The 52,126-nt window shown below is 45.7% G+C and overlaps 5 protein-coding genes and 1 long non-coding RNA gene across 7 annotated transcripts; 1 reads left to right on the plus strand and 5 right to left on the minus strand.

The window, feature by feature from the left end:
* Positions 1-150: 150 nt before the first annotated feature.
* On the minus strand, positions 151-10,529 carry LOC139243276 (uncharacterized). 2 transcript variants are annotated; one of them, XR_011589552.1, is made up of 5 exons: positions 10,444-10,529; positions 9,572-9,662; positions 7,533-7,647; positions 5,065-5,148; positions 151-477 (listed from the first exon to the last, which is right to left on the minus strand). It is a non-coding gene; the product is annotated as an uncharacterized lncRNA (long non-coding RNA). The 2 variants fall into 2 exon arrangements; XR_011589551.1 differs by lacking the exon at positions 151-477 and adding an exon at positions 551-623.
* Positions 10,530-15,881: 5,352 nt separating this feature from the next.
* Positions 15,882-17,272, plus strand: LOC139243277 (histone H3-like). The gene is made up of 2 exons (XM_070870747.1): positions 15,882-16,232; positions 17,267-17,272. The coding sequence occupies exons 1-2, from the start codon at positions 15,882-15,884 to the stop codon at positions 17,270-17,272; spliced, it is 357 nt and encodes a 118-aa protein (XP_070726848.1).
* Positions 17,273-17,401: 129 nt separating this feature from the next.
* On the minus strand, positions 17,402-17,788 carry LOC139243275 (histone H2A type 2-A-like). The gene has a single exon (XM_070870745.1). It carries the CDS (start codon positions 17,786-17,788, stop codon positions 17,402-17,404), a length of 387 nt encoding a protein of 128 aa, XP_070726846.1.
* A 2,381-nt stretch (positions 17,789-20,169) lies between these two features.
* Positions 20,170-20,547, minus strand: LOC139243271 (histone H2B 1.2-like). Its single transcript, XM_070870742.1, has one exon. The coding sequence runs from the start codon at positions 20,545-20,547 to the stop codon at positions 20,170-20,172; it is 378 nt and encodes a 125-aa protein (XP_070726843.1).
* A 1,498-nt stretch (positions 20,548-22,045) lies between these two features.
* LOC139243274 (histone H2A type 2-A-like) lies at positions 22,046-22,453 on the minus strand. Its single transcript, XM_070870744.1, has one exon. It carries the CDS (start codon positions 22,451-22,453, stop codon positions 22,067-22,069), a length of 387 nt encoding a protein of 128 aa, XP_070726845.1. The 3' UTR covers positions 22,046-22,066.
* A 1,025-nt stretch (positions 22,454-23,478) lies between these two features.
* On the minus strand, positions 23,479-23,853 carry LOC139243273 (histone H2B-like). Its single transcript, XM_070870743.1, has one exon. The coding sequence runs from the start codon at positions 23,851-23,853 to the stop codon at positions 23,479-23,481; it is 375 nt and encodes a 124-aa protein (XP_070726844.1).
* Between the last annotated feature and the right edge of the window lie 28,273 nt (positions 23,854-52,126).

Below are 52,126 nucleotides of genomic sequence, written 5' to 3' on the forward strand. Positions count from 1 at the left end.
CTTAAAGAAATAATAGGACTAGAAAAATAACCACGCTTTTTTAGCCTTGAAACTTAGAGATGCAATTAAATGACCATCTGGTATTAAAAGGGAGTCTCCTTTTATTCTGCTTATCAGACTGTGAACAGAGAGAAACTATACAAGGACAGATAGAGTGTGTACCTCCCGAGACGACCTTTGTACTCGCGGGACTAATGAATAAGATTCCTTTTCTATTTCTGTATTCAATTTCTGTATAAAGATAGGGACAATTTGCTTGTACAGCAGAGTTTTGCCTTGGTACGGTCCAAGCAGGCTCTCCAAGATATATCTCGCTTTTTAAAAATAAATTCTCTCGGAGTGCACTTCTGAAAGTCTCCGCCTGAGTTAATTTAAGCTAAATATTTCCTCGACACTGAGGAATCGAGTGATTCAGTCAGAACTTGATGCGAAGTTTGGTTTGAGTTTCCAGTCTGCAAATCCTGCCCTTCTAATACCCTGGAAAGGAGTTTACAGAAACCATTACTGCAAGTACAGGACACAAATTCAGAACAGACAATTGTAGAATCCATGGAACATTCTTGCCTCTCTTGTTCCTCCAAAGCTGTAAATCCTCATCCCATACACTCTCCGTCCTCCCTGTGCTGAAATTCAAACACATCGCACGTCTGAAGACACCGTATTCTCCACTACCAGTTTTCACCACCAACTCTGTCTGGGTTCAGTTCTACACTCACTGGTTCCCCTCTCCCTCCCCTGAAGGTGCTGACTCTGTCAGGGTTCAGTTCTACACTCACTGGTTCCCCTCCCTCTCCTCCCCTGAAGGTGCTGACTCTGGTTGGGTTCAGTTCTACACTCACTGGTTCCCCTCTCCCTCTCCCTCCCCTGAAGGTGCTGACTCTGTCAGGGTTCAGTTCTACACTCACTGGTTCCCCTCCCTCTCCTCCCCTGAAGGTGCTGACTCTGGCTGGGTTCACTGGGACCGTGTAGCCCCGCCCACACTTTGCTGTTTTGCAAAGATGGCCACGCATGCGCTCTACATCTTGATGAATCTCGGTGGTGGCAAACAAACCTGCAGCTTTCCTTTATTAATAACAATAATAAGAATAACTTTTATTGATATAGCACCTTTAATGTAGTCCAACGTCCCAAGGTGATTCACAACAGTGTTACAAGACGAGTTAGCCTAACATCTGTCACAGGACATTTGGAAAAGCATAATTCAGTCAAGCAGAGTCAGCATGTTTTTACGAAAGGGAAATCATGTTTGACAAATTTACTGGAGTTCTTTGAGGATGTAATGAGCAGAGTGGATAAAGGGGAACCAGTGGATGTGGTGTATTTGGGTTTCCATAAGGCATTCTATAAGGTGCCACATAAAAGGTGACTGCACAAGAGAAAAGTTCACAGGGTTGAGGGTAATATGGCTAGAGGATTGGCTAACTAACAGAAAACAGAGAGTCGGGATAAATAGGTCATTTTCCAGATGGCAAACAGTAACTAGTGGGGTGCCATAGGGATCGTTGCTGGGACCTCAACTATTTACAATCTATACTAATGATTTGGATGAAGGGACCAAGTGTAATGTAGCCAAGTTTGCTGATGATACAAAGATGGGTGGGAAAGCAAGTTGTGAGGAGGACACACAAAATCTGCAGGGGATATAGACAGGCTAAGTGAGTGGGCAAACACTTGGCAGATGGAGTATAATGTGGAAAAGTGTGAGGTTGTCCACTTTGGCAGAAAGAATTAAAAAGCAAATTATTATTTAAATGGAGCAAAATTGCAAAGTGCTGCAGTACAGAGGGACCTGGGCATCCTTGTGCATGAAACACAAAAAGTTAGTATGCAGGTACAGCAAGTAACCAGGAAGGCAAATGGAATGTTGGCCTTTATTGCAAGGGGGGATAGAGAATAAAAGCAGAGAAGTCCTGCTACAACTGTACAGGGTATTGGTGAGGCCACACCTGGAGTACTGTGTACAGTTTTGGTCTCCGTATTTAAGAAAGGATATACTTGCATTGGAGGCTGTTCAGAGAAGGTTCACGAGGTTGATTCCGGAGATGAAGGGGTTGACTTATGAAGAGAGGTTGAGTAGGTTGGGCCAATACTCATTGGAGTTCAGAAGAATGAGAGGTGGTCTTATTGAAACATATAAGATAATGAGGGGGCTCGACAAGGTGGATGCAATGAGGATATTTCCACACATAGGGTGAAACTAGAACTAGGGGACATAGTCTCAGAATAAGGGGTCGCCCATTTAAAACTGAGATGAGGAGAAATTTATTCTCTCAGGTGGTTGTAAATCTGTGCAATTCTCTGCCCCAGAGATCTGTGGTGGCTGGGCCAATGAATGGATTTAAGGCGGAGATGGACAGATATTCGAGCGATAAGGGAATAAAGGGTTATGAGGAGCGGGCAGGGAAGTGGAGGTGAGTCCATGATCAGACCAGCCACGTTCTTACTAAATGGCAGAGCAGGTTCGAGGGGCCAAATAGCCTATTCCTATTTCTTATGTTCTTATGTTCCCATTACACAGTACCAGATCTAAGATAGCCTGCTCCCTGAATGGTTCCACAAAGTACTGTTCAAGTAAACTATCCCAGATACACACGATGAATTCTTCCTCAAGGCTACCTTGGCCTATTTGATTTGTTCAATCAATATGAAGATTAAAATTGCCCATGATTATTCCCGTTCCTTTTTTACAAGCCTCCATTATTTCTTGATTAACAATGTAGCTATAGACTTTGCCCACCAGTGAGTGTAGTATTTATTCTGTATCTGTCAATCTCTGGTTAGCGAGTATGGCTTTTCCTTTATATCTGTAAGTTTATGGTATGGAAGAGAGGTTTTCACTCTGTGCCTGTCAATTACTAGTAAGTGAGTGTGGGGTTCATTCTGTATCTTTCATTCTCTGGTATGCAAGTGTTGGGTTTACACAGTCCTTGTCATTTTCTGATATGCGAGTGTGGGTTTTACACGCTATCTCTCAGTCTATGGTATGTGAGTGTGAATTTTTCTCTGTATATAACAGTTTTTGGTGTGTGTGTGGATTTCACTCTATTCTCGTCAGTCTCTGGTATGTTAGTTTGTGATTCCTCTATCCCAGTCAGTTTCTGTTATGTGAATGTAAGCTGTATTCTGTACCTATTGGTTTCTGAAATGTGAGTGTGCATTTTAATCTGTCCATATCTGGTTCTACTCTGCGATTGTGGGTTTTCATCTGGCACTATCAATTTTTGGTATTTGAGTGTTGATTTTCTTTGTGAGCGCGGTTTTACTCTTTATTTTTCAGCGTTTGATATGTGAGTGTGGGTTGTAATCTGTATCTGTCAGTTACTGGTGTGCGAGTGTGGTTTTCACACTCTTGACCTTTCAGTTTTTGGTATAGGTGTGGATTTTATCTGTAAATTTCAATCTCTGGTAGGCAAGTGTGGGTTTTACTCTCAATCAATTTCAGGTAATGTGGGCTTTAATCTGTAGCTGGCAGTTTCTTGTACGTGAGTGTGAGTTTTATTTTGTATCCATCAGTCTATGGTATGTGAGTGTGAGTATTATTCTGTGAATGTAAGTCTCTGGGATGTGTATGTGGGTTTTCCTCCTGTCAGTTGCATGTTATGTGAACGTGTGTTTTATTCAAGTGTGTGAATGTAGATTTCACTCTGTACCTGTCAGTCTCTTGTGTGTGTGTGTGGCACTTTTTATCTGTACCTGTCTGTTTCTGTTATGAGTGCAGTTATATTCTATACATCACAGTTTCTGTTATGTGAGTGTGGAGTTTACCACATTCTACCTGTCTGTCACTGGTATGTTAATGTGTGTATGTTTTCTGTACCCATCAGTTGCTATTATATGAACGTTGATTTCATTCTGTGCCTTTAAGTGTCTGGTACAGCTGTGGTATTGTGGGTTTGACATTGAATCAGTCAGTCACTTTCAGGTGAATGTTGATTTTACTCTCTACCTGTCACTCTCTGGTATGTGACTGTGTGTTTTATTCTGTATCAGTCCATCTCTGGGAAGTGAGTGTGGGTTTTATTCTGTATCTATCTGTTTCTGATATTTGGAGTAAGGGTTTTAATCAGCACCTGTAAGTTTCTGTTATGGGAGTGTGGTTTTTAGTCTGTATTTCTCAGTCTTTGGCATGTGAGTGTGGGTATTACTCTGTATCTATCAGTCTCTGGAAAGCAAAAGTGTTTTTTCTGTACTTGTCAGTTTCTGGTGAATGACTGTGGAGTTCACTAACTATCTGTCTCTGGAATGTGAGTGTGAGAATTTGTCTGTAGCTGTAAGGGCCTGGTATGGGAATGTGGGTTTCATTGTCAGTCAGTCAATCTCAGGTACTGGAAGTGATTGTGATTCTCTCTCAATCTGTCATTCAATGTGTCTGAGTGTATGAATCATTATGTTTCTCTCAGTCTCTGGTATTGTTTGTGAGCGTGGGATTGATTATGTATCTGTTAGACTGGTGTTGTGTGTGAGCGTGGGATTGATTATGTATCTGTTAGACTGGTGATGTGTGAGAGTGTGGGATTGATTATGTATCTGTTAGACTGGTGATGTGAGAGAGTGTGGGATTGATTATGTATCTGTTAGACTGGTGATGTGTGTGAGTGTGAGATTCATTATGTAATTGACAGTCTCTTGTACTGAGCTATTCTTGCTCTGTGTGAGTGTTGGATTTGGTTCCGTCTCCACCTGCTGTAGGCGGATGATAGTTTGAGATTATCGATGACTGTCTCAGGAGGAGGTTTCGTTCAGTCCATTACCTCCGTTTCTCTGCTCTTGTAAGTTAGCTGTTGGGTTTGAGAGTCAGTGTATAGACACCAGTGTGGATTGACACCATGTCAGTGTCTAACTGATCGTGGGTGAGAGTAAGGGAGTGAAATTGGGTCTGCCTTTCAGTGCGATATGATTGGATTTTGAAATAACATATTATTGTACTACTCCAAGTGACTGTGGGATTCATAATATAACTCTGGAAATTCGGATCACTGTGGGACTGACAGCTTCTGCTGCCTGTGACAATATGATTGAAGTCAGTTCTGTGTCTCTGCGCTCGGAGAGTGATAATGTACTTACTGTGGGTGAGAAGGAGCTGTCTGCACTGTTCCTTGTGTTCCGGGTTGAGGAAAGATCACATTTATTCTGGCTTGAAGTATTTTGCTGAGAATAATAATAGGAGAACACTATTAGTTATGATATGGACAGAATATGGAGAGAATATAAAAATAAAAAGTTATTTATTACAATGCGTTTGTTTGTAATAAAGTAAAGTATCTGGAGAGAGGAATCCGTGATACAAACAGTGTCATTGCCTGATCTCACTGCAGTGCAGCGGCACTCAGATTCCCCACACCAGGTGTGTAGGATGGTTCTATAGTAAGTTATCAGCATCCAGACACAACCCAAACCCAGCACTGGTCCATGAATGGGACCACTCGATTGGCACAGTCCAGGTTTATATCTCCCACTCCCATGAGGCTACCTGTAAAATTCTGAATTCCTTCCTGGAATATAATCACAGGTACCTAGTCTGTACAACAATTGTTCTCAGTCTATTGAAACCAAGTTGAGGGCCTGTGTCATTAACAGAATGTCACAGTGACCGGATCCTGATGTATCTGAGGGAACGACAATGTATCTCTCGATCACCAGCAACACGGTTCTGAGAATTCAACGCACCAAAACAAAATAACCCATTTTTGAAATGTCTCCTTTCACACTCCTCTTCTGGTGCCTGCAATAGATGCACTTTGTGACACTCCTCACATCCTCACTCTCAGGCTGTGTTTCCACTGTTCAATGTCCAAGAACAACAAGCACTGAGATTGGAACTGAATCAGGAACATTCATTACTGATTTGGGGAAAGAAAGCAGCAATGATTTGAAAGAGCGAGGTGATTTACTTTCTCTGTTACCTTACACTGTACACACACAGCCCAAGAATGGCCTCTCCCTTCCCCATTCACTCCATGTTCCAGAGCTAGTTCCTGCTCCACTCTGCCTCTTACAGACAGCCCCCGACAGCCGCTGAACTTACCCCGACTCAAAGCCCATTTGTGGACACAGTCCCAATGCGATGAGCTGCTGTAAGGAGGCTACTGTTTGCTCCCTTACTCGGGCCCGGGATATCTCCGCTCCCTGATGTGTTCAACGATCATCAGCCCAGTACAGAGGAAACGGCAGCCGCTGACAGAGCTGGAGGAGGGGAGCTCGCCTGGGCCCTTCCCGTCAGTTTAAACACTGTGTGGGGAGGAGAGGAGCAGCATGTATTTAGCACACGCTCAGACCATCTTTTTGTCTCAAATTAAATTAGCAAAAATGGGATTGTTTCGCAAGTTGCTTTTATCACTAATTAAATGGGCCACATTGAGAACATGTTAGTTATCATCCGAATTACTGAAACAACGATTGTGTGAGCCTGACACTGGGGTAAGAGTGCCTAAACTATTCTACTCATTCCGTAGTCTCTGGTGTGTATGTTACCCTGTCAGTTTCCGATAGGCGAGTATGGGTTTTACTTGCATATTATTGTTCAGATACGTGGGTGTGGGTTCCATACTGTACCTGTCAGTTTCTGCTATGTGAACGTGGGATTTATTTTGTAACTCTCTGTTTCTATTATCTGAGTGTGTATTTTATTCTGTACCTGTCAGATTTGGCGGTGAAGGCGAGATTTATTCTGTACCTGTCAGTATCTGCTATGTGATTTGAGATTTATCATGTACCTGTCAAGTTTTGATATGCGAGTATGGGGTTTATTCTGTACCTGTCAATTTCTGAGATGTGAGTATGGGTTTTATTGTGTACATCAGTTTCTGATATGTGAGTGTGGGTTTTATTCTATACCTGTTAGTTTCTGCTATGTGAATGTGGGTTTTATTTCAGCTACTGCTATGTGAGTGTAGGAATTAATATGTACCTCTCAGTTTCTGGGATGCGATTGTGTTTTTTTTCTGTACCTGTCAGTTTGTGGTAGATTTGTGGGGTGTCAGTTTCTGGTATCTGAGTGTGGATTTTTACCTTTATATGTCAGTTTGTGCTATGTGAATGTGGGATTCATTCCGTATCTCTCAATCTGGGGTAAGCGAGTGTGTGTTTCCTCTGTACCTGTCAGTTTCTGGTATGTGAGTGTGGGATTTATTCTGTATCTGTCAGTTTCTATATCTGCGTGTTGCTTTTATTCTGTACCGGTCAGTTTCTGGTATGTGAGAGTGTGTTTTATCCTATATCTGTGAAATTTACAGATCAGAGACAGCCCCAACAGACAACAGTTTTTAACATTATAGTGGACAAATGTGATTCAAAAATATTTGGAGTAGAGACGAGCTATTAATACGTTATATAAACCATATTTGTCAGGGGTACAGTGAGTGAGTGTGGGATTTATTCTGTATCTGTCAGTCTGTGGTACAGTGAGTGAGTGTGGGATTTATTCTGTATCTGACAGTCTGTGGTACAGTGCGTGAGTGTGGGATTCACTCTGTATCTGTCATAAATGCAAGTGTTTGTTGTTGCTGTAGAAATTAAGCTTTTCAGTTACTTACGGTGGTTAACATTTACGCAGAAGAAATTGTCAGAAGCAGCCTCGTGGATAACCATCGGGAAAGTGCTGTTACTGGTGAGATCACGATTTGCTCGATGTAAACTTGACTAATAACTCTAGAGGTGATGGAAAAGAAAGCAACATTTGGGGACGTTTGAGCGAGATGAGAAAACATAATCAGCGCGAGGAGCCCGATCAGAGAGCTGGTGGGCAAGAAGCATTGAGCTCCTGTTTACTGCCCGATGCTATTTCCAAAACAACAGGGAAGAACAGTCCCTGGATCTGGGAATTTGAGGAGCACATGGAACCTGGAGGCAAATCATCCCTTCGAGCCTGTTACAAAAGGAACAGGGGGAGGCCATTCAGTCCCTGTTACATAGGAACAGTGAGCTATTCTGCCCCTCGACTCTGTTACATTAGAAACTGGAGTTGACCGTTCAACCTTGGAATCTGCTTTACAGGAATAGATGGACGCCATTCAGCCCCTCCAACCTGTTACAAATGAACAGGCAGCCATTCAATCCCTCAAGATTGTTGCATAGTTACAGGAGGTGGGCATTCAGCACCTTAGCCTTGCTATAAAGGAATTGGTGGAGGCAATGCATCGACTGGATACTGTTACACAGGAATAGAGGAGGTCATCCATCCTCTGGAACCTTTTACATCAGAATAGGAGGAGGCTATTCAGACCCTCAAGCATGTTACATAGGAACTGGAGGAGGCCATTCAGCCCCCCCGAGAATGTTATAGGAACTGGAAGAAGCCAATAAGCCAGTCGCACATCTTATAATGCAACTGGAGGAGGCCACTCATCCCACCTAACATTACACAGGAACAGGAGGTGGCTGTTCAGCACCTAGAGTTGTTAGACAGGAACAGGATTCTTCCCCTCGAGCCTATTAGATTGGATCAGGAGGATGCCATTCAGCCCTTCCATTCTGTTACGTGGGAAGAGGAAATTCAGCCTCTCTAACATTAGAAACATGAGCAGATCACTCAGCCTTTGATTGTGTGACATGGGAACAGCAGGACGTTTTTCATTCCCTCGAACTTCTTACATTAGGAACAGGAGAAGACCACTCAGTCCCTCGGGTCTGTTACATAGGAACAGGAGTAGGCCAATTCCACCCCTCGGAACTGTTAACCAGGAACAGGAGGTGGCCATTCAGACCCTCGAGCCTGTTACAGAGGAATTGGAAGAGTCCATTCAGCCTCTCCTGAATGTTACATAGGAACTGGGGAGGACAGTCAGCCCCTCGAGCATGTTGTATAGGAACTGGGGGAGGACATTCAGCCCCCCGAGCATGTTGTATAGGAACTGGGGGAGGACATTCAGCCCCCCGAGCATGTTAAATTAGGATCATGAGCAGGCCATTCAGCCCTTTGATCCTGTGACATGGGAGCAGGAGAGGGCCATTCAGCTCCTCGAGCCTATTACATTAGGAACTGGAGGAGGCCATTCAGCTCCTCGAGCGGATTACATTAGGAACTGGAGAGGGCCATTCAGCAACTGGAGTTAAAAAGCAATAGGATGACGCAATTATGCCCCCCGGGTCTGTCACATTAGGAATAGGAATAGGACAAGGACAATCATCCCCACGGGATTGTTTCATGGGAACAGGAGGAGGGCATTCAGCCCCTCGAACTTGTTACATAGGAACTGGAGGAGGCTATTCAGCCCCTGGAGTCTGTTACACAGGAATAGAAGTGGCTATTCAGCCCCTGGAACCTGTTACATAAGAACTAAAGGAGGCCATTCATCCCATTCTAGCCCGAAACATAGGTACAGGGGGAAGGTCAATCTGTCCCTAGAGTTTGTTACATATGGACAGGAGGAGGCCATTAACACCCTCGTGTTTATTACATTAGGAACAGGAGAAGGCCACTCAGTATCTCCAGTCTGTTAATTTAGGAACAGGAGGTGGCCATCAGCCCCCTCGGGCCTGTTACACAGGAATAGGAGGAGGCCATTCAGCACCACAAACATGTTTAATTTGGATAACCTGTCTGTGTATCCGCACACTGTGATCGGTACCGTACCTACTGTGTGTGTGAAGGAGCTGGTTGCACTGTTCCTTATGTCTCAGGTGGAGGAAACTTCACATTTGTTCCAGTTCCTTCAATTCCATGCCTGTAGGAGGAGAAGGTATCTCTGATCATTCAAGAATAGGAGAGGTAGAAAAGACTAAAGTGATGAATGTAATCGTTCAATTAATATTCATTATGAACATTCACAAAGGGAAGCCAGCGATACAAACAGTGTCAGTGTCTGACTCCACTCCAGTACTGCAGCACTCGGCTTCTGCACACCAGGTGTGTTGGGCAGATTTACAGCAATTTACTGACATCCAGACACAACCCAACCCCTGCCCTGTTTCAGGAATGGGACGACCCGATGGAGCACGGACTTTTACACAGCCAAGATTGCTGCTCTCCTCTCCCAGGGCACTAACCGTTCAACCAAAAACAAAGAGCCGCTGTTTGAAACATGTCCTTCACATTTCTCACCCGGTGCCTGCAATAGATGCTCCTTGTATAAATCCTCACTGTCCGGCTCTGCTTCCACTGCTCACTGTCCAATGACAACAAACACGGTGAGACTGGAACTAAAGCAGGAACGTTCACTACTGGTTTGGAGAGAGAAAGCAGCAATGATTGTCAACAGCAGATCCTTCCCATTCTGTCTCCCTTACCCGGGACACACGCTGTCCACACACAGCCCGAGAATGGCCTCTCCCTTCCCCCACTCATTCCACGCACTGAGACCAGTTCTTGCTCCACTCCGCCTGTTACACACAGACCCCGACTCCCCCTGAACTTCCCCCGGACTCAGTGCCGATCTCTGAGCCCATCTGCGGACACGCTCCCAAAGCGATGTGCTGCTGTAAGGAGGCTACTGCTCGCTGCCTTACCCCGGGGCCGCGAAGTCTCCATTCCTGGCTGTTTAAACCATCTTCTTCCGCTCACTGAGTGAATGGCGCTCACAGGCAGGGCTGGGGGCGGGGAGGGCGCATGCGCTCTTCTGCTCACTGGAAATCGACTCGAGGGGCGGGGCTTATTCGCGCATGCGCAGCTCTGCAATAATTCAGCCTTCAAAAAGCAAAGTGCACTTTTCTCGATTTACTTTTATCAGAATCTGAGCAAAGGAACTGGGCCTGGGGGGCAAGGACAGAGAATGTTTAAAGCTGGGGGCCTTGCCCCTTTGAGATACTCAATTTGGGATCATTCCGTGCAGGGTTTTTTCTCTTCGTGAGCCTGTCCTCACAAAGCAATCCTGCAGAAACATCGGAGGGACGAGGGAGCAGGAGTGTTTGCTGGAACTGTGCAGGAGTTAATATCTGACAGAAACTGTCCCAGTTTAATTTAATCAGAGTGAAACATTCGGTCACTGAGAGTAATACCGAACGGCCCTGAGCTGCAAGATTAGAGAGAGTACAACAGGCAAGCGAAGGTTAAATGTGGGACCTTGTTTCTCTCACTCTCTGACACTGTCCCGCAGTGTGGGACTAATAATGTGTCTGTCTGTGGTACAATATCAGTGAGAGAGGGGACTGCATCTTCTGTCTCTTCAATGGGATCTTTCAGGATAAAACTGGACCTCACAGGTCAGTCTAGAACTGATACTGTGCATGTTTCTGTGTCTCACCGTCCTGCCTCGCACTCCCCTGTCTCTCTCTCTCTCTCTCTCTCTCAGCCCACTTTTCTCTCTCTGTCGCTTTCCCCTTTCTCTTGTACTGTCTGTGAAGGCGGGATTCTGTTATTTCGCGTGATGTGGAAACACTTATGAGTACAACACAATAGGAGCAGGGAGGTCTTACTGCAGTTGTACAGGGCCTTGGTGAGGTCACACCTTGAATATTGTGTACAGTTTTGGTCTTCTAATCTGAGGAAGGACATTCTTGCTATTGAGGGAGTGCAGCAAAGGTTCACCAGACTGATTCCCGGGATGGCAGGGCTGACACATGAAGAAAGACTGGATAGAATAGACTTATATTCTCTGGAATTTAGAATAATGAGAGGGGATCTCATAGAAACATATAAAATTCTGACGGGATTGGACAGGTTAGATGCAGGAAGAATGTTCCCGATGTTGGGGTTGTCCAGAACCAGGGGTCACAGTCTAAGGATAAGGGGTAAGCCATTTAGGACCGAGATGAGGAGAAACTTCTTCACTCAGAGAATTGTGAACCTGTGGAATTTTCTACCACAGAAAGTTGTTGAGGCCAGTTCGTTAGATATATTCAAAAGGGAGTTAGATATGGCCCTTACGGCGAAAGGGATCAAGGGGTATGGAGAGAAAGCAGGAATGGGGTACTGAAGTTGCATGATTAGCCATGATCATATTGAATGGTGGTGCAGGCTTGAAGGGCCGAATGGCCTACTCCTGCACCTATTTTCTATGTTTCTATGATACTGTTTCTGTTTCTCTCTCTGTTGCTATACATGACGGTGTGGCACTGTTACTGCGCGTAATATGGAGACACTGATACCAAGTGTAAGACTGATAATGTGTCTGTCTCTCTCTCTTTCGGTGTGCTGTACATGAATGATTGATACTATTATTGAGCGTAATATTGAGACACAGTTAGGGAGTTTAAGACTGATTCTGTGTCTGTCTCTCTGTCGCTCTCTCTGATAGCCATCTCTGGGTGGTGAGCATGGTATGGATAGTTCACCAGTTACTGTTATATGTCCCTCATTTTCGGAGGAGAGAGAGAGACAAAGAGAGGGTGGAGGGGCGGTGAACTCATAATTTCTATTTTCACGTTAATCAAACATATTTCTGCGTGCGAACAATGTAATAACTTAGCAGCAGATATGAGTTAAGCCAGCCACTGCTGTGATTGGCTCCTGCCCCTGAATCTGGGGAACAGACACTGAGGAGCGCCGACCTCAGAGTGTTTAACACTTACTGAGCTGGGAAACTACAACTAACCCCGAGAATCGGCAGCACAGGCCGAGCGGAGAGGAAACCCTGTGCTGGGAGCTGTAAATCTGGGACAGTTTGTGCTGTGAATGTGCAGATGTGAACATTGTGTGATGAGAGTGTGTTAAAGGGGCGGGCCGGTGAGATTAATGTCACTGTGTTTGTGTGTCCGTCTCATCGCCGGATTCCAGAATTCCTCTTATGTAAAATTCAAAGATTTCCCTGTCACAGGATCACCCTGCTGCCCTGCTCAGGTCTAAAGTGGGAATTAAACGTCAAGTTTGAAGTGATTTTAAATTTCAATCGAAAAACGAAGAAAATGTCCGCGATCGGGTGAGAGAGCGCGATCAGTGCAGCAATGAAACGGGTTTAAATCCAAATTGCTGCCTTCAGTTCGGAGGAAGCTTTCTCGACAACAAACATCCCGGTTCGGGACAGAAAGAGGCCAGTCTGGGAATCTGGAGGGCCCGGGTTGAATTGGAATCGGACAGTTAATGAGGAGAGAGAAACACAGAGAGGCTGGAGGGGCGGGGAGCTGACAGCAGGAGTCTCCGCCCCGTCCGCTCGCTGCCTTTAAGTTGCTCTGTGCCGCCGCCTCCCGTTTCCTTTCTGACCGAGCTCTGACTGTCAGAGAGATTTTCCACAGAGTCGCCGACATGACTGACACTGCAGCCGCTGAAACGGCTCCTCCTGCCGCCGCCGCTCAAACCAAGGCTCCCAGCAAGAAGAAGAAGGCGGCTCCCCGCTCCAAGCCAGCCGGCCCCACGTTGGGCGAACAGATCCTCAAGGTTGTGGCCGATGGCAGCGATCGCAAGGGGATGTCCCTGGCCGCGATAAAGAAGGCTCTGGCGGCCAAAGGCGTGGATGTGGAGAAGCGCGGGTCCCAGATCAGGTTCAGTATCAAGAGGAATGTGACAAATGGCTTCCTGGTGCAGACCAAGGGCACGGGCGCCTCGGGCTCCTTCAAAGTCGCTAAGAAAGAAAACCAGGGGAAAGTGGGAAGGAAGGTGAAGAAACCAGCAGCCAAGAAATCTCCAGCCAAGAAATCTCCGACCAAGAAACCAGCAGCCAAGAAATCTCCGGCCAAGAAACCAGCAGCCAAGAAATCTCCGGCCAAGAAACCAGCAGCCAAGAAATCTCCGGCCAAGAAAACGAACACCAAGAAGGCGCCAACAGTAAAAAAGATAGCGAAAGCTGCGGCTGGGAAGAAGACGGCAGCGGCGAAGACCAAGAGCCCCAAGAAGACCTCGGGCGCAAAGGTGAAGGTGGCCAAAAAGGTGGAAAAACCGAGGGCCAAGGCCAAATCAGCAAAACCCAAGAAAGCAGCGCTCAAAAAGTAAATAAAAAGTGCAACTTGTAAACATCTGAACCCAAAGGCTCTTCTCAGAGCCACCCACACCTCTCAGAAAAGAGCTGATCCCCGAATCAAATGATCCCTGTCCCGGGGCCGGGCTCAGATTTCGGACAGAAATCATTGAATATGGAGCCAGGATCCCTGGTGACTCGCTGATATTGGCTGCACCCACCCCTCCCCCAGTGTCTGCAATAAAACACACAGAGAATGGGATGTCCGGCCTGGGCCTCACTAACTGGGGATGTGTTCAGTTCCAGTCTTAGTTCCTGCTCATTGTCATTTTCAGGGGGAGAGTCTGTGAGACGGTGATACTGGCGGAGATACCCCGCCTCACAACTTAAACCCCAAACACCACATTCTCCAAATCAGCTGGAATAAGGTGCTTGTAAACTGCTGAACCCGTCTGTGAGAGGAAATGTGGGGAGATGGAACAAGGTCTGATTGTAACGGGACTTTATTTAAAAGTAATTGTAACGGGACTTTATTTAAAAGCTTCAGGTTCCTGGAAGCTTTAAATATAAATTCCGAGTCTGTTTCGGTTCTATTGTCGGAAAACGGTTTGAAATTGGCGGCTGCAGAAAGCTGGAGGCGGAGCTGGAAGATCAGAGGTCGCTCACTGCTCTGTCTGTCAATCTTAACTCTGTCTCCTCCCCTTCCCGCCTCTCTCACTCTGCGCTTTCTCAGTCAGGTCGGCTCCGGCTCTATAAAAAGGAGCCGGCAGCAATTCACTTCTCATTCAGCGGCAGTTTAACTGAAGAGTCATTATCATGTCTGGTCGAGGGAAAGGAGGCAAAGGACTGGGTAAAGGCGGAGCCAAGCGGCACCGTAAAGTGCTCCGTGATAACATCCAGGGCATCACCAAACCAGCCATCCGCCGCCTGGCTCGCCGTGGCGGTGTCAAGCGGATCTCGGGCCTGATCTACGAGGAGACCCGCGGGGTGCTGAAGGTTTTCCTGGAGAATGTGATCAGGGATGCAGTCACCTACACTGAGCACGCCAAGCGCAAGACGGTCACTGCCATGGATGTGGTGTACGCTCTGAAAAGGCAGGGCCGCACTCTCTATGGATTCGGAGGCTGAATAACTCGACCCTTTTCCCCCAAACACAACACAAAGGCTCTTCTAAGAGCCACCCACCGGTTCACAGAGAGAGCAGCGACCTGGGGATCGGAGTGTGGACAGTTGGGTTGGGAAATGGTTTCGGCTGTTTAATTAATGGAAAGAAAGGTTTGGATTTATATAGCGCCTTTCACGACCACCGAACGTCTCAAGACATAGAAACAAAATAGGTGCAGGAGTAGAATAGACCATTCGGCCCTTCGAGCCTGCACCGCCATTCAACAAGATCACAGCTGATCACCCACTCCAGCACCTCCACTTCCCGACCCCCCTCAGCCGCAAGGACCACATCCAATGAACAAGACCAATGAAGTACTTTTGGAGTGTAGTCGCTGTAGAAATTATTAAATATTTTACAACTATTGTAAATATGAGAGATCAAAAACTCCGGCTGACAGTCACAACTACCGGGCAGGATACACAGTCCCAGACATTACAGTCTCCCCTCACAGATAATTCCTGTCATGTGAGGTTTCTGTGTGAGAATCGGTTAAAAGGGACGGCACTGGCGGAATCGATGCGGGACTTTATGTTTACAGGAAGCAGTGACCGGGGATTTATTCCCACCCGGTACAAGACTTATCAGGGAATGGAACAGAATTCAAACCGGAATGTGGCAGAATGGGATTGGTGACTTACAATGGGGCACAATCGCCGTTATAAAGAGCGGGATTCTTAAATTGCTGGCGGGAAATTAGATTTTATTTAATCTCTGTTTGATATTCTGAAATCGGCGGGCTTTTTGAAATTGACCAACTGTCAGGTTCAGTTCAGCCAATCAGGGCCCAGTATTCCACGCCCTTCATTTTCACTCTTGGTGCTTGGTTCAAACTTGATTGGCGGTCGGGCTGCAGCCAATCAGAGCCCCGGGGCGGACCCTCACACACTTTAAAAGGAGGCTCTGCATTATCAGTCCGTGCATCCCAGATTGTGTTGAGATCCGTTCAGAAAATGGCCAGGACCAAGCAGACAGCGCGCAAATCCACCGGAGGGAAAGCTCCTCGCAAACAGCTGGCGACCAAAGCGGCCCGGAAGAGTGCTCCGGCCACGGGCGGAGTGAAGAAGCCTCATCGGTACCGACCCGGCACCGTAGCTCTGAGGGAGATCCGCCGCTACCAGAAATCCACCGAGCTGCTGATCCGCAAACTGCCCTTCCAGCGCCTGGTGCGGGAGATCGCTCAGGACTTCAAGACCGACCTGCGCTTCCAGAGCTCGGCCGTCATGGCCCTGCAGGAGGCCAGTGAGGCTTATCTGGTGGGGCTCTTTGAGGACACCAACCTGTGCGCCATCCACGCCAAGCGAGTCACCATCATGCCCAAAGACATCCAGTTGGCCCGCCGCATCCGCGGGGAGCGGGCCTAGACTCCCCCTGCCTCGGCTCGAAGCTTCAGCACCAAGTGCAACAACGGCTCTTTTCAGAGCCACCAAATCAGCAAAGGAAAGAGCTGCGATCTCCTGCAACCAGAGCATCGTGTTGTTCATTAACCCATTGTAAGGACGGGCAGAGGGTGTGGGACTGATTACTGCTCGTGTGTTCATATACCAGCTCGGTTCACATGGGAGTTATTGACGATTAACTGATGAGCCCTTTAATATTTTCGGAAACTGACATCGGCTTTGCGTCGCTCTGACCCCAAGTTCCCCGGGGCAGAGCACAGATTTCCCCATTCGGTGTTGCCGGAGAATGGGGGCAGGCAGATCTGGGAAGCACTGCAATGGACCCGGGTCCTGTATGTGTACATCGCTCGCTGATGCAGTGCGGTCGAAACTGACTGGGTTAGCAGAGAAATACACAACCCGGGAACGGCCAGAGCTCCCGCGAACAAAATCAGCATTCAAACTATCTCAAACCAGACCAGAATTAAACTAGGCCCTTTTATTACTACATTAATTCATCATCGCCGACTCTCTCGTTTTCAGACAGATTAAAGAATATTTAAAGAACCAGTGGCGGTATTTATACAATTGTTGAGTGACAACTGTAGTTCAATTATTCGCTGTTAACGGGAAGAGTGTATGTGTGAGCAGAGAACCGTAATGCAGAGACCGGGAACTGAAAACTCGCGCGTACGGATAAGGGGCTAAGCCATTTAGGACTGAGATGAGAAGCTCATTCACTCAAGAGTTGTTACCCTGTGGAATTCCCAACCGCAGAGAGTTGTTGATGCCAGTTCGTTAGATATATTCAAGAGGGAGTTAGATGTGGCCCTTATGGCTAAAGGGATATTGAGAGAAAGCAGAAAAGGGGTACTGAGGGAATAATCAGCTATGATCTTATTGAATGGTGGTGCAGGCTCGAATGGCCCTACTCCTGCACCTATTTTCTATGTTTACAGGTCTAAAACAGGTCAACCTATCGGTACATGAATTAAAGGGCTCTGACTCCATTAAGACAGTAAGCAGCCCTTTCACAGATACTGTGGGTGGCTCTGAAAAGAACCTTTGGGTTATTAGATTAAATCTTGTCCGCTTTACTTGGTCTTGGACGAAGTGGTGGTTTTCTTGGGCAGCAGCACAGCCTGGATATTCGGCAGCACTCCGCCTTGAGCGATGGTCACCTTTCCCAGCAGCTTGTTGAGTTCCTCGTCGTTGCGGATGGCCAGCTGCAGGTGTCTGGGGATGATGCGGGTTTTCTTGTTGTCGCGGGCCGCGTTGCCGGCCAGCTCCAGGATTTCAGCGGTCAGATACTCGAGCACAGCAGCCATGTAGACCGGGGCTCCGGCACCCACACGCTCAGCGTAGTTCCCCTTTCGCAGGAGCCTGTGAACACGGCCCACAGGGAACTGCAGTCCGGCCCTGGAGGAACGAGACTTGGCCTTGGCGCGAGCTTTACCGCCGGTTTTTCCTCTTCCAGACATTTCCACGATTCACAAGTTCAGACAAAGAATGAGAAACTCCTCCCACATCTGCCCTTCTTATAGCTTCTGGAGGGATGCAGGGAGCGAACTTGTGATTGGTCGCTCTGAGGTGGATTTCATTGGTCTTTTCCGCTGACCAATCACCGTCTGTTTAGCCCGCCAATGAAAAGAGGGCGAAAATTACTGTTCGACTTCCAACGAATCTTCAATTTCAAAAACCCCGCCAATAATTTTACAATGCGGATTATGTTAATAAATTCACCATTAGCCAAAGATTTCCAAACACTTTTTATTTCCTTTTGCCGTATTCCGTATTACCTTCAAAATTCCAGGATGTTACAATCAGGATTAAATTCGGGTTCAGTTTAAAAAAGGAGGGAGAGAGAAAACAGGGAATTATAGACCGGTCAGCCTGACATCGGTAGTGGGTAAAATGATGGAATCAATTATTAAGGATGTCATAGCAGTGCATTTGGAAAGAGGTGACATGATAGGTCCAAGTCAGCATGGATTTGTGAAAGGGAAATCATGCTTGACAAATCTTCTGGAATTTTTTGAGGATGTTTCCAGTAGAGTGGATAAGGGAGAACCAGTTGATGTGGTATATTTGGACTTTCAGAAGGCGTTCGACAAGGTCCCACACAAGAGATTGATGTGCAAAGTTAGAGCACATGGGATTGGGGGTAGTGTACTGACATGGATTGAGAACTGGTTGTCAGACAGGAAGCAAAGAGTAGGAGTAAATGGGTACTTTTCAGAATGGCAGGCAGTGACTAGTGGGGTACCGCAAGGTTCTGTGCTGGGGCCCCAGCTGTTTACACTGTACATTAATGATTTAGATGAGGGGATTAAATGTAGTATCTCCAAATTTGCGGATGACACTAAGTTGGGTGGCAGTGTGAGCTGCGAGGAGGATGCTGTGAGGCTGCAGAGCGACTTGGATAGGTTAGGTGAGTGGGCAAATGCATGGCAGATGAAGTATAATGTGGATAAATGTGAGGTTATCCACTTTGGTGGTAAAAACAGAGAGACAGACTATTATCTGAATGGTGACAGATTAGGAAAAGGGGAGGTGCAAAGAGACCTGGGTGTCATGGTACATCAGTCATTGAAGGTTGGCATGCAGGTGCAGCAGGCGGTTAAGAAAGCAAATGGCATGTTGGCCTTCATAGCAAGGGGATTTGAGTACAGGGGCAGGGAGGTGTTGCTACAGTTGTACAGGGCATTGGTGAGGCCACACCTGGAGTATTGTGTACAGTTTTGGTCTCCTAACCTGAGGAAGGACATTCTTGCTATTGAGGGAGTGCAGCGAAGGTTCACCAGACTGATTCCCGGGATGGCGGGACTGACCTATCAAGAAAGACTGGATCAACTGGGCTTGTATTCACTGGAGTTCAGAAGAATGAGAGGGGACCTCATAGAAACATATAAAATTCTGACGGGGTTAGACAGGTTAGATGCAGGAAGAATGTTCCCAATGTTGGGGAAGTCCAGAACCAGGGGTCACAGTCTCAGGATAAGGGGTAAGCCATTTAGGACCAAGATGCGGAGGAACTTCTTCACCCAGAGAGTGGTGAACCTGTGGAATTCTCTACCACAGAAAGTTGTTGAGGCCAATTCACTAAATATATTCAAAAAGGAGTTAGATGAGGTCCTTACTGCTAGGGGGATCAAGGGGTATGGCGAGAAAGCAGGAATGGGGTACTGAAGTTGAATGTTCAGCCATGAACTCATTGAATGGCGGTGCAGGCTAGAAGGGCCGAATGGCCTACTCCTGCACCTATTTTCTATGTTTCTATACGTTCTGTAACGGGACACATTCCAGCTCAATCTTTGTACAATTTGGGAATCACAGATCATGGATCGATCCTCCGCACAGGCGGGAGTGAGACCAGAACTGGGAGTTCTTCTGTGAAAAGAGAAGAGGGACACAGGGTTCAAACTCCCTGTTCTGGTCTCTGTAAGAACTCCCAGTCTGGGCTGTTGCACTCGGAATCTCGGATTAATAAGCGGGTTGACCCGAACTAGAATTTTTTTTATATTGTAAAGGGCTTGAGAGAGAATGAGGTGACTAAAGTCTGAGTATCACCTCCTAAAACAAGATCATAATTCATTGGCAGGCGGCCAAGGACAGTGTGTGCAGTTTACTGGGAGGGAAATTCATCAGAGAAGCTAAGGTTGAACCGGACAGTAAAACCGCTTATCTGAATCTAAATCTACAGCTGGAACTTTAAATGTTGTGAAACACTTGCTCAGGAAATAACTACAGTAAATTGAGTTTAAAGGGTGATGTGTTTGTGCAGCTCTTTCAGAGACGTTGTGGGTGGCTCTTAAAAGAGCCGTTGTGTTTCTGGTTTGTTGTATCAGGACAGAGTGGAGTTTTACTTGGAGCTGGTGTACTTGGTCACCGCCTTTGTCCCTTCCGACACGGCGTGCTTGGCCAGCTCCCCGGGCAGCAACAGGCGCACGGCGGTCTGGATCTCCCGGGAGCTGATGGTGGATCGTTTGTTGTAATGAGCCAGGCGGGAAGCCTCACCCGCGATGCGCTCAAAAATATCGTTCACAAACGAGTTCATGATGCCCATGGCCTTGGAGGAGATGCCGGTGTCGGGGTGAACCTGCTTCATCACTTTGTAGATGTAGATGGAGTAACTCTCCTTCCTCGATTTCCTGCGCTTCTTACCGCCCTTCGGTGGTGTTTTCTTGATCACTTTTTTGGCGCCTTTCTTGGCAGTAACTGATTTCTTCTCTTCAGGCATCGTCTTGTTCAATCCGACCCAGACATGACGTAAACTTAGCTCGGAGCTCGCATTATATAGGCAGCCCCACACTCCGCCCACAGCCCTATGCTAATGAGGGATGGGTGAAGGCAACAATTGTGATTGGTTCATTCGCTGCGTTGTCAATTTCTATTGTTCTGTAATTCTCTGATTGGTCTCTTTAAACATCCAATCAGATTTACTGCTCGCCACAATCTCAAATTCTTGAATTAGGTCATCAGTTACATCCCCTCCCGAGCCATATTCTGTTCTTTATCGATCGAGATGTCTACATGTTCGACAGACATTGACCGGTTTGTAACCGAGATTGCCCGAGGGTCACTTCTGGTCAGGACTTGGGAGTCCTTCTATGAGGGCAAAAGACCCTCACTGTCCTTCCGCCCTGATGCTGCCTTCCTCCCACCGTTTAATTCAACACCTTTCTTATCTGTCACTACATTAGTTGTTTCAGTGTTACCTTCACCTGGAATATGCCGTACCTTCTGTGCCGTAAAGGGCCTATTTCCCTTAGCACAGGAGGCATAAATTTAAAGTAATTGGTAGAGGATTTAGAGGGGAAATATCTTCACGCAGAGGGTGGCTGCGGTCTGAAACTCACTGCCTGAAAGGGAGGTAGAGGCAGAAACCCTCACCACATTTAAAACTACTTGGACGTACACTTGGAAGTGCCGTAACCTGCAGGGTTACGGACCTGGAGCTGGAAAGTGGGATTCGGCTGGATAGCCTTTTGTTGGCCGGCACGGACACGATGGGCCGAAGTGGCCTCATTCCGTGTTGTAAGCTTCTATGATGAATGTCTATAATTCTGAAACTAAAAGGATATTCCGTCCATCGTGCATATGCTGATTTAAAACGTATAGACCTTGGCGAAAAATATATATCTATACCGAACAAAATGTAAATGAACTATATCAACCTCCCTGCATCCCCGTGAGGCGGTGGGTGGCACTTAGACGAGCCTTTGCTTTGTGCTTGGGGGAGAGGGTCGCGTTGAATCCATAGAAAGTGCGGCCCTGCCGTTTCAGAGTGTACACCACATCCATGGCAGTGACCGTCTTGCGCTTGGCTGCTCAGTGTAGGCCTAAAACACTGTAGAGAAATACACAGCACGGAACGACCGGAGATTCCGGGAACAGAACCAGCATTCAAACTCTCAAACCAGACCAGAATTAAACTAGGCCCTTTTAATAATCGCCGACTTTCTTCATACAGCTTTCATTGATAGATTAAATAATATTTAGGGAACCGGTTGCGCTATTTATACAATTTTTGAGTCTCTGACAACTGTAGTTTAATTATTAGCTGCTAACTAGAACAGTTTGTGTGAGCAGAAAACCATAATGCAGATACCAGGAACTCCCGCATACAGGTCTGAAATAGACCAATTTATTGGTACCTGAACTTAAGGTCTCCATTAAGACAGTAAGCAGCCCTTTCACAGATACTGTGAGTGGCTCTGAAAAGAGCCTTTGGGTTATTAGTTTATATCTTGTCTGCTTTACTTGGTCTTGGACGAAGTGGTGGTTTTCTTGGGCAGCAGCACAGCCTGGATATTAGGCAGCACCCCGCCCTGAGCGATGGTCACCTTTCCTAGCAGCTTATTGAGTTCCTCGTCGTTGCGGATGGCCAGCTGCAGGTGTCTGGGGATGATGCGGGTCTTCTTGTTGTCACGGGCCGCGTTGCCAGCCAGCTCCAGGATTTCAGCGGTCAGATACTCGAGCACAGCAGCCATGTAGACCGGGGCTCCGGCACCCACACGCTCAGCGTAGTTCCCCTTTCGCAGGAGCCTGTGAACACGGCCCACAGGGAACTGCAGTCCGGCCCGGGAGGAGCGAGACTTGGCCTTGGCCCGAGCTTTACCGCTGGTTTTTCCTCTTCCAGACATTTCCACAATCCGCAGGTTCAGACAAGGAATGAGAAACTCCTCCCATATTTGCCCTTCTTATACCTTCTGGAGGGATGCAGGGAGCAAACTTGTGATTGGTCACTCTGTCGTGGATTTCATTGGCTGTTTCCGATGACCAATCACAGTCTGTCTAGTCCACCAATGAAAGGAGGGCGGAAATTACTGGTTCCCAACAGCCAGAATCTAACGATTTTTTAAATTCAAAAATCCCGCCAAAAATTATTAAAATTGCGGATTATGTTAGTAACTTCACCATTAGCCAAATACTTCAAAACACTTTTTGTTTCCTTTTGTCTTATTCCATGTTCCCCTTGCAAATTCCAGCCTGTTACAATCAGGATTAAATTCAGCTTCAGGTTCAAACTGTCTGTAACGGGCGGGACTCAGTCCCCACTGATTCTGTAACGGGACACATTCCAGCTCAATCTTTGTAAAAGTGAACTTCTTTTCACAGGAGCTGCTGTGGGAGTGAGACCAGAACCGAGAGTCCTTTTGTAAAAAGAGAAGAGGGACAGGGTGTTCAAATTGCCCCTGTTCCAGTCTCTAAGAACTCCCATTCTGGGTCGTTACACTGCGGGAAGTCTCGGGTTAATAAACGGACTGAGCGCAACGGAATAAAAAAACTCGTGAAAAGGGCTTGAGTGAGAATGTGACTGAAATCAGAGTTTCCCTGCCCCCCAAAAATAAATTCGTCGGTAGGCGCTGTGAATGAACGGGTCTGAGAACAAAGGGAAAGCGACCAGGGACCGTGTTTGTAGTTTACTCACTGCAGGAAATTCCAGCGACACCAAGGTCAAGCCGGTCAGTGAAGCTGCTTATGAGAATTCAAAACTAAATCTACAGCTGGAACTACAAAGGTTCTCAAACACAATTGTTCGGGAAATAATTACAGTAAATTCAGTCTAAAGGGAGATGTGATTGTGCAGCTCTTTCAATGATGTTGTGGGTGGCTCTTAAAAGAGCCGTTGTGTTTGGGATTTGTTCTGTCAGGACAACGTGGAGTTTTACTTGGAGCTGGTGTATTTGGTCACCGCCTTTGTCCCTTCCGACACGGCGTGCTTGGCCAGCTCCCCGGGCAGCAGCAGGCGCACGGCGGTCTGGATCTCCCGGGAGCTGATGGTGCGGCGCTTGTTGTAATGGGCCAGGCGGGAAGCCTCACCCGCGATGCGCTCGAAAATATCGTTCACAAACGAGTTCATGATGCCCATGGCCTTGGAGGAGATGCCGGTGTCGGGGTGAACCTGCTTCATCACTTTGTAGATGTAGATAGCATAACTCTCCTTCCTCGACTTTCGGCGCTTCTTGCCGCCCTTTGGTGATGTTTTCTTGATGACTTTCTTGGCACCCTTTTTCGAAGCTGGCTTCTTTTCCTCAGGCATCGTCTTGTTCAGTCAGGTAGATATGAAGGAAATTTTGTTCCGGGCTCGCATTATATAGGCAGCCTCACACTCCGCCCACAACCTTATGCTAATGAGGGATAAGTGAAGGCAATGACTGTGATTGGTTCATTGGCCACGTTGTCAATTTCCATTGTTCTCTATCTCTCTGATTGGTCTCTTTAAACATTCAATCAGATTTATTGCTCGCCACAATCTCAAATTCTTAAATTAGGTCATCAATTACATCCCCTCCTGATTTATAATCCGTTCTTTATGTTTCTATTCTGCTCTCAGGCAAAAATGGTTAATGACGGCCGGACTTATGAGGAAGGTTCATTCACGTTTTTTTCCATATATACATTCAATAATCTGAACAGCTGTGTTTGTCGATCTACATTTCTACCTGTTCGAGCCATTGACCGGTTTGTTACCGAGATTGCCTGAGGGTCACTTCTGATCAGGACTTGGGAGTCCTTCTATGAGGGCAAGGGACCCTCACTGTCCTTCCGCCCTGATGCTGCCTTCCTCCCATCGTTTAATTCAACACCTTTCTTATCTGTCACTGCTGTAACATGGATGTAACAGCATGGATTTATGAAGGGGAAGTCATGTTTGACAAATTTGCTGGAATTCTTTGAGGATGTCACGAACAGGGTGGATAATGGGGAAGCAGTGGATGTGGTATATTTGGACTTCCAGAACGCATTTGACAAGGTGCTACATAAAAGGTTACTGACTGCACAAGATAAAAGTTCACAGGGTTGGGGGTAATATATTAGCATGGATAGAGGATTGGCTAACAAACAGAAACCAGATAGTGGGAATAAATGGTTCATTCCCGGGTTGGCAATCAGTAACCAATGGGATGCCACAGGGATCAGTGCTAGGACCCCAACTATTTATGATCGATATTAACGACTTGGAAGAAGGGACCGAGTGTAACGCAGCCAAGTTTGCTGACGATACAAAGATGGGAGAAAAAGCAATGGGTGAGGAGGACACAAAAATTCTACAAAAGGACATAAGAGAGTGAACAAGGATTTGGCAGATGGAGTATAATATTGGAAAGTGTGAGGTCATGCTGTTTGATTTTTTTCTTCCAAAGTGCAAGTTATTACTTCAATGGTGAAAGATTGCAAGGTGCTGCAGTGCAGCGGGACCTGGGGGTACTTGTGCATGAAACACAAAAGGTTAGTATGCAGGTATAGCAAGTGATCAGGAAGGCCAATGGAATCTGGCCTTTATTGCAAAGAGGATGGAGTATAAAAGCAGGAAAGTCTTGCTATAATTGTACAGGATATTGGTGAGGCCACACCTGGAATACTGCATGCAGTTTTGGTTTCCATATTTACAAAAGTATATACTTGCTTTGGAGGCAGTTCAGAGAAGTTTCACATGGTTGATTCCGGAATGAGGGGGTTGACTTGAGGAAAGGTTCAGTAGGTTGGGCCTCTACTTATTGGAATTCAGAAGAATGAGGTGTGATCTTATCGAAACATATAAGATTATGAGGGGGCTTAACAAGGTGGATGCAGAGAGGATGTTTCCGCTGCTAGGGGAAACTAGAACGAGTGGGCTTAAACTTAGAATAAGAGGTCGCCCATTTAAAACTGAGATGAGGAGAAATTTCTTCTCTGAGGACTGTGAATCTGTGGAATTCGCTGCCTCAGAGAGCTGGGACATTGAATAAATTTAAGACAGAAACAGACAGTTTCTTAATGATAAGGGAATATGGGGCAGGGAAGTAGACCAGAGTCCATGATCGTATTAAATGGCGGAGGAGGCTCGAGGGGCCGTATGGCCTACATTTGCTCCGATTTCTTATGTTATGTTTTTAATGTTATTATGTTCTAACTACATTAGTTTTTTCAGTATTACCTTCATCTGGAATGCCCCGTAAATGTCTATGATTTGAAGACTAAAAGGACATTCTGTCCATCGTGTATATGATGATTTAAAACACCCAACACCACAATATAGATCTTGGCAAAAAACATATCTATACAGAACAAAATGTAAATCAACTATCTCGCCCCCGTTCCCCAAATCACTGCTCTCTCTGTGAGGAGGTGGGTGGCTCTGAGAAGAGCCTTTGTGTTGTGTTTGGGGGAAAGGGTCACGTTATTCAGCCGCCGAATCCATAGAGAGTGCGGCTCTGTTTCAGAGCGTACATCACATCCATGGCAGTGACCGTCTTGCGCTTGGCGTGTTCAGTGTTGGTGACCGCATCCCTGATCACATTCTCCAGGAAAACCTTCAGCACCCCACGGTCTCCTCGTAGATCAGGCCCGAGATCCGCTTGACACGGCCACGGCGAGCCAGGAGGCGGATGGCTGGTTTGATGATGCCCTGGATGTTATTACGGAGCACTTTGGCTCTGCCTTTACCCAGTCTTTTGCCTCCTTTACCTCCTCTCCAGTCATGATGATTCTTTACTGAAATCGCCGCTGAATGTTAATCTCTCGCCTTACCCATTGTCTGTTGAGACCACCAATGAAACGAGGGCGGAAATTACTGTCCTCAACAGTCACACCTCGAACGATTACTAATTTCAAAAACACCGCCAATAATTTTTTCAAGTGCGGATTATGTTAATAAATGCACCATTAGCCAAAGGTTTACAAACAGGTTTTACTTCCTTTTATTTTATTCCATATTTCCCTTACTAATTCCAGGCTGTTACAATCAAAATTAAATTCGCGTTCACTGTCAATCTGTCTGCAACAGATGGCAATCAATCCCCACTGATTCTGCAACAGGGCACATTCCAGCTCAAACTGTGTAAAAGTTGGGAATCACAAATCATGGATTGATCTTCTGCATAGGCGGGAGTGAGACCAGAATTGGGAGCCCTTCTGTGAAAAGGGAAGAAGGATAGAGTGTTCACACTGCTCCCGTTCTGGTCTCTGTACAAACTCCCATTCTGGGTTTTTACACTGCAGGGAGTCCCGGGTTAATAAACGGATTGACCGTAACAGGAATTGAAAAATAAACTTGTAAAGGGCTTGCGAGAGAATGACTGAAATCTGAGCCTCATTCCCTAAACAAGCTCTTAATTCCTCGGCAGGCACTGTAAATGGGAATGAGCGTCAAGGAATCGTGTTTGTAGCATGAATGGCGGGAAATTCAACAGCGGTCCTAACGTCGAACCAGACAGTGAAGCTGCTTATGAGAATTCAAAACTAAATCCACAGCTGGAACTGCAAAGGTTCCCAAACACACTTGTTCAGGAAATAATTACAGTAAATTGAGTCTAAAGGGTGATGCGCTTTAGGTCTTTCAGAGAGGTTGTGGGTGGCTCTTAAAAGAGCCGTTGTGTTTCTGGTTTGTTCTCTCAGGACAGCGTGGAGTTTTACTTGGAGCTGATGTACTTGGTCACCGCCTTTGTCCCTTCCGACATGGCGTGCTTGGCCAGCTCCCCGGGCAGCAGCAGCAGGCGCACGGCGGTCTGGATCTCACCGGAACTGATGGTGTCAGATTATAGTATGAGAGTGTGCATTTTATTCTGTAACTGTCTATCTCTGGTATATGAATGTGGCATTTAATCTGTACCTGTCAGTTACTGGTATATGATTGTTGGGGTTACTCTCTACCTCTCAGTTTCGGTTATGTGATTGTGGGTTTTAATCTGTACCTGTCACTCCCTAGTATTTGAGTGTGGTGTTTATTCTGTATCCATTTGTCTCTGGTATGTTAGTGTGGGTTAATCTGCACCTATCAGCTGCTAGGTGAGTGTGGGTTTATTCTGTACCTCTCGGTTCTGGTATATGACTGTGGAGTTAATCTGTACCTGTCAGTCTCTGGTACGTGACTGTGTATTTTTTCTGTAACTGTCAGTTTATATGTGAGTGTGTATTTTATTCTATACATTTCAATTTCTGGTATGCGAATGTGGGGTTTAACCTGTACCTGTCAGTTTCTGGTATGCGAGTGTGGGTTTAATCTGTACATACAGTTTCTGGTATATGAGTGTGGGGTTAATCTGTACCTATCAATTTCTGGTCTATTATTGTGGGCTTTAATCTGTACCTATTAGTTTCTGGTATGTGAGTGTGGGTGATATTCTGTACCTGTCTGTTTCTGGTATGAGAGAGTGGTTTTAAGATGTACCTTTCAGTCTTTGATAGGTGAAAGTGGGGATTAATCTGTCCCTGTCAGTTCCTGGTAGTTGAGTGTTGGTTTTATCCCATAGCTGTCAGTTTCTGGTCCATGTGTGGGGTTTAATCTGTAACCATCAGTTTCTGGTAAAAAGTGTGTGGTTTAATCTGTACCCGTCAGTTTCTGGTCGATGAGTGTGGGTTTAATCTATACCCATCAGTTTCTGGTGTGCAAGTGTGGGTTTTATTCTGTATATTTCAGTATCTGGTATATGAATGTGATATGTTTCAATAGTGAAACAGCATTTGATCCTACCGCTCTGTGTGGCTGTAAGATTCACAATGAAACTCAGCCACTTCGGATCACTGTTGGACTGACAGCTTCTGCTGCCTGTGATAACAGGATTGAAGTCAGTTCTGTGTCTCTGCGCTCTGTGAGTGATAATGTACTTACTGTATGCGAGAAGGAGCTGCCTGCACTTTGTCTTGTGTTCTGGGTGGAAGAAATATCATATTTATACTGGCTCAATGAAGTATTTTGCTTTGAGAATAATAATACCATAAAAATATTAGTTATGATATGGACAACTGATGGGGAAAATATAAAATAAAGTTGTAATGAATGTATATGTTTATAATAAAGTAAAGTATCTGGAGAGAGGAAACCGTGATTCAAACAGTGTCCTTGTCTGACCTCACTGCAGTACAGCGGCACTCAGATTTTCCATACCAGGTGTGTAGGACGGTTCTATAGAAAGTTATCAGCATCCAGACGCAACTCAAACCCAGCACTGGTCCATGAATGGGATCACCCGATTAATACAATCGAGGTTTATATCCTCCACTCCCATAGGACTACCTGTAAAATTCTGAATCGCTTTCTGGATTATAACCACAGGTACCTGAGCTGTACAACAATTGCTCTCAGTCTATTGGAACCGAGTTAAGTGCCTGTGCAGTCAACAGAATGTCACAGAGCCCGGATCCTGATGTATCTGAGGGAGCGACAATGTATCTCTCGATCACCTTCAACACGGTTCTGGAGAACTCAACGCACCGAAACAAAATTACCAAATTTGAAATGTCTACTTTCTGTCCTGGTGCCTGCAATAGATGCACTTTGTGACACTCCTCACATCCTCACTGTCAGGCTGTGTTTCCACTGTTCAATGTCCAAGAAGGGCAGACACGGTGAGATTGGGACTGAATCAGGAACATTCACTGCTGGTTTGGTGACAGAAACCAGCAATGATTTGAAAGAGTGTGGTGATTAACTTTCTCTGTTACCTTACACTGTACACACACAGCCCGGGATATCCCCGCTCCCTTCCCCCACTCACTCCATGTTCCCGAACTACTACCTGCTCCATTCTGCCTCTTACAAAACAGCCCCCGATTCCCTGACAAAGCCCATTTGCGGACACAGTCCCAACGCGATGAGCTGCTGTAAGGTGGCTGCTGTTTGCTCCCTTACTCTGGCCCAGGATATCTCCGCTCCCTGATGTGGTCAACGATTATCAGCCCAGCACAGAGGAAATGGCAGCCATTGGCAGAGTTGGGGGAGGGGAGGTCGCATGGGCCCTTCCCGTCGGTTTAAACACTGGGCAGGGAGACGAGTGGCCGGGGGTGGTGGGGAGCAGGCAAGTATTTCAATGCTCGAGTGTGAAGTTTGGAGGTGGATCTGGAAGCTCAGAGGCCGCTGTCTCTGCTCAATCTGTCACCCTGTATAGTTCAGACTATGGGATGTGAGTGTGTGTTTTACACTGTATAGTTCAGACTATGGGATGTGAGTGTGGGTTTTACACTGTATTGATCAGACTATGTGATGCGAGTGTGTGTTAAATTTTATATGAATCAAAAAGCAGAATGTTTAAAAGAGGAGAGACTAGCAAATGTAGTTATTCAGGGGGATTTGAGTGTCATTGTGCACAAATCACATATAGTTAACTTGCAGCTACTGCAAGCAATTAGGAAGGTAAAGGATATGTTGGCCTTTATTACAAGGGGTTTGGAGTATAAGAGTAAAGAAATGTGGCTGCCATTATGTAGGGCTTTGGTGAGACCACATCTGGATTACTGGGCACAGTTTTGGTCTCATTGCCTAAGGAAGGATATTAGAGGGGGTGCAACATTGAATCCTGGGATAGAGAGATTGAGTGAAATGCACCGATACACTCTGGAGTTTAGAAGAATGAGAGCGGAGCTCATTGAAACCTAAAAAAAAAATCTTAGAAGTCTTGGCAGGGTAGATGCTGTGAGGCTGTTTCCATTTGTTGGATAGTCTCGATCTAGGGGTCACAGTCTCAGGATAAGGGATCGGACACTTAGGACTGAGATGAGGAGCAATGTATTCACTCAGAGGGATGTGAATCTTTGGAATTCTATACACATAGGTCTGAGATGCTCAGTCATTGAGTATATTCAAGACAGAGAACAAAGGGAATCAAGGGAAATGGGTATCAGGCAGGAGTTCAGGGTGAAGTTCAGCCATGAATGTAATGAATTGTGGAGCAGGCTCGAGCGGCCTTACCGCCTACTATTTCTTATTCTCTTACAGCTGTCAATATCTGATACGTGAGTGTTGTTCTTTCTTCAGTTTTTGGTGGGCAAAAGTGGGTTTTATTATACACCATGTCAGCTTCTGGAATGTGACTGCGAGTTCCACTCTGTTTTTGCCTGTCTCCGGGATGTGAGTGTGGATTTTACTCTGTACCTGTCGGTCTCTGGTATGTCAATGTGGGTATTATCCTGTACCTGTCAGTTTCTCGTATGTGATTGGGGGATTTATTCTGTACTTGTCAGTTTCTGTTATGTGAGTTTTATTCTGTACCTGTTATTTTCTGAATTTATAACATGGGTTTTCCTCTGTACCTGCCAGTTTCTGGGATGTGAGTGTTAACTTTTTGTCTGTACCTGTCTGTTTCCGGTATAGGAATGTAGGTAAAACTATGTAGTTCTCAGTCTCTGGGATGTGAGTGTGCGTTTTACTCTGTATCAGTCACGTCTTTGGTATGTGAGTGGGTTTTATTCTATAGCTGTCATTCTCTGCTATGCGAGTGTGATTTTACACTTTATCATTCAGACTCTGGTATGTGAGTGGGGTTTTATTCTGTACCTGTCATTTTCTCGTATGTTAACGTGGGCTTTAATCAGTACCTGGCAGTTTCTGATATGCGAGAGTGGATTTTAGCCTGTATCTGTCAGTTTATGATATCTGAGAGTGGGTATCTCTCATTGTCTTTTATGTAAGTGTAAGTTTTACTCTGTATAGCTTAGTCTCGGATATGGGAGTGCAGAATTTACTCTATAGCTGTCTGTCTGTGTGATGCAAGTGTGGATTTTACTCTGTATCTGTTAGTCTCTGATGTGAGTGTGTGAGTTTTACTCTGTATCTGTCAGTTTCTGGTATGCAAGTGTGGTTTTCCTCTATCATTCAGGCTCTGGGATGAAAATGAGAGTTTTACTCTGTATGTTAATATCTGCGATGTGAGTCTGGGTTGTACTCTGTAACTTTCATTTTCTCAAATCTGAGTTGGGTTTTATTTTGTACCTGTCAGTTTCTAGTATATGAATAGGGGTTTTAATCTGTACCTGTCAGTTTCTGCTGTGATAGTGCTGCTTTTGTGCTGTATCTGTCAGTTTCTGATGTGTGAGTCTGTTTTAATCTGTACCTGTTAGGCTGTGGGATGTGAGTGTGTGCTTGACTCTGCATCGATCAGTATCTTTTATGTGGCTGTTGATTTTGCTCTGTAGCTGTCACTCTCTGGGATGTGAATGTGGGTTTGACTCTGTAGCTGTCATTTTCTCACGTGAGTGTGTCATAGACTGTATGTGTCACTCTCTGTGGTGTGAGTGTGGGCTTTACTCTGTATCTGTCAGTTTTTGGAATGAGAGTTTGGTTTTAATCTTTACCTGTCAGTTTCTGGTATTTGTCTGTTGTTGTTACTCTCCAATTGTTAGTTTCCAGGATGTGATTGTGTATTTTAATCAGTACCTGCCAGTTTCTTGTACAGGAGTGTGGATATTAGTCATATCTTCCAGTCTCTGGTATGTGAGTGTGTGTTTTACTTTATAGCTGTCTGACTCTGGGATGCAAGTGTGTATTTTATTCTGTATCTGCTGGTTTACAGAATGTATTAACAAAAACTGAGAGGTACAGAATAAAAGTCATGTGAATATCCATTTTACTCTGCACCAGTCACTTTCCGATATGTGAGTGTGGATTTTAACCTATATCTGCCAGTCAGTCAGTGTGTTACCATATGTGATTGTGATTCAATCTCAATCCGTCATTCACTGTGCCCGAGAGTATGTATCATTCTGTGTCTCTCAGTCCCTGGCACTGTGTGTAGGTGTGGGGTCCATTCTGTGTCTCAGTCCCTGGCACTGTTTGTAGGTGTGGGTCCATTCTGTGTCTCTCAGTCCCTGGCACTGTTTGTGGGTGTGGGATCCATTCTGTGTCTCTCAGTCCCTGGCACTATTTGTGGGTGTGGGGTCCATTTTGTGTCTCTGAAACCCTGGCACTGTTTGTGGGTGTGGGGTCCATTTTGTGTCTAAGTCCCTGGCACTGTTTGTGGGTGTGTCCATTCTGTGTCTCTCAAACCCTGGCACTGTTTGTGGGTGTGGGATCCATTCTGTGTCTCTCAGTCCCCGGCACTGTTTGTGGGTGTGGGGTTCACTATGTCTCTGTTAGAATGGTGATGTGTGAGAGTGCGAGAGTTATTATGTAATTGACAGTCTCTTGTTGCCAGCTATTCTTGCTGTGTGACTGTTGGATTCTGTTCCTTCTTTATGCCTATGCTAGTTTGAGATTATCTGTGATTATGTCAGGAGGAGGTTTGGTTCAGTCCATTACCTCCGTTTCTCTGCTCTTGTATGTTAGTTGCTGGGTTTGAGAGTCAGTGTACAGACACCAGTGTGGATTGACACCGTGTCAGTCAGTCCTTGTGTGTGAGCAAGGGAGTGAAAATGGATCTGCCTCTCAGAGCGATATGTTTGGACTTTGAAACAACATCTTATTGTACTGTTCCAAGTGACTGTGGGATTCATAATGTAACTCTGGGATTCGGATCACTGTGGGACTAGACAGCTTCTGCTACCTGTGACAATATGATTGAGGTCAGTTCTGTGTCTCTGCGCTCTGAGTGATAATGTACTTACTGTGTGTGAGAGGGAGCTGCCTGCACTGTTCCTTGTGTTCCAGGTGGCGGAAAGATCACATTTATTCTGGGGGTGAAGTATTTTGCTCTGAGAATAATAATATGAGAACAATATTAGGTACAAGTCATGGACAGGTGCCTGTAGACTATAACAATAAAGTTATAATTAATGTGTTTCTTTATAATAAAGTAAAGTATCTGGAGAGAGGAATGCGCGATACAAACAGTGACATTGTCTGACCTCACTGCAGTACAGCGACACTCAGATTCTCTCATCATCATCATCATCATAGGCGGTCCCTCGAACCAGGATGACTTGCTTCCACATGAGCTCACAGATGTTTCAATGAAGGACCTGATATTCCAATCCTGACTCCAATTGAAAGGGTGGAAGATGCCTGTGCGTGGATTTTTTTAACGTGTGGTGACCGTTGCACATCAGCCACCACATGTACTTGACAGAGCTAGGACTTTATCCAGTGGCAAGGGTAGACCAGGACTGGAGACCTGCTCGGCTGCACAGACCTAGTGCGCACAGACCCAGTGTGGGCTGGCCTGTGCTGCCCCTGGGCCATCGGCTCTTCTGGGCCTTGTACCCTCATTCGCCGCACCTCCGTCACAATCTCTCGCCACTCCTCCGCCACAAACATTCGCCGCACCTCCGCCATGATCTCCCACCGCACATCCACACCAAACATTTGCCGAACCTCCGCCACGATCACCCACCGAATCTCAGCCACGATCCCTCAATGCCCCTCCATCTCGATCACTCACCACACCTCCGCCACGACCATGAGCAGAGGAGCGGGACGGTCGTGGCGGAGGTGTGGTGAGTGATCAGATTCCCCACACCAGCTGTGTCAGACAGTTCTATAGTAAGTTATCAGCATCCAGACACAACCCAAACCCAGCACTGGTCCATGAATGGGAACACCCGATTGGCAGAGTCCAGGTTTATATCTCCCACTTCCATGGGACAATCTGTAAAGTTCTGAATCGCTTCCTGGATTATAACCACAGGTATCTGGGCTGTACAACAATTGTTTTCAGTCTAATGAAACAGAGCTGAGAGCCTGTACAGTTAACAGAATGTCACAGATGTATCTGAGGGAGCGACAATGTATCTCTCGATCACCTGCAACACGGTTCTAGAGAATTCAACACACCGAAACAAAATAACCGATTATTGAAATGTCTCCTTTCACACTCCTCTCCTGGTGCCTGCAATAGATGCACTTTGTGACACTCCACAGTCAGGCTGTGTTTCCACTGTTCAATGTCCAAGAACAACAGACACTGTGAGATTGGAACTGAATCAGGAACATTCACTACTGATTTGGGGAAAGAAAGCAGCACTGATTTGAAAGAGCGAGGTGATTTACTTTCTCTGTTACCTTACACCGTACACACACAGCCCGAGAATGGCCTCTCCCTTCCCCCACTCACTCCATGTTCCAGAACTAATTCCTGCTCCACTCCACCTCTTACAGACAGCCCCCGACTGCCGCTGAACTTACCCCGACTCAAAGCCCATCTGTGGACACAGTGCTAATGTGATGAGCTGCTGTAAGGAGGCTGCTGTTTGCTCCCTTACTCGGGCCCGGGATATCTCCGCTTCCTGATGTGTTGAACGATCATCAGCCCAGTAGAGAGGAAACGGCAGCCGCTGACAGAGCTGGGGGAGGGGAGCTCACATGGGCCCTTCCCGTCGGTTTAAACACTAGGCGGTGAGAGGGGGGAGCAGCATGTACTTAGTGCATGCTCAGACCATCTTTTTGTCACTATTTAAATCAGCAAAAATGGGATTGTTTCACAAGTTGCTTTTATCACCAATTAAATGGGCCACATTGAGAGAATTTTAATTATAATCCGAATTACCAGCAAAATGATTCGGTGAGCCGGACACTGGAGTGGGATTTCCTAGAGAGTTTTACTCTTTCCGTCAGTCTCTGGTGTGTGAGTGTGTCCCTGTCAGGGACTATGATAGGGGACTATGGGTTTTACTTGCTGCATATTATTGTTCTGATAACTGGGTGTGGGTTTTATTCTGTACCTGTCAGTCTCTGCTATGGGAATGTGGGTTTAATTCTGTACCTGTCAGTCTCTGCTATGCGAGTGCGGGTTTTACTCTACCTGTCAGCTACTAGTATGAGAGTGTAGGTTTTTTTTGTACCCGTCAATCTCTGGAATGTGAGTTTGGGTTTATTCTATTTTAACCTGGCTATGAAACCTGCTCCCTCGCGGCATAGGTGTCCTCTGGAAATAAAACTCAGCAGATCAGTACGTGTCGCTTGCCGATTATTCAAAAGTTTCAGATAAATGCACAAAATGACCAAACTGCTTCAAAAACAGACATAGGCTGTCAAAAATAATGGAAAACAAGGCCCAGTAGATTTAGAGAGAGAGCTCGGGCTGGTGGGAATCCATCACTGGATCGTTCACACAAGCCGATTGGATTAATTTGGTGATAGTACGAATTCACTGGTAGGTATTCGGTGAGTAAGGTAAATAATCACCAGATTGGAATATAGCTTTTTCTTGTAACATCACAGATAAGTGGATTGCAAGCAGGGTGGAGGAATTTGGTGATAGTAGGAATTCATTGCAAATTATTGACCTGGTTAGGAAATTGACTGAGCTGTAGGTGACAGAGGGTAGGGACAAAGGTTGGTTCTCAAGTTGGCAGGATGTGGTGTCCCACAGGGATCTGTGTTGGGGATTCAACTATCCCTAGTATTTATTAATGACTTAGTTGATGGCAATAGAAAGTCATATATCTAAATTTGCCGCTGACACAAAAGAAAGATGGCATTGCAGGCAGTGTAGTTGAAAGCATCAAATTTCAAAGGGATAGCGATAGATTAAGTTAATGAGCAAAACTGCGTCAAATCGATTTCAATGTAGACAAATGTGAGGTCATCCACTTTGGACCTAAAAAGGATACAAGAAGGTACTTTCTAAATGGTAAAAAGCTAAAAACAGTGGAGGTCCACAGAGACTTGGGAGTCCAGGTACAGAGATCATTAAAATGTCATGAACAAGTACAGAAAATAATCAGAAAGGCTAATGGAACGCTGGTTTTTACATCTAGAGCACTAGAATACTATGGGGTAGAGGTTATGCTGCAGCTATACAAAGCCCTGGTTAGCCAACACCTGGAGCACTGTGAGCAGTTCTGGGCACCATGCCTTAGGAAGGTTATATTGGCCTTGGAGCGAGTGCAGCGTAGATTTACCACAATGATACTTGGACTCCAAGATTTAAGGTATGAGGAAAAATTACACAAATTAGGGCTGTATCCCCTAGAATTTAGGTTAAGGGCTGATCTGATCGAAGTTTAAGATATTAAACGGAACAGATGGGGTAGATAGAGAGAAACTATTTCGCTGGTTGGGGATTCTAGGACTCGGGACAGTCTAAAAATTAGAGCCAGAACTTTTAGCAGTGAAATGAGGAAACACATGTACACATAATGGGTGGTAGAAGTTTGGAACTTGCTTCCTCAAACACCAATTGATGCTAGATCAGTTGTTAATTTTAAATCGGAGATTGATAGCTGTTTGTTAACTAAAGGTATTAAAGGATCTGGTCAAAGGTGGGTATATGGAGTAAGGTCACAGATCAGCCATCATCTCATTGAATGGGGGAACAGGCTCGAGGGGCTCAATGGCCTACTCCTGTTCCTATGGAGCAGTTGCCAGGACCGGTGAAATAATCCAAATAGAGATTCATTTGCTGAGACTCTGCAGCAGTTGTTTTCTGCTGTTAAATACCAGAATCAAATTGATCAGAATGCACCAATTGAAACAGAAAATCAGCACTTTCTGGGGAGGTGAATGGCCGAGACACATTGATACTGAACTGCATTTAGTGAGCAACAGAACAAGGAGGAAGAGACAATCTCACACAGACACATACACACACGTAGAGACATACCCACAGAAGCACATACACAAGCACGTACACATTCATATATCAAAATATATACATAAACACATACACAGCTACAAAGATTGACACACATACACTTCTCTAACGGCGAGAAGCTCGGAGCTGTGGATGAGCAGAGATTTTTCGGGGGAGGGGTATAAAAGGATACGGAGGTAAAGCAGGTGGAAGGAGTTGAGAATGTGAATAGAAGAGTTGTGAATGTGTCAGTTGAATAGGATCATGGGAAAATGGCTAAAAGAAAATGTGGAGGGAGCTTTACTCTGTATCTAATCCCTGCTGTACTACATGTCTTATTACATTAATATATTTGCAGAATTGGCATATAATGAATTTCAACACTGATAAATGTGAGGTATTGCGTTTTGGTAACAGAAATAAGGAGATCACATATTAGTTGGAAAACCAGAATCTAAATGGGGCAGAAGAGCAAAGTGATCTCGGAATACAAATGCAAAAATCACCAAAAGTAGCGACCGTTAAAAAGAGCAAACCAAGCACTCGGGTTTATTTCCAGGGGGATTGAATTGAAAAGTAGCTAAGTTATGCTGAATTTGTATCGAACCTCGGTTGGACCACATTTGGAGTACTGTGTACAATTGTGATCTCTATATTATAAAAAGGATAGAGGCATTGGCGAGGATGGAAATTAGATTTACAATTATGATACCAGAAATGTGAGGTTATGCCTATTAGGAAAGGATGAACAGGCTGAGTCTCTTCCTCTTGAAAAGAGAAGGTGACTTTTTTAATTCGTTCATGGGATGTGGGCTTCGCTGGCAAGGCCAGCATTTATTACCCATCTCTAATTGCCCTTAAGAAGATGGTTGTGAGCCACCTTGAACCGCTGCAGTCCGTGTGGTGGAGCGGTGAGGTCAGGGCGAAGGAGCGGCAAGAGATTGTAGCGGGACAAGATCGGGACCTAGGAGAGGCGTGTGTTTGGGGACCAGAAGAGGCGAGGGGCCCAGGGGCAGCACGGGCCATCCACACTGCGACATACGTGCGCATTAAGTCCGTGCAGCAGAGCTGGTCTCTGGTCGTTTTGGTTAATCCTTGCTCCTGGACCAAGACCTAGCTCTGTCAAGCCCGTGTGGTGGCTGGTGTGCAACGGTCACCACACGTTTTTTTAAAAAAAAATCCACGCACAGACTTCTTCCACCCTTCAACATGTAATATGGGACCTGGAATTTTACGTCCTTCATTGAAACACCTGTGAACTTTTTGACGTGGAAGCAAGTCATCCTTGATTCGAGGGACTGTCTATTGTAAATACGGATTCTTTTTCCCTCAATGTGTTTCAGTGAATACACTGACGCGAACACCTTTTTGCCTTTTCTGTAAAAGACCTTTATTGAAGATTCTCCGGCTGGGACTTGTCAAGACAAAGGGACACTCTCAATCAGAAACTGTTTACCTTCCTCTGGACAAGTCCTTTTTTCAGCGTGAAATACCAATAGTTATACATTTTCAAAACAGAACACATTTGATTAGCACTTGGTCTATCCATTCCCTTTCTGGCTCCCCCCACCCCCCCCCCCCCTCCCCCCCCCGAGTACGTCCAATGGCAGGCAAGAAAGTCTCTCAATTAGGGCTGGTGTCAGGGTCAGGTTAGTTATAGCTTCACTACACTGTCTTCCCTTATCAGTAAAGAACCCAATTAGTTTCCCTTCCTCCTTATCAGTAAAAGCTATTACTTTTCCCCTTCTATCTAGGATTGCTTTCTTTCTTTGTGCCGCCTTGCGTCTTTCTCATGACCCGTGTTTAACCTCAACCTCAACTCTTGGTAACCCCTTTTTTTTCTGTCGATTCTGCAGTTGTCTGCATCTTGGCATTTCTTTATCTATTTTCCCATGATTCCCTATCTCCATCCTTTTGCCACATTCTCTATCCATCTACCACATTCTCAGCCCTTCTTTACACATTCTCACTATGATGATGATGAGGGAGGGAGTGCCAGGATTTTGACCCAGCGACAAAGCAACGGTGATATTCTTACAGATCAGGATGGTGTGTGACTTGGAGGGGAACATGGTGGTGGTGGTGGTGTTCCCATGTGCTTGCTGCCCTTGTCCTTCCAGATGGTAGAGGTCGAGGGTTTGGGAGGGGCTGCCGAAGAAGCACTCATATCTTCACCTGTTTCTTTCTCAATTTCTCTTCCCCCCCCCCACCTTCTCTCTCTCTCTCTCTCTCTCTAATTCACATTTGCTCTATTAAGAACATAAGAAATAGGAGCAGGAGTAGGCCATTTGGCCCCTCGAGCCTGCTCCGCCATTCAATAAGATCTCTACCTCTCTCATTTCTCTCTGCCTCACTGTCTCTCACTCTTTCCACCTTTCTCTTCTCTGCTTCTCTGTCCCTCTTTCTGCTATGCTCTCAGTCTACCTCTTTCGCTCCTCTCTTCTCTCTGCCTCATTCTCTTCTCTCTTACCATCCCGGCCAATACCTTCTCTTCCTTTCCTCTCTTTCTCTGCCTCATTCTGTCTCTCCCACTCCCCCTTTTGGATTTAAGTCTCACTCTGTCTCACTTACTTTGCTGTCTGTTTGATCTCACTCTATCCAGCTCTCTCTCCCTTCCGTGTCAATCTTCCTCTCACTCATTCGCTCTCTCTCCCTTCGTGCGGGTTGGAAGGTACCAAATATAACCCCACTATTTAAGAAAGGAGGGAGAGAAAACAAGTAACCACAGACCAGTTAGCCTGACGTCAGTTATAAGGAAAATGTTAGATTCTATTATGAGGATGTGGTAACAGGGCACTATTAAAAATAATAATAGGATTGGGCAGAGTCAATACGGATTTATAAAACTGAAATCATGTTTGACAAATCTGTTAGCATTTTTTGAGGTGGTAACTAGCAGAACAGATAAGGGGGAACCAGTGGATATGGTGTATTTGGATTTTCAGAAGGCATTCGACAAGAAATAAACAAAATTAGAGCTCATAGGATTGGGGGTAATGTACTCGCATGGATTGAGGATTGGTTATAAAATCATAAAATAGTACAATATAAGCTCAAAGCCGAGTGAGTAATAGAATAGGTTAGATTATAATGTGTGATGTTTATACCTATAATTATGAAACTATAAGAAAGAACAACTAACAGCAGGTAGGGGAGTTTAGGGATAATCGGAAAATTACTGAAGAAAAGTAACTGCTGGGCACCAGGGAAAGTGTCCTTGTAAATCACAGATTAGAGAAGTTCCAGCTGTCTTTTCCCAGCTTCTTGCCAAAACCCAGCAGAGAAGACAAAGAAGAGTCCGGTGCCAGAGATGAATCACTGCAGGGTATAAAAGTGAGGGGAGACTGATGTAAGGGGGCAATCAGGACTGGAGACACCGGAGATCAAGCTCAGGGTGCCCGAGGTTCCATTCAGCGGGCTGACCTTGTGTCATTTACTGTGGACACGAGCATGGATTGAGGATTGATTAACGGACAGAAAACAGAGTAGGAATAAACGGGTAATTTTCGGGTTGGCAGCCTGTAACTCGTGGAGTGGTACCGTAAGGATCAGGGCTTGGGCCCCAGCTATTCACAATATATATCAATGATTTGGATGATATCCAAGTTTGCTGATGATACAAAGCTAGGTGGGAATGTAAGTTGTGAGGATGATGCAAAATGCAAAGAAACGTCAAAGGGATATAGATGGGCTAAGTGAGGTGGGCAAGAAGATGGAAAATGGAATATAATGTGAAGTTATCCACTTTGGTAGGAAAAATAGAAAAGCAGAGTAGTTTGTAAATGCTGAATGATTGGAAAATGCTGTTGTTCAGAGGGTCCTGGGTGTCCATGTATATGAATCACTGAAAGTTAACATGTGGGTACAGGAAGCAATTAAGACAGCAAATGGTATGTTTATCTTTTATTATAAGAGGGTTTGAGTATAAGAGTAAAGATGTATTACTGCAATTACATACTGCCCTGGTGAGACCACATTTGAAGTATTGTGTACAGTTTTGGTTTCCTTACCTAAGAAAGGATATCCTTGCCATTGAGGAATGAAGGTTCACCTGACTGATTCCTGGGATGGGGGGATTGTCCTATGAGGACAGATTAAGTAGATTAGGCCTATATTCTCTGTAGTTTAGAAGAATGAGAGGTGATCTAATTAAAACATACCCAATTCTTACAGGGCTTGACAGGGTAGATGCAGCAAGGATATTTCCTCTGGCTGGGAGTCTAGAACCAGGAGTCACAATCTCTGAATGAGTGGTTGCCCATTTAGGACTGAGATGAAGATAAATTTCTTCACTCAGAGGATGGTGAATCTTTGGAAGTCTCTACCCCAAAGGGCTATGGATGCTCCGTCTTTGAGTATATTCAAGACAGAGGTTGATGCACTTTTTTGAATATTAAGGGATGAAGGGATATGAGGAAAGTGGAGTTGAGGTAGAAGATCAGCTATGATATTGAATGGTGGATCAGGCTCGAGGGGCCGAATGGCCGCCTCCTATTTTGTGTGTTCTTATACCGTAACATAAGTGGATTGGAGTCACTGTTAATATAGGAAAACTTGCTTTAGGTTCTAACCTCTGCTGCACCTCTGACACAGTTGACTACTCCATCCTCCTCCAACACCTCTCCACCAATGTCCAGCTAGGTGGGACTGCACTCGCCTGGTTCCATTCCTACCTATCTAATCGTAGCCAGAAAATATCGTGCAATGGCTTCTCTTCCCACTCCTGCATTGTTACCTCTGGTGTCCCCCAAGGATCTGTCCTTGTTTCCCTCTTATTTCTCACCTATATGCTGCCCCTTGGCGATATCATCTGAAAACACGGAGTCAGTTTCTACATGTACGCTGACGATACCCAGCTCTACCTCTCCACCACTTGTCTCGACCCATGCTTGGTATCTAAATTGTCAGATTGCTTGTCCAACATGAGCAGAAATTTTCTCCAATTAACTGTTGGGAAGACCGAAGCCATTATCTTTGGTCCCCGCCACAAACTGCGTTCCCTAACCACTGACTCCATCCCTCTCCCTAGCAACAATCTGAGGGAGAACAAGACTGTTCACAACCTAGGTGTCATATTTGACCCTAAAATGAGTTTCAAGCCACATATCCGTGGCATAACTAAAACCGCCTTTTTCCACCTCCATAACATTACACACCTCCGCCCCTGCGTCAGCTCTTGTGCTGCTGAAACCCTCATCCATGTCTTTGTTACCTCTAGACTTGACTTACTCCAACTCACTCCTGGCCGGTCTCCCACATTCCTCACTACGTAAACTTGAAGTCATCCAAATCTCAGCCCCCCATGTACTAACCCACATCAAGTCAAGATCACCCATCACTCCTGTGCTTTCTGACCTACATTGGCTCCCAGTTAAACAAAGCCTCGATTTCAAAATTCTCATCCTTGTTTACAAATCATTCCATGGTCTCGCTCCTCCCTATCTCTGTAATCTTTTTCAGCCTCACAACCCCGCAAGCTGTCTTGCTCCTCAAATTCTGACCTCTTGAACATCCCTCATTATAACTGCTCAACCACCATTTTCCAATCCTCTCTGGCTTTAGATATGGTGCTGGAGGACTACTAATGTGGTACTTTTGTTTAAGAAGGGCGAAAGGGATAGGCTGAGTAATTACAAACCAGTCAGCCTAACCTCAGTGGTAGGAAAATTATTGGAAAAAATCCTGAAGGACATGGATTAATCAAGGACAGTCAGCACGGATTTGTTAAGGGAAGGTCGTGTCTAACTAACTTGATTGAATTTTTCGAGGAGGGTGGATGAGGGCCAAGCGTATGATGTAGTGTATATAGATTTTAGCAAAGCTTGATAAGGTCCCACATGGCAGATTGGTCACGAAAGTAAACGCCCATGAGATCCAGGGCAAAGTGGCAAGTTGGATCCAAAATTGGCTCAGAGGCAGGACGCAAAGGGTAATGGTTGATGGATGTTTTTGTGACTGGAAGGATGTTTCCAGTGGGGTTCTGCAGGGCTCAGTACTAGGTCTCTTGCTTTTTGTGATATACTTGAATATAGACTTGAATATAGGGGCTATGATTAGGAAGTTTGCAGATGATACTAAAATCGGCTGTGTGGTTGATAATGAAGAAAGCCGCGGGCTGCAGGAAGATATCAATCAACTGGTCAAAACAATGGCAAATGGAATTTAATCCAGAGAGGTGTGAGGTAATGCATGTGAGGAGGGCTAACAAGGAAAGGGAATACACATTAAATGGTAGGACACTGAGAAATGTGGAGGAACAAAGGGACCTTGGAGTGCATGTCCACAGATCCCTGAAAGTAGCAGTACAGATAGATAAGGTGGTTAAGAATGCCAACGGAATGCTTATTAGCCGAGGCACAGAATACAAGAGCAGGGGGTTATGCTTGAACTGTTTTTAAAAACAAAAAGCTGGAGTACTGCGTGCAGTTCTGGTCACCACATTACAGGAAGGACATGATTGCATTGAAGAGGGTACAGAGGAGATTTGAGGATGTTGCCGGGAGTGGAGAATCTTAGCTATGAGGACAGATTGGATAGGCTGGATTTATTTTCCTTGGAACAGAGGAGGCTGAGAGGAAACCTCATTGAGGTGTATAAAATTATGAGGGCCTAGATATAGTGGATAGAAAGGGCCTATTTCCCTTAGCAGATGGTTCAACAACCAGGGGGCATAAATTAAAATAATTGGTAAAAGATTTAGAGGGGATTTGAGGGGAAATGTCTTCACGCAGAGGGTTGTGGGGGTCTGGAACTCACTGCCTGAAAGGGTGGTAGGGGCAGAAACCCTCACCCACATTAAAAAAATACTTGGATGTGCACTTGAAGTGTCGTAACCTACAGGGTTACGGCTGGATAGGCTCTTGTTGGCCGGCACGGGCACGATGGGCCAAAATGGCCTCCTTCTGTGCTGTAAACTTCTATGATTCTACTTCCAATATAAATAGCTGTGACGTGGTGCATTTTGGTAGGTGGAATAAGGAGGCCACGTACTCGGTGTCAGCTGTGGCTCAGTGAGGAGCACTCTCACCTCTGAGTTATAAGATTGTGGGTACAATTCCCACACCAGGGATTTGAGCACAAAAATCTCGGCTGACAATCTAGTGCAGTGCTGAGGGAGTGCTGCACTATCAGGTGCCGTCTTTCAGAAGCGACGTTAAACCGCAGCCCCGTCTGCTCCCTCAGGTGCATGTAAAAGGTCCCATGACACTATTGCGAGGAAGAGCAGAGGAGTTATTCCCGGTCTCCTGGCCAGTATTTATCCTTCAACATTACAGAAACAGATTGTCTGGTCGTTATCCCCTCGAGGATGAGACTGGAGAATTAATAATGGATAATCAAGGGGCTATATGGAGGGAGGAACTTAACACTATCACTAATGAAGTCGTACTCGGTAAAATAGTGCCACTAAAGGCAGACAAGTCCCCAGGACCTGATGGCTTACATCTTAGGGTCTTAAAAGAGGTGGCTGCAGAGATAGTGGATGCATTGGTTGTAATCTACCAAAATTCATTGGATTCTGCAGCAGTCCCAGAGGATTGGAAAACCGCAAATGTAACGCCCCTATTTAAAAAAGGAGGCAGACAAAAAGCAGGAAACTATAGACCAGTTAGCCTAACATCTGTCGTTGGGGAAAATGCTCGAGTCCATTATTAAGGAAGCAGTAGCAGGACATTTGGAAAAGCATAATTCAATCAAGCAGAGTCTGCATGGTTTTATGAAAGGGAAATCATGTTCGACAAATTTGCTGGAGCTCTTTGAGGATGTAACGAGCAGGGTGGATAAGGGGGAACCAGTGGATGTAGTTTAATTGGATTTCCAGAAGGCATTCGATAAGGTGCCACATAAAAGGTTACTGCACAAGATAAAAGTTCACTGGGTAGGGGGCAATATATTTGCATGGGTAGAGGATTGGCTAACTAACAGAAAACAGAGAGTCGGGATAAATGGGTCATTTTCCGGTTGGCCAACAGTGAATGGTGGGGTGTCGCAGGGTGCTAGGTCCTCAACTATTTACAATCTATATTAATGACTTGATGAAGGGACCGAGTGTAATGTAGCCAAATTTGCTGATGGTACAAAGATGGGTGGGAAAGCAAATTGTGAGGAGGACACAAAAAAATCTGCAGAGGAATATAGACAGGCTAAGTGAGTGGGCAAAAATCTGGCAGATGGAGTATAAAGTGGCAAAATGTGAGGTTATCCTCACATTGACCCACTTTGGCAGTAAAAATAGAAAAGCAAATTACAATTTAAATGGAGAAAAATTGCAAAGTGTTGCAGTACAGGGGGATCTGGGGATCCTTGTGCACAAAACACAAAAAGTTAGTATGTAGGTACAGCACGTAATCAGGAAGGCAAATGGAATGTTGGCTTTTATCACAAGGGAATAGAGTATAAAAGCAGAGAAGTCCTGCTACAACTGTACAGGGTATTGGTGAGGCCACACCTGGAGTACTACATACAGTTTTGGTCTCTATTTAAGGAAGGATATACTTTCATTAGAGGCTGTTCAGAGAAGGTTCACTCGGTTGAGTCCGGAGTTGACTTATGAAGGTGGGTTGAGTAGGTTGGGCCTATACACATTGGAGTTCAGAAGAATGAGAGGTGATCATATCGAAACATACAAGATAATGAGGTGGCTCGACAAGGTGGATGCACAAAGGATATTTCCACTCATAGGGGAACTAAAACTAGGGGACATAGTCTCAGAATAAGGGGCTGCCCATTTAAAACTGAGATGAGGAGGAACTTCTTCTGAGGGTTGTAAATCTGTGGAATTCTCTGCCCCAGAGAGCTGTGGAGGCTGGGTCTTTGAATATCCTTAAGGTGGAGATAGACAGATTTTTGAGTGATAAAGGAATACAGGGTTATGGGGAGCAGGCAGGGAAGCGGAGCCAAGTCCATGGTCAGAACAGCCATGATCTTATTGAATGGTGGAGCAGGCTCAATGGGCCGAATGGCCTACTCCTGCTCCTATTTCTTATGTTCTCATCACATTGCTGTTTGTGGGAGCTTGTTGTGCGCAAATTGGTGCTGCGTTTCCCACATTACAACAGTGACTACGCTCCAAAAGTACTTCATTTGCTTTAAAGCTTTGTTTTGAGATGTGTGGTGGTGGTGAAAGGTGCAGTATAAATGCAAGTCTTCCATTTTTGGGAAAAAAGTGTCTAAATGGTGTTGAGGAGCAAAGAGATCTAGGGCAGGGGGGGGCAATTATTTGGGCTGGAGGGCCACTTAACAAAGTTTTGGTGAGCTGTTGAGTGCCGCCCACCAATATTTTACCAATCGCTGGGTCCCGCGCAGACTGATCCCCAGCTCCTGCCACTGGAAGAGACACTGTGCTTTTGTGCAGCTGCATCGTGCCCGGCTGTGCAGCAAATTTAAAGGGACCGTGCTCAAAAACATTAAAACATTGCATAACCATAAATTCATGTAGTAGTCAGATGCTATCTTACATACACAACTTGTATCCGGTACTGCTTATAAATGAAACATTGAAAAATAGAAAATAGGTGCAGGAGTAGGCTATTCGGCCCTTCGAGCCTGCACCACCATTCAATATGATCATCTGTTCAGTACCCCATTCCTGCTTTCCCTCCATTTCCCTTGATCCCTTTAGCCGTAAGGGCCACTTCTCACTCCCATTTGAATATATCTAACGAACTGGCCTCAACAACTTTCTGTGGTAGAGAATTACACATGCTCACAACTCTCTGAGTGAAGAAGTTTCTTCTCCTCTCAGTCCTAAATGGCTTACCCCTTACCCTTAGACTGTGACCCCTGGTTCTGGACTTCCCCAACATCGGGAACATTCTTCCTGCATCTAACCTGTCCAATCCCGTCAGAATTTTATGTTTCTATGAGATCCCCTCTCATTCTTCTAAATTTCATGGAATATAAGCCGAGTCGATTCAGTCTTTCTTCATATGTCAGTCCTGTCATCCCAGGAATAAGTCTGGTGAACCTTCGCTGCACTCCCTCAATAGCAAGAATGTCCTTCCTCAGATTAGGAGACCAAAACTGTACACAATATTCAAGGTGTGGCCTCACCAAGGCCCTGAACAACTGTAGTAAGACCTCCGTGCTCCTATTCTCAAATCCTCTCGCTATGAAGGACAACATGCCTTTTGCCGCCTTCACCACCTGCTGTACCTGCATGCCAACTTTCAATGACTGATGTACCATGACACCCAGGTCTCGTTGCACTTCCCCTTTTACTAACCTGTCACCATTCAGATAATCTGCCTTCCTGTTTTTACCACCAAAGTGAATAAGCTCACATTTAACTACATTATACCTACCGCATCTGCCATGTATTTGCCCACTCACCTAACCTGTCCAAGTCACCCTGCAGCCTTCTCACAGCTCACACTGCCACCCAGCTTAGTGTCATCTGCAAACTTGAAGATATTACATTCAATTCCTTCGTCTAAATCATTAATGTATATTGTAAATAGCTGGGGTCCCAGCACTGAACCTTGCGGTACCCCACTAGTCACTGCCTGCCATTCCGAAAAGGACCTGTTTATTCCTACTCTTTGCTTCCTGTCTGCCAACCAGTTCTCTATCCACGTCAGTACATTACCCCCAATACCATGTGCTTTAATTTTGCACACTAATCTCTTGAGTGGGACCTTGTCAAAAGCCTTTTGAAAGTCTAAATACACCACATCCACTGGCTCCCTCTTGTCCACTCTACTAGTTACATCCTCAAACAATTCTAGAAGATTTGTCAAGCATGATTTCCCTTTCATAAATCCATGCTGACTTGGACCGAATCAAAGATAAAAGTTGAAAATGTTGTGGTATCTTCTGGTCTCTCTAAATCAGTGCTGTGAAATAGAACTGTAGCCCCTTTAGAGCCTGTGTCAGCATCATTTTTCCACCTCAGTCATCATTATGTCCCTCTGCAAAGATTACTAATGCTGTCCCAATTGGTGCGAGATGAGAACTCCCCTGCCATTGTACCGGGAGAAGAAAGATGCAGAGCCAGTCACTTTCTTCGGTAAAAGATTTGTGGAGATGAGCAGCCATGACTCCACTCTAAATTGGATAGGGCATCTTCTAGTACGCAGTGCATTCTGGGTACTGATGTCTGCCATTGGCGCCTAGAATTACGGAACGAATCCTTTTAAAATCGGCCAGAGAGAATCGCTTTGGCAAGTTATTAATTTGAATGAAGTATTCCTATATTTTTTCCTTGGCTGCAGTTTGGTTCTGTCACTGACTCATGAGAAGTGAAAGTGGATAGACGAATGTGCAGCTCGAGCTCCGGCTCGCGTTCTATTTCTGTCCCATCTAGCGGGCCGGATAGAATGTCTTGGCGGGCCAGATATGGCCCATGGGCTGTATTTTGCCCACCAGTGATCTAGGGGAACAGATGCACAAATCATTAAAAGCAGGTTAACAAGGCAATGGAAATGTAAATAAAGCACTGGGTCTCATTTCTAGAGTAAAAGAACTGCAAAGCAGAGAAGGTTTGTTAAACGTATATATAACCTTGGTTGGACCACACTTGGAATACTGTGATCAGTTTTGGTCTCCATATAATGAAAAAGATATACTGGACTGTGGCTGTTGCAAAAAAGATTTCCAAGGATGACACCAGAAGTGAGAGGTTTTCAGTATCCAGAATGGCTGAACATGCTGGGGCTCTTTCTCTCGAAAAGAGAAGGCTCATAGAGATCTTTATATATATATATATATATAAAGATCTCTATGTAGCTGTTTGTTAGGGTAGATGTAGACAAGATGTTACCACTTGTGGGAGTCCAAAACTAGGGACTAAATATAAGATAGTCACTAATAAATCCAATAAGGAATTCAGGAGAAACCTCTTTACCCAGAGAGTGGTTAGAATGTAGAGCTTGCTCGCACGTGGAGTTCAGGTGAGTAGCAGAGTGCCTTTAAGGGGAAGCTAGATACGTACATGAGGGAGAAAGGAATAGAAGGATATGATAGGGTGAGGTGAAGTAAGGTGAGAGAATGCTCGTGTGGAGCATAAACACCGCCATGGACATGTTGGGCCGAATGGCCTGTTTCTGTGCAGTAAATACTATGTAATTCTATAGTGAATTCTGAAAAGACATGGTACAGCACTCGAAACAATCTTCAGCTGTCAGCTGGGTGTCACAGAAGGTCAAAACACTGACCTTTCACCCCTGCCAATCTGAAGGACTTGTGTGAAATGAATGTGGGGAGTTCAAACAGAGTCCTTGGTGAGAGGTCAGATTTGTACCAAACCAGGCCCGAAATCGACAGAGGAACTGACGAACAAGTGCCTTTAAAAGTCTGCTTAAACCCTTTCAATCCACCTACGCCCTTAACCCATGTGTGTGTTTCAGCATGTCTGTGTGTGTGTGTTTGTCTTTGTGTGTCAATATACAGACACTGAACCCAACCTAACAAAAATCAGTCAGTCTGAGTCTTGAATGTTTTAGTTGAGCTCCAGATTTTTGAGGGAGAGATTTCCAGATTGCGACTGACCTTTGTGTGAAGAAGTGCATCCTGGCCTCACCCTTGAACGGCCTAGCTTTAATTTTAAGTTTATTCCCCTTGATCTGGACTCTTCCACCAGATGAAATAGTATCTCTCTGTCATCTTAAAATGTCAATGATATCATCCTTCATTTTCTATCTTCAAGGAAGTAAAAGACTTGTCTATGCCACCTGTCCTCATAATTTAACCCTTTTAGCCCCGGTATCAATCTGCTGAATCTGTACTGCACCCCCGCCAAAGCTAATACATCATTCGTGAGGTCCAGAACTGAACACAATTCTCTCGATGGGCTCTTCCTTTGCATGGTTTAGTTTGCACGGATGCAATTCATCCAGTCCTGAGGATTTATCGTTTAAGTTTTCCTAGTTTATAAATTCAGGAACAGAAATGGTCTGGAGTAGGGCTGGGGACAGAGTGACAGTAGTAATGCCAAGGTAATGAGGATGTGCTCAGTATTGTATGTGCCCTGGGAGTGCTTGATGGTGACACTGGAGATAAAGTGGAGGAAGGAACATCGGAACAGGAACAGGCCATTCAGCTCCTCGAGCCTGTTCCCCCATTCAGTGAGATCAGGGCTGATCTGTCTCTTAACTCCTTCCACCTGCTTTACCTCCGTATCCTTTTATACCCCTGCTCTGAAAAATCTCTGCTCATCCACAGCTCCGAGCTTCTCGCCAGTTAGAAAAGTGTATGTGTGTCAATCTTTGTGGCTGTGTATGTGTTTATGTATATATTTTGATATATGAATGTGTGCGTGCTTGTGTATGTGCTTATGTGGGTATGTCTCTACGTGTGTGTATGTGTCTGTGTGAGATTGTCTCTTCCTCCTTGTTCTGTTGCTCACTAAACACAGTTCAGTATCAATGTGTCTCGGCCATTCACCTCCCCAGAAAGTGCTGAATTTTCTGCTTCAATTGGTGCATTCTGATCAATTTGATTCTGATATTTAACAGCAGAAAACAACTGCTGCAGAGTCTCAGCAAATGAATCTCTATTTGGATTAGTTCACCAGTCCTGGCAACTGCTCCATAGGAACAGGAGTATGCCATTGAGCCCTTCGAGCCTGTTTCCCCCATTCAATGAGATCCTGGCTGATCTGCGACCTTACTCCATATACCCACCTTTGACCAGATTCTTTAATACCTTTAGTTAACAAACAGCTATCAATCTCCGATTTAAAATTAACAACTGACCTAGCATCAATTGGTGCTTGAGGAAGCGAGTTCCAAACTTCTACCACTCATTATGTACAAATGTGTTTCCTCATTTCACTGCTAAAAATTCTGGCTCTAATTTTTAGACTATGCCCCGAGTCCTAGAATCCCCAACCAGCAGAAATAGTTTCTCTCTATCTACCCCATCTGTTCCGCTTAATATCTTAAACTTCGATCAGATCAGCCCTTAACCTAAATTCTAATGAATACAGTCCTAATTTGTGCAATTTTTCCTCATACCTTAAACCTTGGAGTCTGAGTATCATTCTGGTAAATCGACGCTGTACTCTCCAAGGCCAATATAACCTTCCTAAGGCATGGTGCCCAGAACTGCTCTCAGTGCTCCAGGTGTTGGCTAACCAGGGCTTTGTATAGCTGCAGCATAACTTTGACCCCCGAGTATTCTAGTGCTCCGAGATGTAAAAGCCTTCCTTTAGCCTTTATGATTATTCTCTGTTCTTGTTCATGACATTTTAATGATCTCTGCACCTGGACTCCCAAGTCTCTTTGGACCTCCACTGTTTTTAGCTTTTCATCATTTACAAAGTACCTTCTTGTATCCTTTTTAGGTCTAAAGGGCCCAAGTTTCGGGCCGTGCCTAGCCCCTAGACGTCTGTTTTTCGCGCCCAAAAGTGCACCTAAAAAATACTTAAAGATTCTCCGGCTCCCTGCAGGTCCTCTGGAGCTGGGCGCGGCGCAGCACGAGCGGTGGGGGGCGGAGCCAGGTCCCTGCGCTGAAAACAGTGCGACCCGCACGCGCACGACAGTGGGCGCCCAAAACTGTGTGGGAGGGGCCCAAAGCACGCCACCCCGAGCCCTGTCCGAATGGGCTCACTGGGGCGACGTGGATCAGGCTGCAGCTCCCTCGCCCAGCTCCTGCTTCCTCCCTTCAGCTGGCTCTCTCAAACCCGCCCCCCACCCGGACCTGACACCTTCCCCGCCGCCCCCCGCGCTGGACCTGACCCGACTTCGCCCCTCCCGCCCGACTCGACTCCCGCACCCCCGCCCCGTACTCGACCCGACTCCCGCTCTGCCCCACCCCCCCCCCCGACCACACCCGACCCGAGCTCCGCTTCTCCCCCCACCACCGGGACCTGACCCGACCCCCGCTTCCCCCCCCAGGACCCAACCCGACCCACAGCCACCTACCTTTAACTTCGGTGCTGGGAGCGGCCCTGCCCAAAGTCTTGGGGCCCGGCCAGCCAGGCCCGTTCAGCCGCCCTCTCCTCTCTCCTCCCTCCCTCCCTTCTCCCCCTCCCTCCCTCCCTTCTCCCCCTCCCTCCCTCCCTTCTCCCCCTCCCTCCCTCCATTCTCTCCCTCCCTCCCTCCCTTCTCTCCCTCCCTCCCTCCCTTCCCTCCCTTCTCTCCCTTCGCCCCTCCCTCCCTTCGCCCCTCCCTC

This window comes from Pristiophorus japonicus, unplaced genomic scaffold (assembly GCF_044704955.1).
Source record: "Pristiophorus japonicus isolate sPriJap1 unplaced genomic scaffold, sPriJap1.hap1 HAP1_SCAFFOLD_1663, whole genome shotgun sequence".
Taxonomy (NCBI): domain Eukaryota; kingdom Metazoa; phylum Chordata; class Chondrichthyes; family Pristiophoridae; genus Pristiophorus; species Pristiophorus japonicus.

What these genes read in the sequence shown, in the direction of transcription:
- LOC139243274 (XM_070870744.1), bottom strand. Translation starts at nt 22,453, where the DNA reads ATGTCTGGAAGAGGAAAAACCAGCGGTAAAGCTCGGGCCAAGGCCAAG.
- LOC139243277 (XM_070870747.1), top strand. Translation starts at nt 15,882, where the DNA reads ATGGCCAGGACCAAGCAGACAGCGCGCAAATCCACCGGAGGGAAAGCT.
- LOC139243273 (XM_070870743.1), bottom strand. Translation starts at nt 23,853, where the DNA reads ATGCCTGAGGAAAAGAAGCCAGCTTCGAAAAAGGGTGCCAAGAAAGTC.
- LOC139243275 (XM_070870745.1), bottom strand. Translation starts at nt 17,788, where the DNA reads ATGTCTGGAAGAGGAAAAACCGGCGGTAAAGCTCGCGCCAAGGCCAAG.
- LOC139243271 (XM_070870742.1), bottom strand. Translation starts at nt 20,547, where the DNA reads ATGCCTGAAGAGAAGAAATCAGTTACTGCCAAGAAAGGCGCCAAAAAA.